Here is a 72,089-nt window from a genome sequence, read left to right on the forward strand (position 1 = left end):
ACTTTTCCGGTGACCAAAACAGGACTTCCCATATATAAATCTTTACCTCCGGACCATTCCGGAACTCCTCGTGACGTCCGGGATCTCATCCGGGACTCTGAACAACATTCGGTAACCACGTACATACTTTCCCTATAACCCTAGCGTCATCGAACCTTAAGTGTGTAGACCCTACGGGCTCGGGAACCATGCAGACATGACCGAGACGTTCTCCGGTCAATAACCAATAGCGGGATCTGGATACCCATGTTGGCTCCCACATGCTCCACGATGATCTCATCGGATGAACTACGATGTCGGGGATTCAATCAATCCCGTATGCAATTCCCTTTGTCCATCGGTATGTTACTTGCCCGAGATTCGATCGTCGGTATCCCAATACCTTGTTCAATCTCGTTACCGGCAAGTCTCTTTACTCGTTCCGTAACTCACATCATCCCGTGATCAACTCCTTGGTCACATTGTGCACATTATGATGATGTCCTACCGAGTGGGCCCAGAGATATCTCTCCGTTTACACGGAGTGACAAATCCCAGTCTCGATTCGTGACAACCCAACAGACACTTTCGGAGATACCTGTAGTGCTCCTTTATAGCCACCCAGTTACGTTGTGACGTTTGGTACACCCAAAGCATTCCTACGGTATCCGGGAGTTGCACAATCTCATGGTCTAAGGAAATGATACTTGACATTAGAAAAGCTCTGAGCAAACGAACTACACGATCTTGTGCTAGGCTTAGGATTGGGTCTTGTCCATCACATCATTCTCCTAATGATGTGATCCCGTTATCAACGACATCCAATGTCCATGGTCAGGAAACCGTAACCATCTATTGATCAACGAGCTAGTCAACTAGAGGCTTACTAGGGACATGGTGTTGTCTATGTATCCACACATGTATCTGAGTTTCCTATCAATACAATTCTAGCATGGATAATAAACGATTATCATGAACAAGGAATTATAATAATAACCTATTTATTATTGCCTCTAGGGCATATTTCCAACACAACCATGGCCTCCTAGCGCTCCAAAGCTCTCTTGGACGTACTGTCGCGGGAGCAGACGAAGGACATCGGCGGCTCCGCTCCGGGCGCGCTCCAAAGCTCTCTTGGACGTACTGTCGCAGGAGCAGACGAAGGAGATCGCCCCCCCCCCCGCCCCGGGCCGCCCTCTGCCGCCACTACCATGAAGCCGGCACGCGTGCGCGCAGCCGGCAGCGAGGAAGAGTAGTACACAGTAGGTCGCCGCCACTCTGGTCCCAGTAAAGCCACCGCTCCTCCAGTCAGTCGACGCCAAGCTTGGTGGGATAAACATCGGCGGCCGATTAGCCGCTTGACGGCGACGTGGAGGCGGAAATCTTCAGAACCTTGTGCTCTGGAGGAGGAGGTTATCGAGGCGGATGAGGAGGAGGCAAAGGCAATGGCCGGCTTTCTCGGGTTCATGGCCGGACATGGTGGTCGGGCACCAGCGATCGTTTAGATTAGGTTTACAGTAGGTTTTAGTACGGTTTGTGTGAAATATGTAATGAATTTTGTCCAGTTTGTAGGAAAAGTTTTCGAAATGTAATTAATTTCATCCGGTTAATTTGAAATTTGTTTTGTTTGCACAAATTTCCTCCGGTTAGTTCATATAGTTGTCGGAAGGTATGCGGGCAGCACTAGATGGCATCCATTAGTGTCCTCGGACAGATGCCGGTGTAAATATTTGGGCCAGTGCTGGAGATAAACAGTGCTCCATTATTTGGCAGGGAATAGTTATCCCTCGATCAAAATCAGATCCACTGTGTTTCGCACTCCTCCCACGTAAGAGTGTAAACTCTTGCTTACATAAAAATGGAGCAAGTGGACGGCACTGTAGCACATCATATCACTCAAACTAGCCCGCCTAACGCGCTGGAAAGCACCGCCCTCGTCATTTTGTTCTGGATTTCAATCAATCGACCGCACGAAAATGTTTCGCTTTGCAAGTTCAAAAGAAAAGGCGGCACACTTACGACTCATACGCGTCGCACCCCTGACATTCCGGCTCGCATGCCGCTCACCAGAAGGGACACACGTTATCTTGCAATTTCACTGACATGTGGGACTGCAATTGAATAAACCGTCGATAGCCGAAATCTAATCGCTCGGCGGGCGTCGGCTGAGAAGAGAGAGACGGGGGATGGAGAACAGATCGCCCGGCCGCCGCGCACGGACTCCAAGAAATATATGGTGATAATGTGAGGTGGGCCATGCAGGATTCCGGACCGCTTCCAAGCCCTCCCTCCTCAGACGCCAGCTACCCGCATTCATAGCAAGTAGTACCAGTAAAATACTGGCCTATAAGCCCACTTATGTGGAGGAGAGAGAGGCATTGACAAAGCCAGGGAGTGGGCTCTACAAGAGCCCGTCTCTACATGTGCTCCTAGGTATAAAAAAACTAATTCTAAAAAAGAGAGGCATAAAAAACAATTGTGTCTAAATAAAGAAAGGTGAAAAACATTTGAGAGGAAATAGATAGAGAGAAAGTGAGAAAAAGTTGTAACCTTTATAGCCAACCTTATAGTCAACACTGGTAGTATTACATGAGGAAGGAGGGAGTGGTGCACATGCCAAGTTCACTGGGATGTCGTGTTTCACACTCCTCCGTCGTAACAGTGGAGATAAAAGCTTTCATCAAAAATAAACAATGAATACTCGTTGCTCGTCCTCTATATCGGAAAAAAATACTTTACATACGCCGACATGTGGGACGTCGAACATCCTGTTCCACCTGCCATGCACAAAATTATCCTGGTCCACCCCAGTCGTAGCGCAGGCCCAACCTTTCCCACTGTAAGTTGGTCGGACGAAGGAACCATCGTGACTTCGTTGAATTCCGCTTCTTCAAGAAAACTTACTGTACCCGCAATACTGCTACCACACGCGAAGACTGGACGGCACTGTACCACGTCATATCACAGAAACCCACTAGGACAAACTAGCCCGCCTAGTATTTGTACTCCCTCCGTTTCAAAGTTAGTAGTACAAAGTTGAGTCATCTATTTTGGAACGGAGGGAGTACGTCTCTGTACTGCTATGATTTTATGTTGTACGTCTCTGTACTTTTGCTATGATTTCCCTACCCTATGAACCAAATGAGGCCTGAATGTATCCGTGTCGACTATTGTCTGATCGATTGCTAAGCCTACAATTTTAGGAGCTTGGGCTATTGGCCGATCGACGACGAATAAGTATAAGCGTACCACGAGCTCATCGGCCCCAACGTTTCTCTTCGGTGAGTGTTTTGCAAGTACTATAGCTCGCACAGTAGCTAGCCTACTAACACCAAGAATCATCAAACAAGCCCTGCTGATATGATAAACAGTTCGATCTTACATCTAAGCATGCGATATATTACATCAAAAGCTGGTGAGGATACATCTGTTTCCATAACTCGGAGAGGGTTCGCATGATTCACTATCAAACAAAAGTAGCAAGTACCGCCCACACAAGACAGTGCACTAGCCCTAAGATGGTTTGATAACACGCATCGTTCTGGTAATTAAACACAGGGCAATGCAAACTACCCCGAAGGATTAGCGCGACCAACTATTTCTTGTCATCGATCTCTCGGGCAATGACCACAACACGGACAACAGCATGGGAATCGATCTCTGGGGTGATGTCCACAGGACTGACCGCGACATCAGAATCGATCTCTGGGGCGATGTCCACAAGATGGACACCGGCATCGGAATCAATCTCCGGGGCGATGTCAATAGGACGGGCCGCGATATCGAAAATGATCTCTAGGGCGTTGTCCACAGGATGGGCCGCGACATCGGAATCATCAAGGACGTCCACCGGCACCTGCACAACCCTAACATATTAGCAAGCACATTGCAAATAATCAAAAACCACAACTATGTTTAGCCATTATTTTTTACCTTGTGCAGCTCACCGGGGGATCCCATCCCTCCGGGGCCATCTCCTCGTCCTCGATGGGGGCCATCACCTTGCCAAGGGAATACTGCTTCTCAACAGCGACTATCTCCTCAAACTCAGCCTTGAGCCTCACATAGGTGGCCATTAGAGTTTCTGGGGTAGGCATGGTGGGGCCCTTGTTGTTCTTCCAACTTACATTGAGGAGTTCGTCCGGCAACGCCGTCAACTCTTTGGCCAGTGCTTGTTTCTTGGAGTTCTTCGTCTCCATGGGTTGGCCCACATGGTCAACTCTTTGGTTGGTGCTTGCTACCTCTTGAGCACTGCGTTGGTTTTCCCTTGAAGAGGAAAGGGTGATGCAGCAAAGTAGCGTAAGTATTTCCCTCAGTTTTTGAGAACCAAGGTATCAATCCAGTAGGAGGCCACGCTCAAGTCCCACGCACCTACAAAAAAAATAAGAACCTCGCAACCAACACGATAAAGGGGTTGTCAATCCCTTCACGGTCACTTACGAGAGTGAGATCTGATATGATAAGATAATATTTTTGGTATTTTATGATAAAGAGAAAATAAAAATTGCAAAGTAAAATAAACGGCGCCAGAAATAGCTTGTTGACAGGAGATTAATATGATGGAAGATAGACCCGGGGGCCATAGGTTTCACTAGTGGCTTCTCTCAAGAGCATAAGTATTACGGTGGGTAAACGAATTACTGTCGAGCAATTGATAGAATTGAGCATAGTTATGAGAATATCTAGGTATGATCATGTATATAGGCATCACGTCCGTGACAAGTAGACCGAAACGATTTTGCATCTACTACTATTACTCCACACATCGACCGCTATCCAGCATGCATCTAGAGTATTAAGTTCATAAGAACAGAGTAACGCTTTAAGCAATATGACATGATGTAGAGGGATAAACTCATGCAATATGATATAAACCCCATCTTTTTATCCTCGATGGCAACAACACAATACGTGCCTTGCTGCCCCTGCTGTCACTGGGAAAGGGCACCGCAAGATTGAACCCAAAGCTAAGCACTTCTCCCATTGCAAGAAATATCAATCTAGTAGGCCAAACCCAACTGATAATTCGAAGAGACTTGCAAAGATAACCAATCATACATAAAAGAATTTAGAGGAGATTCAAATATTGTTCATAGATAATCTTGATCATAAACCCACAATTCATCGGATCTCGACAAACACACCGCAAAAGAAGAGTTACATCAAATAGATCTCCAAGAGAATCGAGGAGAACTTTGTATTGAGATCCAAAGAGAGAGAAGAAGCCATCTAGCTAATAACTATGGACCCGAAGGTCTGAGGTAAACTACTCACACATCATCGGAGAGGCTATGGTGTTGATGTAGAAGCCCTCCGTGATCGGTGCCCCCTCCGGCAGAGCGCCGGAAAAGGCCCCAAGATGGGATCTCACGGGTACAGAAGGTTGCGGCGGTGGAATTAGGTTTTCATGGTGCTCTCCGATGGTTTGGGGGTACGTAGGTATATATAGGAGGAAGAAGCGGGTCGGTGGAGCCATGAGGAGCCCACGAGGGTGGAGGGCGCGCCCAGGGGTAGGCGCGCCCCTACCTTGTGGTCGCCTCATCGGTTGCTTGACGTCCACTCCAAGTCCTCTGGATCACGTTTGTTCCGAAAATCACGTTCCCGAAGGTTTCATTCCGTTTGGACTCCGTTTGATATTTCTTTTCCACGAAACACTGAAATAGGCAAAAAACAACAATTTGGGCTGGGCCTCCGGTTAATAGGTTAGTCCCAAAAATAATATAAAAGTGTATAAATAAGCCCATTAAACATCCAAAACATAATATATAATAGCATGGAACAATAAAAAATTATAGATACGTTGGAGACGTATCAAGCATCCCCAAGCTTAATTCCTGCTCGTCCTCGAGTAGGTAAATGATAAAAACATAATTTTTTATGTGGAATGCTAATTAGCATTATTTTCAATGTAATTCTCTTATTTGTGGTATGAATATTCAGATCCAAAAGATTCAAGATAAAAGTTTAATATTGACATAAAAGTAATAATACTTCAAGCATACTAACTAAGCAATTATGTCTTCTCAAAATAACATGGCCAAAGAAAGTTCATCCCTACAAAATCATATAGTTTAGTCATGCTCCATTTTCGTCACACAAGAATGCTCTCATCATGCACAACCCCGATGACAAGCCAAGCAATTGTTTCATACTTTAGTAATCTCAAACTTTTTCAACTTTCACGCAATATATGAGCACTATGGGTGGAATAGAATATGATGATGGGGGTTATGTGGAGAAGACAAAAAAGGAAAAGTCTCACATTGACGCGGCTAACCAACGAGCTAGGGAGATGCCCATCGATTAATGTCAATGCAAGGAGTAGGGATTGCCATGCAACAGATGCACTAGAGCTATAAATGCATGAAAGCTCAACAAAAGAAACTAAGTGGGTGTGCATCCAACTTTCTTGCTCATGAATACCTAGGGCATTTGAGGAAGCCCATTGTTGGAATATACAAGCCAAGTTCTATAATGAAAAATTCCCACTAGTATATGAAAGTGACAGAACAAAAGACTCTCTATCATAAAGATCATGGTGCTACTTTGAAGCACAAGTGTGGAAAAAAAGGATAGTAGCATTGCCCCTTTTTATTTTCTTTCTTTCTTTTTTTTGGGCCTTCCTTTTTTTTATTTGGCCTTTTTTGGGGACAATGATCTATGAATGATGATCATCACACTTCTATTTATTTACAACTCAATGATTACAACTCGATACTAGAACAAAGCTATATGAATGCCTCCGACGGTGTACCGAGATGGGCGATGAATCAAGAGTGACATGTATGAATAATATGCACAGTGGCTTTGCCACAAATATGATGTCAACTACATGATCATGCAAGGCAATATGACAATAATGAAACGTGTCATAATAAACGGAACGGTGGAAAGTTGCATGGCAATATATCTCGGAATGGCTATGGAAATGCCATAATAGGTAGGTATGGTGGAGGTTTATGTGTGATAGAGCGTATCGTATCACGGGGTTTCGATGCACCGGCGAAGTTTACACCAACTCTCAAGGTGAGAAAGGGCAATGCACGGTACCGAAGAGGCTAGCAATGATGGAAGGGTGAGAGTGCGTATAATCCATGGACTCAACATTAGTCATAAAGAACTCACATACTTATTGCAAAAATCTACAAGTCATCAAAAACCAAGCACTACGCGCATGCTCCTAGGGGGATAGATTGGTAGGAAAAGACCATCGCTCATCCCCGACCGCCACTCATAAGGAGGACAATCAAAGAACACCTCATGTTTCAAAGTTGTTACACAACGTTTACCATACGTGCATGCTACGGGACTTGCAAACTTCAACACAAGTATTTCTCAAATTCACAATTACTCAACTAGCACAACATTAATATCACTACCTCCATATCTCAAAACAATCATCAAGCATCAAACTTCTCTTAGTATTCAACGCACTTATAAGAAAGTTTTACTAATCTTTGATGCCTATCATATTAGGACTAATTTCTCAATTTAAGCAAATTACCATGCTGTTTTGTAGGACTCTCAAAATGATGTAAGTGAAGCATGAGAGAACAATAGTTTCTATAAAACAAAACCACCACCATGCTCTAAAAGATATAAGTGAAGCACTAGAGCAAAAACTATATATATAGCTCAAAAGATATAAGTGAAGCACATAGAGTATTCTAATAAATTCCGAATCATGTGTGTCTCTCTCAAAAGGCTGTGTACAGCAAGGATGATTGTGGCAAACTAGAAGAAAAGACTCAAATCATACAAGACGCTCCAAGCAAAACACATATCATGTGGTGAATAAAAATATAGCTCCAAGTAAAGTTACCGATAGACGAAGATGAAAGAGGGGATGCCTTCCGGGGCATCCCCAAGCTTTGGCTTTTTGGTGTCCTTGGATTTACCTTGGGGTGCCTTGGGCATCCCCAAGCTTAGGCTCTTGCCACTCTTGTTCCATAATCCATCAAATCTTTACCCAAAACTTGAAAACTTCACAACACAAAACTTAACAGAAAATCTCATGAGCTCCGTTAGCGAAAGAAAACAAAACACCACTTCAAGGTACTGTATTGAACTCATTCTTTATTTATATTGGTGTTAAACCTCCTGTATTCCAACTTCTCTATGGTTTATAAACTATTTTATTAGCCATAGATTCATCAAAATAAGCAAACAACACACAAGAAACAGAATCTGTCAAAAACAGAACAGTCTGTAGTAATCTGTAACTAACGCAAACTTCTGGAACTCAGAAAAATCTACCAAAATAGGAAGACCTAGAAAATTTGTATATTGATCCACTGCAATTGGAATCAGTATTTTATCACGTTCTGGTGATTTTTAACAATTGTTTTCGTGGACAGAAAGTTTCTGGAATTTTCAGCAAAGATCAAATAACTAGCATCCAAGAAGTTCCTATAGGTTTAACTTGGCACAAACACTAATTAAAACACAAAAACAGATCCAACCAGAGGCTAGATCAAAGATTTATTCCTAAACAGGAGCAAAAAGCAAAAAACTAAAAATAAAAATTGGGTTGCCTCCCAACAAGCGCTATCGTTTAACGCCCTTAGCTAGGCATAAAAGCAAGGATAGATTTAGGTATTGCCATAATAATGGTAAGGCACATCATGAAAACTTCTCTCATATTCTCTACGTTCAGCAGCAAGTTTTCTTTGAGGCAAGCAAAAATAATCAAAAGGGCTAAATTTAATGGGACAAAAGTCCCCAAGATCAATCTCGGGAGGTATGGGTTCCTCCTTTGGCCCCATATATTGCACAACCAATTCATCATTACAAGCATTCTTTTGGCAAAAAGTCACAAGCCTTTGTTCAAGAGAAAAACCTAACCCATTATTCTGAATGGCAAAATCATCATTAAGTTCAGAAATTCTATCAATTAGAACATCGGCTGGAACCTTTTTTCTAAGATTTTCATTATAAGCAACATGATCCAAAGATTGTAAACGCATTATGTCTTCTTGATTGAAAAGAATAGCTTCTATGGGAGGATGACCAGCATCCACCCTATAATGCGCAAAAAATTCTTTAGCCTCTTTCATTATGAATCTAAACTCATGAGCTAAAAAGATAGTAGCGGCACGCTTAACAGAAGAGTGCTCAATATTAGAAAATTCTAGGAAAATTCTTTGTATGCAAGGATGCATATGAAGAAATTGCCTTTCAAGTTCAACTACGAGCAAAGATATAGCATCCGCAAGGCTACTAGTTCTATGAATAATAGAGCCACCCATGATGGGCAAAGCACCGACACAAGTAAAGAAATCTTGAATAACTCCTTCCCCAACAATATTACCATTACCGACTCGAAACTTTTTAGTATGCAAGATAGTAGGTTCCTCAAGAGGATCATCGAAGGCATAAAAAAATTCCCATATTATTATTATTGCCTGCATTAGCGATAAACTCCCCAGATTCAGACATGGCGAAAGAAAGGCGAGCGGAAAAGAGAGGGCGAATAAAACGGCAAGGGTGAAGTGGGGGAGAGGAAAACGAGAGGCAAATGGCAAATAATAATGCGAGGGATAAGAGTTTGTGATGGGTACTTGGTATATCTTGACTTGTGCGTAGACTCCGCAGCAACGGCGCCAGAAATCCTTCTTGCTACCTCTTGAGCACTGCGTTGGTTTTCCCTTGAAGAGGAAAGGGTGATGCAGTAAAGTAGCGTAAGTATTTCCCTCAGTTTTTGAGAACCAAGGTATCAATCCAGTGGGAGGCCACGCGCAAGTCCCACGCACCTACACAAAAAAATAAGAACCTCGCAACCAATGCGATAAAGGGGTTGTCAATCCCTTGACGGTCACTTACGGGAGTGAGATCTGATAGATATGATAAGATAATATTTTTGGTATTTTATGATAAAGAGAAAATAAAGATTGCAAAGTAAAATAAACGGCGCCAGAAATAGCTTGTTGACAGGAGATTAATATGATGGAAGATAGACCCGGGGGCCATAGGTTTCACTAGTGGCTTCCGTCAAGAGCATAAGTATTATGGTGGGTAAACGAATTACTGTCGAGCAATTGATAGAATTGAGCATAGTTATGAGAATATCTAGGTATGATCATGTATATAGGCATAATGTCCGTGACAAGTAGACCGAAACGATTCTACATCTACTACTATTGCTCCACACATCGACCGCTATCCAGCATGCATCTAGAGTATTAAGTTCATAAGAACAGAGTAACGCTTTAAGCAATATGACATGATGTAGAGGGATAAACTCATGCAATATGATATAAACCCCATCTTTTTATCCTCGATGGCAACAACACAATACGTGCCTTGCTGCCCCTGCTGTCACTGGGAAAGGACACCGCAAGATTGAACCCAAAGCTAAGCACTTCTCCCATTGCAAGAAAGATCAATCTAGTAGGCCAAACCAAACTGATAATTCAAAGAGACTTGCAAAGATAACCATTCATACATAAAAGAATTTAGAGGAGATTCAAATATTGTTCATAGATAATCTTGTTCATAAACCAACAATTCATCGGATCTCGACAAACACACCGCAAAAGAAGAGTTACATCAAATAGATATCCAAGAGAATCAAGGAGAACTTTGTATTGAGATCCAAAGAGAGAGAAGAAGCCATCTAGCTAATAACTTTGGACCCGAAGGTCTGAGGTAAACTACTCACACATCATCGGAGAGGCTATGGTGTTGATGTAGAAGCCCTCCGTGATCGACGCCCCATCCGGCGGAGCGCCGGAAAAGGCCCCAAGATGGGATCTCACGGGTACAGAAGGTTGCGGCAGTGGAATTAGGTTTTCGTGGTGCTCTCCGACGGTTTGGGGGTACGTAGGTATATATATAGGAGGAAGAAGTAGGTCGGTGGAGCCATGAGGGGCCCACGAGGGTGGAGGGCGCGCCCAGGGGGTAGGCGCGCCCCCTGCCTCGTGGCCGCCTTGTCGGTTGCGTGATGTCCACTCCGAGTCCTCTGGATCACGTTTGCTCCGAAAATCATGTTCCCGAAGGTTACATTCCGTTTGGACTCCATTTGATATTTCTTTTCTGCGAAACACTGAAATAGGCAAAAAACAGCAATTTGGGCTGGGCCTCCGGCTAATAGGTTAGTCCCAAAAATAATATAAAAGTGTATAAATAAGCCCATTAAACATCCAAAACAGAATATATATTAGCATGGAACAATCAAATTATAGATACGTTGGAGATGTATCAGTGCTCTCTTCCTGGAGATCGCTGTCTCCAGTGGGTTGTCCGCCGACAACTCTTTGGCTAGTGCTCCAGGATCCATCAATGAACTGACAAACAAAAAACAATCGAAAGGAAACCACAATCGCAATGAATATGGGAAAAGAATAGGCTGTGAGAATCGGTCGGTGCTTCGCAAAAAGAAGATTCTTGGAATGAAAATATAGCAGCATCACTGATTCGCCCACCTTTCCTTCGTCGGTACAGAAGAAAAATGGCAGAAGTGAGTAGCCTGGAGTGAGGTTTTCTTCAAGAAAGGGGAGAAGGGCTTCAACGAGCGTTCCAGTGAAATGATGGTTGCTTCGTCCAGTCCAACTTCGAGGCCACTTTACCACTGCTAGTAAAGGTGGGTTTTGTGATATGACGGGTCATGACGGCCACACCGGGGTGACCGGTGAGTCTCGACTGTAGCACCTCGCTGTGATTTGGTGGATGGCACGCGGGCCCGGATGCTTTGATGTCCCGCATGTAGATAGAGAGGCTAGTCATATAGGAGTGCTCAATATTGTGAACCGCGACCAAGGCGAAGAGGAAAACGAGAGAACTACGTAATTAATGCATGAGTTTAATTAGGGTAGTTTTGTAAAGTATGAGATACATTCCTCCAATCACAAAATGCCTTGGTTGATGACATTTGAGATTTGAGCCAGTACTGCACGCGGTGTAGTCTAGTCACTTGTTGAAATCTCTAGAAAGGCAAATACTCCTTTAATGTTTACAGGGCTATACTAGCAAGTACTAGTACTACAATAGTGGGCTCGAATAGCAATTTTGTCTCATGCAAGAGCCTGGCTATATGCATGCTCCAAGGCTCCGCACCACGCCCCACCCCTACACAAAGACTGTCACGCAAGCATTCGCAACTGCCACGTTTGGGTTGCGCTTGGCTCTTCGCCTCTTCGAGAAGACGAACAATGATGTTACTACTACTTCTGCAGTATCGAATCCACTGCTGCATGTCCGTCCACCGCGGGCATGGGCGAGGGAGAAGGAGTGTAGTAGTAAAATCAAGCTTCTCCTCGTTGTACGAGTTGATGCGACACATCATAGCACTGGCCCCACATGGTTGCCTCTAAACTTGGCTGAAAGACCCGCAGTGTACAATACTCCATTTGCCGCAACCTCTAACATTTCCCACCACAAATTAAAAAATATATTCCTGTCTTGACTAGATGAGTGTGCAAACTAGAATCACTAGGATGACAGGTAGGGCCAGAAGATTAATTTAATCAAAAAAAAGCATGGAGCCGACCCCAACGATTTTAAGCTTACAGGCACGGTACACGCTATCCTAGACTACTCTACACATGAAACTGCCACACGACCGTCTGGGCTGTGCTTGGCTCTTCTTCTCTTCGGGAAGTCGAACAATGATGGAGTACTACCACAGTGGAGGAGTACTACAGTATGTTTCTGGCCATCTGACACCGATTGAACTGCTGCATGTCCACCGCGTGCGGGAGGGAGTAGTCCTGCCAGCCACCACGCTCATGGGCGAGGGAGGGACGCAGCTTCATTGACTTACTACTCCTGCCTTTGCGTCTATGACAGGTGGGCCCAACAGGTGGGTGGCCCACTATGGCACCCCGGCTCAGAGCAACCAGTTTACCCTGCATTGGCAGCCCAGAGATCGAGTCTTCTGGCAATACACAACAACATGGTACAGAAACAACTGCTTTATTGATGTTAGCGGATTACATAGGTCTGATATTACATCGAGATACGAGGCCAAGCAGCACACATGGTGCTGCTGGACAGTATGTACATTATTTAATGAACATGACGGGGCCTCGGTCACACGAACTATGCGACAGCGGAAGAACGACGAGGTGGCACTCCATAGCACAGGGACACCGACGTGGACACGGCCTAGACACGAGATGCGCTCCGATGCGAACCAACTTGCCTGAAATCTGGCATAACACGCCAGGTCAGTACATTGAATGTACTTGCAAGCTCACAACAAACATAAGCACGATGAGACAATATCATGATATTTAAACAGGTTAATGCAATGCAAAAACTACTGCTGATGGAAAACCAACGATACATGCAATGAGTCCCACGGACTCGCTTACCAGACGGTTACCTCGTAACCCAACGGTGACCATACCTGGGTCACACCAGAGACCAATCACTCATGAACACCTCCAGAGTTCATGATTCACCACGAACCAATGCAACACAACAATCACTTAGTTTGCAAGATTTATTAGAAAAGTTGATCCATGGTGTGACTTACTCACGAGTTAGGCCCATAACCGAGGACGCGGCTATCGATAAATTAAATACACTCTGCAGTGGTAGCGCACTTTACCCACACTACGGAACACCTGGCCTCGCATTCCCATTCGGGTGGACCAAAGTATTCCGACGAAACCCTCCCTTTGTCATGCACCCTCCCCGGCCACTCCGACCAACTCCCTCTCAGGGCTAGGTCTTGGGTGGCCCCGTTTCTACCAAAGACATGAACGGCCGACGTCGTGGCAAAACGGTCCCAAACGGGGACAAGGTACCATAAAAACAAAAACGAGCACACAAGGTTATGTCTGCCTACCGGGCCAGGGTATGCACGCCCATAACCTTCCCTCGCGGGAGGCACAGGTGAGAGCCACAACAAAGGACCGAATCAAGACCTTCCCACAAGGTAAATGTGGTCACACTGAATTAAAACCCGATTCAGTGGCACCATGATGTGATCAACATCATATTCACGTTGAACTTAATCAAGTTTAGCTTTGATAAAAACTTTTTATGATCAACATGATATAATGCCACAATCATGCACTACTCGTCGTGCAATGCAAACAACTTAAATTCATGGATCCAACTTAACAACATAAACATCTTGCAATACTTAGAACCAAAACTTCTCTGGTTATAACTCATTTTATTTACCAAGCAATATTTTTATTAGTTCTTTATTTAAATGAAAATATCATTTAGTAAATTAACTACCATTAATTTCCATAGCAATATGCATAGTGCAAAATCTTACTCTACTTAGCCAAACAAGTTCATGCATTCAACCAGTAACTAAAACAAGCATATCAAGCATGGTAAAGTAACTAGAAATTAACTAAATTTATTTATCAAATTTTAAATGCAAATAAACACTCATATTCAAGTAGAAAATCATAGATATTGAGATAACACCATCCAAATGCTGGTGTGGCTTGCCTTAGTGTAGAGGAGGATCACACCCCTCTTGGTTTGCTTCAAGACAAGCTTCTCCTTCTGAAAAAGAATTTAAAACCACAAAAATAATTATCAAAACACATTCTAAAAATCACCAGAAATTCTAGACAGTAAGGAAAAATCCACCCTTTGGTGTGCTGTTAGAGCTTTCTGAGACAAAGACAATGCAAAAAGAATCAAATCATTTGGACTTATGGTTTAGAAATGGTGGCTGGTCAAAGTTTGGTCAAATTTGTGAATAATATTTGAATTAAACAGAAATTCGGGGGGGGGGTGATGACGTTGAAGGCGTAAAACAGAAATACGCCTCCACTCGTACCGCTTCGGGCGCGAGTGGTGAGACCGACAGGTAGGTCCCGCGCGTCAGGAGAGAGAGGGGGCGAGCGAGATCAGAGAGAGGCGAGCTTCGCCGGAGCTTACGCCGGCGACGAGAGGGTTTGGGGCTAGGCTAGAGGGATAGGATTGAAGCGGGGCTCGAGGCGCACCTGCCCGTACCCATGGCTTGGCGAGAGGTGGACGGAGCTGCCCGTGGTTAAGCTCGCAAGCTACGGTGGCGGACGGGTTTCGCCGGAGAGGTTGAAGACGATAGCTAGGGGCGGCTCCGAGGGCTTGGCGGCGTCCAGGCAGCACCAACGGACCACCAAGGCCCCGCCCAAGCAGCTGCTTGAGCTTGAGTGGCCCTGGAGAGTGGTGGCTGGCCTGCGGGGATCGCCGGAGTCCTCTGGTCGGGGCGACGGCCAGAGGCCTGCCCGACCGAGCTGCGGTCGTTTTACGTGTTCGTGGGGGTGGTGTGGAGTGGTGCTTGGCTAGGATTCAAGGCGGGGTCGCTTTATATAGCTGGAGCAAGGGGGAACGTGTCGCCACCGGAGCTCTCTGGACACGCGGAACGACGATGAGAAGCTCCAAGACGAGGGGGCAAAGGCTCAGCGTCAACACAGGAGCTTGCCCATGCTCGCGGACGAGCACAGGAGGCGGTTGGGGAAGTGGACAAGTGCACGCGTGCACTGTGGCGTTTTGGCCGCGACGCGCCCGTGCTTGCTGCGGCGGCTCCGGCGTCGGCGAGCGCCAGGGAGCGGTCAAGGGTGATGGGTCGGGGCTTGTGGCATGGTGCGGCAGTCGGCGGCGAGCGCTGGAGCGAGCACGCGCGAAACAGAGAGGAAAGCGCCAGCCAAAGCGCGTCGAGACGATGCCAGGCGTCGTGTCCTCGCGCGGTCACCAAGCTGGCATGGTCAAAACGACGCCCAGGAGAGGCCAAACCTTTTCTACGCGCTCGACCATGCAGTGTTTAGTCTAGGAGAGGTGATGGTTCATGCCCAGGCCGACCACACTTGACTCTACTAAGCTGACAAGTTTCTGTCCAGAAACTTGGTCGCCAAGTTTGCCACCTTCTAGAAGGCCATTAGGGCTGATCTCCTGGGGTTTAGGGTTTGTTAGGAGAGTGTTTAAGCTCAAGAAAGATCAAGGCTAAAAGCTCAAGGAAAAATGTACTTGCTGTACAAACTGGAAGTTTGGGCCAGAATAGAAATGATTTTGTACAGCAAAAATATTCCAAAAAGTGGTGCACTATTTTTGCATGGGAAGGTGTGCCAAGGTTCTAAGAATATTCAGGAATTATCTCAGATTTTTCTGAGCAAGAAAAATTGGGCTTGCTTTGGAGCACAAGTTTCTGAAGTGAGTTTCAGAGAGAAAAATGAATATTTTTCTTTTATGAAAAATATCCAGTTGATTATTTTGAGGATTTATTAGAGGAATAAAGTAGATAGGTCACTTGGGTGGAAGCCAAGGATATGCCCAAGTGACAAGTCCATTTGAAATGATTCCAAAATCCAAATCAAATCAGGGCAAAAACGACGATAAAAACCAAGTCCGGAAAAGGGAGAGAAGGCAAGTCCGGAAAAAGAGAGAAGGCAAAATCCAGGCTGTCACAAACCTCCCCCACTTAAGATGGATCTCGTCCTCGAGATTTGGTTGCTTGGGAAAACCATTCTGGGTATGTAGTCCTTAAAAATTCCTCTCTTTCCCAGGTCGCTTCCTCTTCGGTGTGGTGCTCCCACTGAACCTTGTAAAACCTTCTTTCTTTGATGCAGGTGACCCTTTCTGCCTGATCCAATATTCTGATTGGCTTTTCCTCATAAGTCAAATCCTTAGCCAATTCTATCTCTACCATATCAGTCCTTTTCTCCGGTGGCGAGATACATCTTCTTAGCTGTGATATGTGAAACACGTTGTGTACTTCTGACAGTTCCGGTGGCAATTCCAACTGATATGCAACCGTACTGACTCTGGCCATGACGGGGAATGGACCGATATATCTGGGTGCCAATTTTTTGTGGGTCTGGAACCTCTTGAATCCTTTCATAGGGGTGACTCGGAGATATACGTGTTCTCCGGGTTCGAAGCTGATCTGACGATGTTTGGCATCAAAGTAGCTCTTCTGTCGAGATTTGGCCAATTGCAGTCTGTCGCGGATTTCCTTGACTTGCTTCTCCGCTTCAAGCATTAAGTCGGTCCCAAAAATGCGGCTGTCTCCGGTTTGAGACCAGTTCAATGGAGTGCGGCATTTCCGGCCATACAAGGCTTCGTAGGGTGACATCTTTAAGCTGGCCTGGAAACTGTTGTTGTAGGAAAACTCAGCGTAGGGCAGACAGTCTTCCCACTTGGTTCCTTGGGCCAATGTACATGCCCTGAGCATATCTTCGAGTATTTGATTTGCTCACTCAGTCTGTCCATCTGTCTGAGGATGATAGGCCGTGCTGTATTTCAAAGCGGTCCCCAAGGCTTGATGTAGTCGGGACAAAAATGCGGAGGTGAAGAGAGATCCCCGGTCGGAGGTGATAGTCTTGGGTGCTCCATGCAGACTGACGATTCTTGACACATACAGCTGTGCGAGTTGATTTGCACGGTATGTGGTCCAGATAGGAAGGAAGTGTGCCACCTTCGTTAAGGTGTCCACTATGACCCATATTGCGTCGTTTCCTCGATGAGACCTTGGTAGTCCGGTGATGAAGTCCATGCAGATATCATCCCATTTCCATTGGGATACCGGCAGAGGTTGGAGGAGTCCGGTTGGTTTTTGGTGTTCCGCCTTTACCTTATTTCATACGTCGCAACAGGCCACAAAGTATGCGATGTCTTTCTTCATTCCATCCCACCAAAATACCTGATGAAGGTCCTCATACATTTTGGTACCACCGGGATGAATTGAGTATGGTGCTTCATGCGCTTCGGCCAATATTTTCTTCTTCAGACTTCCTTGGTTGGGTACGCAGAGTCTTCCTCGGAATCTTAGCGAGCCTTGCTGATCCATAGAGAAGTCCGGTGCACGCCCTTGGTGCATCTTCTGAACATATATTTTTAACCTTTCATCATTTGCTTGCGCGCTGCGAATTTCTTCTTCGAGAGTAGGGGCAACTTCCAATATATTGGCAAGACGGGCGTCGGTGATTACCAAATTGAGCTGCATGATTTCTTCATAAAGCTCAGGAGGCAATGAATCCATTAGCGCATTAAGGTTGGCTGGTTTGCGGCTGAGGGCGTCAGCCACCACATTAGCTTTGCCCGGGTGATAATTTATCCCGAGGTTGTAGTCCTTAACCAATTCGAGCCATCTTCGCTGTCGAAGGTTCAAATCAGGCTTAGTGAATATATACTTGAGACTCTTATGGTCAGTGAATATCTAGCACTTCTTTCCAATCAGATAGTGTCGCCAGATGTTCAAAGCATGCACTGAGGGAGTCCTGGACTAAGGGGTCCTCAGGCGTCCGGCCTGTTATCCATGGGCCAGACTGATGGGCTCTGAAGATATGAAGGCCGAAGACTATACCCGTATCCGGATTGGACTCTCCTTGGCGTGGAAGGCAAGCTAGGCGACCGACTATGAAGATTCCCTCTTATGTAACCGACCCCATGTAACCCTAGATCTCTCCGGTGCCTATATAAAACGGAGAGCATAGTCCGGATAGAGACAGACTAATTACCATATTCACATAGGCTAGACTTCTAGGGTTTAGCCATTATGATCTCGTGGTAGATCAACTCTTGTAACACTCATATTCATCAAGATTAATCAAGCAGGAAGTAGGGTATTACCTCCGTAGAGAGGGCCCGAACCTGGGTAAACATCGTGTCCCCCGTCTCCTGTTACCATCGATCCTAGACGCACAGTTCGGGGCCCCCTACCCGAGATCCAGCAGTTTTGACACCGACATTGGTGCTTTCATTGAGAGTTCCACTGTGCCGTCGACAAAAGGTTTAATGGCCCCTTCAATTGTCAATAATAATGCCGTCCAAGGAGGAGTCTTCCTCCCAGACAAATTTTTGTGTTCGGCGACTTTGTACTGCGGGCCAACTCGCTTGGCCATCTGGAGCAGGTCGGTAGCCGCACCCCTGGCCGTCAGGTCAGATTGGGAAGCTTGAACTACGTCGCGGATATCCGTGGAGACTTGATCTTCGATGGATTTAAGACTGCGGCGATCGCTCCCCCTCTCTTCGATGAACATGACTTAAATCTGTCATCGGATCACATCCAGGAGATGGATCCTGTTGCTGCAACGGCCTTAGAACCGAAGCAGATCGTGCCCTCCAAGGCCACAAAGTCCGCGGCGTGGAGCCGCACACAGACTCGACATCCTGCAATGCTTGCGTCAGTGGAACTCCGGACTCATCTCCGGCTACACGTTCCGGATCAGGTGCGCCTGCGGACACCAAGCTGGATCGGTTATCGATTTTCGAATTTAGCGCCGCAGACATCTTCCAGCATTCACCTTTGGGTGACATACTAAGCTCTTTGAAGAACTTGTCCTTGGAAGAAGACTCACAGCCGAACTATGTTCGGTTCGAGCTAGAGGCGGACGACGAGGAATTTTGCTTCCCACCCGCCACCCACTTCATAGCCACCATCGATGACTTAAAACCGGCGTGCTTGACTATGGCTCTGAAGACATCGACGATATGGACGACGATGCCAACAAGGAGCAAGGCCAAGACCCGTCGTTCACTAGACCCTGGACGGCCACCTCTTCGTACGACGTGTACATGGTTGATACACCTAAAGGATCTGGCGACGACAAAGAAGAGCCAGACGTGAATAAACCCTCTGAGACGCAGTCCAAGCGCCGGTGCCCCAAACGCCGCTCTAAGCCTCGTCCCTCAAAAGATAGCAACACTGGCACCGGAGAAAATAGTACTCCGGGTGACGCCGAAAACAACGAAGACCCTGTCGGAGCCACATCCGAACAGGAGGAACATGACAACAGGCAAGACAAACCTGATGAACAGGCCATAGAAGATGACTCGGAGGACGATAGTTACCGCCCACCCTCCAAAGAGGAGACAAGCCTCGGCAACGAAGACTTCATCGTGCCTGAGGATCCTCTAGAGCAGGAGCGCTTTAAACTCCAGCTCATAGCCACTTCAAGGAGCCTGAAAAAGAAACACCAGCAACTTCAAGCCGAACAAGATCTGCTCGTCGACAGATGGACTAACGTCCTGACAGCCGAAGAATACGGCCTCAAGCGCCCAGCCAAGAGCTACCCGAAACGCAGACTGCTACCTCAATTCGATGAGGAGGCACCGGAGCACACATCTCCCTCGCATAATGCGGAACGACCACCACGTGGTCGAGACAGGGCGGCCGACCGGCCACCCCGCCGTCGGGTTAAAGCGGCAACTCAGGCCGAAGAGCAGCCTGCCCCACCGCCCCGCAAAAATAGAGACGAAAGAGTTCGGGGTCACACGTATGACCTCCGGCAGACCCTGGACAATAGAGCAGGACATACAAGATCGATCTACGGATCGCGAGGACGTGCCTCGAGGCACGACGACAGCTACCTATTCGGACGTGACAAACCTAACCACGCCCGGGCCGAATGCCGCAGACGGACTCCGTCAGAGCTACGCCGCGATGTGGCCCGGTATAGAGGTGCCGCACACCCTCTCTGCTTCACAGATGAAGTACTCGATCACGAATTCCCCGAGGGGTTGAAGCCCGTCAATATCGAATCATACGACGGCACAATCGATCCCGTAGTATGGATCGAGGATTTCATTCTCCATATCCATATGGCTCGAGGAGATGACCTCCACACCATTAAATACCTCCCACTAAAGCTTAAAGGGTCAGCTCGGCACTGGCTTAACAGCCTGCCTGAAAATTCTATCGGCAGCTGGGAGGACTTGGAAGAAGCCTTCCTGGACAACTTCCAGGGAACATATGTCCGGCCACCAGACACCGATGACTTAAGCCACATAGTTCAACAACCCGGAGAATTAGCCAGAAAATTCTGGACTAGGTTCCTAACTAAAAAGAACCAGATCGTTGACTGTCCGGATGCCGAAGCCCTAGCGGCCTTTAAGCATAGCATCCGGGACGAATGGCTCGCCCGCCACCTCGGCCAAGAAAAGCCGAGGTCCATGGCAGCCCTCACGGCACTTATGACCCGCTTCTGCGCGGGAGAGGATAGTTGGCTGGCTCGCAGTACAAACACAACCAACGACACAGGCCCCTCCGAGGACAAAAATAGCACCGGCAAGCTCCGGCGCAACAGACACAAACGGCGCAGCAATGGCGATAACACCGATGACACAACAGTTCATGCCGGATTCAGTGGCTCCAAGTCCGGCCAGTGAAAGAAGCCCTATAAAAGGAGCAGCGGAAGACCATCCAGCTTGGACCGCATACTCGATCGTCCTTGCCAAATACATGGCACCCCAGACAAACCGGCAAACCATACTAACAGAGATTGTCGGGTCTTTAAACAAGCCAGCAAGGTAAACAGCAAAAAAGGGGAATCATAGAGCGAGGACGATGACGAGGAGCCCCGGCAGCCGAGCACGGGGTGGGGGGGCAAAAGAAATTCCCCCCTCAAGTCAAAACGGTGAACATGATATACGCCACACACAGGGAGCGTAAGCGAGCACTTAGGGACGTTTACGCGGTAGAGCCAGTCGCCCTAAAATTCAATACGTGGTCGTCGTTCCCGATCACCTTCGATCACCGAGATCATCCAACCAGCATCCACCATGGCGGTTCAGCCGCACTGGTCCTCAACCCAGTCATTGACGGATTTCACCTAACACGAGTCCTAATGGACGGTGGTAGCAGCCTCAACTTGCTCTATCAGGACACAGTGCGGAAGACTGGCATTAACCCCTCATGAATCAAACCAATAAAGACTACCTTTAAAGGAGTCATACTAGGCATAAAGGCTCGTTGTACAGGCTCAATAACGCTGGAGGTAGTATTCGGTTCCCCGGATAACTTTCGAAGCGAAGAACTAATCTTTGATATCGTCCCATTTTGCAGCGGCTATCACGCCCTGCTCGGACGAACCGCATTCGCTAGATTCAACGTGATACCACATTATGCTTATCTCAAGATCAAGATGCCCGGTCCACGTGGCGTCATTACAGTAAATGGAAACACAGAATGCTCCCTCCGTACAGAGGAGCACACCGCCGCCCTAGCAGCAGAAATACAGAACGGCCTTCTCAAGCAGCATCATAATCCGGCTGCCGAGCCCCTGGACATCATCAAGAGGGTCCAGACAACACTGCATCAGGACAACTCGGCTCGTCACGAGCCTAGCAATTCGGCCTCCGTCCCAGCCCCGATGAGGTAACGGCATTACTGCCGCGCGTACATAAACTATGCATTCAAAACCCCATGGGTATCGACGGAGGCATAAATCGTTCGCGGTCCACAGTACGGCTTGACCGACCCTGGGATTCGCCCGCTTTTACCCTTTTTTTATGGGTTTTCTTCTCTTTTCGAGGTTCATACAGACAACCTGCTTTCAGAACACACTAAGGAGGCAAGGATCTTTGGCGTACAGGGGAACTGTGACAGCCTGATTTTTGGCCATTTCTTTTTCTTTTGTTGTTCTGAGGTTTTTGCTTGAGTTTTCTTTTTCCATGGCTTTGTGGCCTGGAAAGTGAAGAAGATGAACTCTTCTTTGCTTCCAGAGTGGCTTGTCATACCCAAATACTTCCCTAGACCCTGTCATTTTCATCCTATCCCAAATCCCAATGTTCTTTTTATTGGGAATATTCCTTTTCTATTAAAGGAATAACTCAAATTGCCCTAGGTTGTGAAGCAACCTTTATTTCCATCACTCATAAAATTCCCAAATAATTCTCATAAATTGTTTGGGTCATATATTTCTCCAATATGGCAAAATATTTCATTTTTCTTGTTTATCATCATGCTCAAATAATTCATTTCCTATTCTGCCCTAAATGGCACATTGTGAAGCAAGTGCTATTTTCCTTTTCCCAATTGAAGTCAAACTCCTTGGACACCTTTTCCTCTCCATATCATTGCCACATGCCAAAATGCAACCTCATTTGCCTAGTAATTATTTAATTATGATTTTTCAAAGTTTCTATCCAGAAAGAAGCTTTGTGAAGGAGGTGCAAGCTAGGCATATCCAAATGAGTTGAGATTTTGCATGATCCCTCATATCATCATATCATATCTTTCCACCAAAGTAGAGCTCATGTCATGCCTCCATGTAAGCTCATCTTCAATTCTTTTATTCTGTCCAAAATTTCAGTTTATGAAGCAAGTATATTTTATCTTGCTCCATTATGGCTGGCAATTTTTCTAGGCCTTATATTATCCATATAACTTACCTCAACCCATTTCGAGCATGGTTCATTAAGCCATTATGCCTCTAGAATTTTTCCAAGTTTCTGTCCAGAATGAAGCTTTGTGAAGCAAGTGCCACTTTGGTATTTCCAAATGACATGAAATCTTTACAGCAGCTGCATACCATCATATAACCCCTCTCTGCCAAACTTCAGCTCACAGAGATCAAGTATGTGTGTGTATCATCCAAATCCCTAATTCTGGCCAGTTTTGCACTTTCTACAGCAACCCTCATCTAAAATCCTTCTATTAGTCTGATGTTTGGTGATCAACATTACCTTAGTGTGTGATCATCGCCAGACAAACTCTTTACCATGTTACCTAGCTGGTTTAACCACAGGAAGTTACAAACACCTTCTTACTGATTTACTTTTGGAGCTAAGTGCAAATCTCTTCTTTGCCCCTGGACCGATTTATTTCCTCATTTTGACTAAGGGCACAAAGGTAAATCTACTAGACATGGTCGGCCACGCCAAAGAGCTACGATTGCGCCAGTGCGCGTGGTGGCACCATGACTCAGTCAACAGTTGCATGATAGTCATGCAGTAGCCATGGTTTTCAACTTGAATATTTATTAAATGTTTGCTTGTTTAAAATATGGTTATCGTTGTTGCTTCTGGGTTAGTGCTTACTGTCTTGCTATGTTGTTATGCACCTGGTTATCATGCCCTGCTAGTTGCCAGTATTCCTTTCATATGTTTATGCTTGCTAGTAGTACATGTTGATGTCGGTAATGGTCTTCGGTGCATGACTATCGTCTGTTCCGAGTGCCGTTGTTATGCATATTTCATTGCATCCCGTTGGTTAAATGCTTGCATTGTTGTTATGTTCTTGCATGATATTTATAGTTGATGCTAGTGGTCATGCTATGTTTCTGAGAAGTATGTACTTGTTATGTTCATGTTAGTCAGTATGCCATGCTCAGTTGAATATGATTCATTGCGGATATGGTGGATAGTTATGTTGCATCCCGTGTTTATGTTGATATCATCCTCATGCATTGTAATTACATCATGTTATTTTATCATGGCTCAGCATATTTGCATTCAAGTTTAACCGGATTAAATTGAACTTGAACAACTGTTGACTGAGTCATGGTGCCACCATATCGAGCTGACCAGTGCAGCCACACTTACCTCTATGGGAAGGTCCTAACTGGGTCTATTGTCGTGCCTCTCGCCGGTGCCTCCAACTAGGGAAGGTTATGGGCGTGCTTACCCTGATCAGGTAGGTGGACATAACCTTGTGTGCCCGTAGATTGGATGATAAGCGCTTTTGTCCCTGTTTGGGACGGACCATGATGGTGGTCGTTGTGTCTTTGGTAGACACGGGGCCACCCAGGACTAGCCCAATGGGGAGTGAGTCGGAGTGGCCGGGCGAGTGTCATGACAGTAGATCGGTTTTGTCGGAACACCGTGTCCGCACGTATGGGAGTGCGAGACCATGGGTTCCGTGGTGTGGGTATAGTGTGCTAACCTCTGCAGAGTGTATATTAAATCTATCGATAGCCGCGCCCACGGATAAGGGCCCAGTTCGTGCCGGTCCCACTGTGAGTCAACAGTATTAATAATAACTTGATTAATGACAACCTCGGTTCGATGATGAGATAAGTTGGTTGTGATCGCCGGAAAGATCACCGTTTGAGACCAAGTGTTGGTCATGGTTGTCATCGTCGGAATGATCACCGTGGTATCGAGGATACCGAGTTGTTGGATATTCGTGATGTTGTGCGAGAATCATGGGTAAAGATCAAGCTCCTTGTGGTCATTTAATGATTACTACGGTATTGTTTATACCAAGCTTGATTTGATCCTCAGATGATCGTGTGATGTCCGAGGTTGGTAAGTAATGCATGTGATCGTTACGAAGTAACCCGAGCAGAAGAAATGGTGTATATAGTGCCATCATGTTGCATGCTGCATGCTAGTATCGTTAGATTTATATGCTCATGCCATGCTCATGTTGTTCTAGCTGTATCATGTTCATATTGTGGCTGCCATGTTATCCTGATGACCTCATGAATATTTCCTGCTTAACCTATAATTGCCATGCTGTTGTTTGTCTTGAATGCTTCTGGTTATTGTGAGCTTGCACGTACATTCAATGTACTGACCTGGGTGTCATGCCAGTTTGCAGGTCATGCCGGAATTGAATGTTTGTTTGCCGTGGATTCTTTGTTTGCGAGCTAGGATAAGCGTTCCAGCCAGAGTCCCTATGGATTGGAGTTCACCACCGTCGTCGTTGTTCCGCTGCTAGAAGTTTTTCCGCTGCTTCGAGTTGTTCTGCTGCTTGCATTGAGCAACTGAGGATGGCTTAGTGTCGCCATGCCGATGTTATTCATTGTAATATCGGAGACCTTGTATTCATATTCGTGTAATAATACCAAGCTGGTTTGTTCTATGCTACGCAGTGCCGTATTCCAGAAGACTTCTCCTCGATCTCTAGGCTGGAATACGGGGCGTTCCGGTTTTCTCTGAGTCGGGGTGCCACAGGCTTGGTATCAGAGCAGGTCTGGCTGTAGGATGTCCTAGCCCGCGCGAACGTTAGAAAGCGGTAGTATAGACCCCAGTTGGTTTGTTGCATTTGTTTGTCGCATAGCATGCATATAGATTGTTATTTTGTCACTAACGGTTAATCTTGCGAGTGTAGGTGTCATCGTTTTTGGTCCACCGCCTGCACCATCTTTCTTAGCATGCCGGCTCCTCGGTGTGATGCGACTACATCATCATCCATGCCCTCCATCTCGTCCCCTTGGCAACCCTTGCTGATCTTTGTTATCAGAAAAGGGCAATGCTAATAAACCCAGTTTTCCACTGTTATCTTGCCATGTCATTTCATTCTTTGGACGGGTACGATTCCCTTCGTACGCTTGATGATGAGGTGGTCGTGACTTTTGTGTCTCGCTACTTGATCGTCAAGTCCGTGTATCCATCCAGATCCAGCCACTGTTCAGCCAGTGCTTGGTGTAGCTTCGGTTACGCCAACTCCTTCCACACATGGATATAATTTTTGTGCACACCGCCACAACATATTAGACCGTAATACCGAAGTTTTCGCGCGATTTGTGTGCTTAGGTGTGCATGCATATTATGGTGTGAGTAGCAGTAATATGTGATGATTGCTTGATTAATTAAATTAGTAGTATGCTTGTGTGCTTTTGTTTTAGTCGTTTCTTTTGTTTCTTTCTTTGGGCCTTCGGTGTTACAATTTTTCCCCTATTAAAGTTGCTCGTCAGCCAACACCGGACCCGAAGAGTCAGCAAGAAATGCATATATTTGGAAACTCAGCTAAACAGAATGGAATTGTCAGGAGACTGCGGTGAAATTGGAAATAGCTCGTCTGAATACAAAAGAAATCCTGGATGGAATGTGAGTATAAAGTTTGCATTAACGTGCACTACTCATAGCTGAAATGATCAAATCAGCAAGAAGATAAATTGTGTGCAAGGTGGACAAAATATTAAAGGTATGGCTCAGATACAAGTTTAATTTTTCGTTCAGGATGATTTTGGAACCCGATGTACCTGGAAGCAAGCAAAAATATGGCATGTACTCAGAAAGGAGGATAGTCTTGCAAAACCCCGTTTCATACAAGAAATCAATAACAAAAATATTAAGATGGTTATATATGTGGAAATTGGTCCGCATATCACAATAAGAAGCTTCTGGTGTAAGTAACCCAATCTTCCCTCACTAGATACCCGAGAAGCTTCCAAGGAAGATTCATCTATCTTCCTCAGTACGATGCATGGATGATTTCCCGTACAAGGTACTCTGCCTTCTTCAGTAAGCAACCGCGAAAGCTTTCGGCATAAGGTACTGAGTCTTTCCCCTGCAAAGTCTTTAAGGGGGTAAGCTTCTAAAGCATGATACCCAGTCTTCTTCAGCAAGCTGTCCGATGAAAGTTTCGAGCACAAGCCAGCCAATCTTCCTCAGTAAGACATTGGTACAAGGTAGTACGCTGAGAATTGACAGCATATGGCAGTGAATCCCAAGAATCAGATCCACAACATTTTGGTCAGAAGCAAGAATCAGTCAGAATACACGTCTGTCCCGGGAATCAGATTCTCATATATATGCGGTGAGCATACCACCAAGATCTTACAAGTCACTCGGATGAGGATCTGACAATCACGTGAGGATGGCTAAGAGAAGAAAGCCAGTATACACCGCAGTGTAACAAAGGATTATGAGGATTGACGACATCAATGAGCTCAATGTTCGGATGATCATTTTCCTGTGGTCAGGACTTGAGGGGTGTTGAACCTGCCATTTAATGGGGTACCCTGTCAGGAAAATGAGGATAAGCTACGATTGCCGAAAAATTGACCCACAGTACCTATGGTGATATGAGGAAGCAATATGACCCAGCTCTTTCAGCCAAGGATCCAGACCAAGAAAACAATAATGAAGGAGCAAGACGAGTGATGCAGGTATGAAAATTGTTGCAAGACCCACGTGGTGCAGAACCACCGTCAGTCAGGTCTGCAGATATTATCACACAGGTCAAACTCTTATTGCTCGCCACGACAGGCGACAATCAAATATTTGGTACGGATCTGATACTCAAGACAGTGGAACCAGTTAAGATGATTCAGAAACTTCCGCGATAAGCTAGAATCTGTCAGGAAAGCGGTTATGACCCAACTCACTGTTTGGAACCCGAAGGACCTGCATTTAGTGGAGAAACCCAATGCAAGGAGTTAGAGCTTGGGTGTCCACTAGAAAAATCTGATCACCACTTCATGAAAGATTGTCAGTGCCGGATGACACACCCAGCGGAAATCACTCTTGGATTTGTGAGACCGACATATATTTCAGTCGTGAGAATCAATCACAGCCAGCTAAGTCAATAGATCTAAAAAGAAATTGGAGCCTGTATAAGCATGAACAAGCAAGGTAAGATCTGTCAGAATATGGATATATTAAAGCAAACCACCCCAGGGCGAGTCAGATAAAAATTTAGTGGGAACAAAAATAAGAAAAAGGATACCCGAGTTGGAAACGGTTTCCTTAAGTCAGTATCTTCATACTTGTACCCTGAGCAACCAAATCTCGAGGACGAGATTTCTTTAAGGGGGTAAGGTTTGTGACAGCCAGATTTTTGGCCCTTTCTTTTTCTTTTGTTGTTCTGAGGTTTTTGCTTGAGTTTTCTTTTTCCGTGGCTTTATGGTCTGGAAAGTGAAGAAGATGAACTCTTCTTTGCTTCCAGAGTGGCTTGTCATACCCAAATCCTTCCCTAGACCCTGTCATTTTCATCCTAGCCCAAATCCCAATATTCTTTTTATTCGGAATATTCCTTTTCTATTAAAGGAATAACTCAAATTGCCCTAGGTTGTGAAGCAACCTTTATTTCCATAACTCCTAAAATTCCCAAATAATTATCATAAATTGTTTGGGTCATATATTTCTAAAATATGGCAAAATATTTCATTTGTCATGTTTATCATCATGCTCAAATAATTCATTTCCTATTCTGCCCTAAATGGCACATTGTGAAGCAAGTGCTATTTTCCTTTTCCCAATTGACCTCAAACTACTTGGACACCTTTTCCTGTCCATATAATTTCCACATGACAAAATGCAACCTCATTTTCCTAGTAATTATTTAATTATGATTTTTCAAAGTTTCTATCCAGAAAGAAGCTTTGTGAAGGAGGTGCAAGCAAGGCATATCCAAATGAGTTGCCATTTTGCATGATCCCTCATATCATCATATCATAGCCTTCCACCAAATTAGAGCTCATGTAATGCCTCCATGTGAGCTCATCTTCAATTCTTTGATTCTGTCCAAAATTTCAGTTTGTGAAGCAAGTATATTTTATCTTGCTCCATTATGGCTGAAAATTTTTGTAGGCCTTCTATTATCCATATAACTTACCTCCACCCATTGTGAGCATGGTTCATCAAGCCATTATTCCTCTAGAATTTTTGCAAGTTTCTGTCCAGAATGAAGCTTTGTGAAGAAAGTGCCACTTTGGTATTTCCAAATGGCATGAAATCTTTACAGCAGCTTCATACCATCATATAATCCCTCTCTGCCAAACTTAAGCTCACATAGATCAAGTATGTGAGTGTATCATCGAAATCGCTGTTTCTGGCCAGTTTTGACTTTCTACAGCAACCCTCATCCAAACTACTCCTATTAGTCTGATATTTGGTGATCAGCATCACCTTAGTGTGTGATCATCGCCAGACAAACTATTTACCATGTTACCTAGCTGGTTTAACCACAGGAAGTTACAAACACCTTCTTACTGATTTACTTTTGGAGCTAAGTGCAAATCTCTTCGTTGCCCCTGTACCAATTTATTTCCTCATTTTGATTAAGGGCACAAAGGTAAATCTACTAGACATGCTCGGCCACGCCAAAGAGCTACGATTGCGCCAGTGCGCGTGGTGGTCACGCTTGCGTCATGGCTGAACGCGTGCTCTGGCTTGTTCCGGCCACTGTTCTCCTCTCCTCCCTCCTCTTCTCGACCTCCCTTCGTGTCCTGGAGCTCTCCCGTGCTCTACTGCATCTCCCTGCATCGGTGCCTCGTCGTGGTTCGCCACAAATGAGCCACTAACTCCACGCCCCTGTGATGCCCAGCCACTGACCTCCATTAGAGCACTGCTCGAGCTCGCTAGCGTGCTCCAGAGCCTTCCCCTCGGCTATATAAGCGTGCCCCGAGCCCTCCCGAAGCTCATCAACTCCTCACTTGCCTCCCTAGCCCACCGGAGTCCTCGGCCCTCTCTTCTTTTCGCCGGAGTTCGCCTCGGCCGCCGCGGTTCCTCCTCGGTTCCGGCTAGCTCGAGCCTCCCCCTCTCCTCTGGTGTTGTCCACTGCCTCCCCCACACTCCCACGAGTCGCCCCAACCCTTTTCCCCTCGCCGGAAAGCCTTCTGGCCGTGGCCTCCACGTTTGGCCGTCGCCTCTGCCTCTCGGTCACCTTGTCGTCCCGGCCATCCGGAGCTCCTCCCCCTCTCCCATCTCCACCACGGCACTCCCCACACCTCCGCCAGCCTCCCCATATCCTCCGTTCGTCGCCAGAGTGCCCGCACCACCGGAGAACCCCGTCTCCCGAAGCTCCTGGCGCCTCCCGTCGCCGCGACCTCCCCGCCTCTCCAGTCCTCCCCGGCGCCGCCTTACCCTCTGAACGGGTGCGCCATGGCCTCCCTCACCCGCTGGTGGCCTCGTCTCGGCTGGAGATGGCCGGAGCCGGCCGGCCCCCTCGCCTGAGCGCCCCTGCCTGGCCTCGTTCCTCCTATCTTCCTCGCGTGAGCGAACAGAGGGAGGAAGACGACGCCTTGCCAGCTGGCCAGGCGAGCCCCCTCTCCATCGGACCCCACCCGTAAGTGAGCCAGCACCTTATCCACTCGAATAAGTGGAAACGTTTTCCTGGAATACGTTTTCGCTATGTGAAAGGGTATTTCCTTCCTCTTTTATACAAATACAATTTCCCTTCAGGAAAGCGTATTCTCTTCTTCTGCGGCTGAAAATACGTTTCCCTTTTCAGAATTCGGCCCGCAGGCACGTTCAGTTTTTCCACCAGGGGCCTGTTTGCTGAAAAAGTTTCACCAATAGGTCCTTGATCTTCAACTCCTCACAACTTTTCAACCGTAACTCCGAATGAGGTGATTCCAAAGCCCACTCCTTCGTCTCGTCGAGCCCGTTCTGTTGGTTTCACTTTCACTATGGTTTGACACTGTGAAAATGACCATTTTGCCCTTGCGCTAAATCAGCCCCTCCGAGAGAGAACGTTTTCCGGCAATTCTTTCCGCGAGCTTCTTGCATTTCTTCCCGGTGCCTTCTTCACCCCCAGGCAAGCCACAATACCCAGTTGCATGATAGTCATGCAGTAGCCATGGTTTTCAACTTGAATATTTATTAAATGTTTGCTTGTTTAAAATATGGTTATCGTTGTTGCTTCTGGGTTAGTGCTTACTGTCTTGCTATGTTGTTATGCACCTGGTTATCATGCCCTGCTAGTTGCCAGTATTCCTTTCATATGTTTATGCTTGCTAGTAGTACATGTTGATGTCGGTAATGGTCTTCGGTGCATGACTATCGTCTGTTCCGAGTGCCGTTGTTATGCATATTTCATTGCATCCCGTTGGTTAAATGCTTGCATTGTTGTTATGTTCTTGCATGATATTTATTGTTGATGCTAGTGGTCATGCTATGTTTTTGAGAAGTATGTACTTGTGATGTTCATGTTAGTCAGTATGCCATGCTCAGTTGAATATGATTCATTGTGGATATGGTGGATAGTTATGTTGCATCCCGTGTTTATGTTGATATCATGCTCATGCATTGTAATTACATCATGTTATTTTATCATGGCTCAGCATATTTGCATTCAAGTTTAACCGGATTAAATTGAACTTGAACAACTGTTGACTGAGTCATGGTGCCACCATATCGAGCTGACCAGTGCAGCCACACTTACCTTTATGGGAAGTTCCTAACTGGGTCTATTGTCGTGCCTCTCGCCGGTGCCTCCAACTAGGGAAGGTTATGGGCGTGCTTACCCTGATCAGGTAGGTGGACATAACCTTGTGTGCCCGTAGATTGGATGATAAGCGCTTTTGTCCCTGTTTGGGACGGACCACGGCGGTGGTTGTTGTGTCTTTGGTAGACACGGGGCCACCCAGGACTAGCCCAATGGGGAGTGAGTCGGAGTGGCCGGGAGAGTGTCATGACAGTAGATCGGTTTTGTCGAAACACCGTGTCCGCACGTATGGGAGTGCGAGACCATGGGTTCCGTGGTGTGGGTATAGTGTGCTAACCTCTGCAGAGTGTATATTAAATCTATCGATAGCCGCGCCCGCGGATAAGGGCCCAGTTCGTGTCGGTCCCACTGTGAGTCAACAGTATTAATAATAACTTGATTAATGACAACCCCGGTTCGATGATGAGATAAGTTGGTTGTGATCACCGGAAAGATCACCGTTTGAGACCAAGTGTTGGTCATGGTTGTGATCGTCGGAATGATCACCGTGGTATCGAGGATACCGAGTTGTTGGATATTCGTGATGTTGTGCGAGAATCATGGGTAAAGATCAAGCTCCTTGTGGTCATTTAATGATTACTACGGTATTGTTTATACCAAGCTTGACTTGATCCTGAGATGATCGTGTGATGTCCGAGGTTGGTAAGTAATGCATGTGATGGTTACGAAGTAACCCGAGCAGAATAACTAGTGTATATAGTGTCATCATGTTGCATGCTAGTATCGTCAGATTTATATGCTCATGCCATGCTCATGTTGTTCTAGCTGTATCATGTTCATATTGTGGCTGCCATGTTATCCTGATGACCTCATGAATATTTCCTTCTTAACCTGTATTTGCCATGCTGTTGTTTGTCTTGAATGCTTCTGGTTATTGTGAGCTTGCAGGTACATTCAATGTACTGACCTGGCGTGTCATGCCAGTTTGCAGGTCATGCCGGAATTGAATGCTTGTTTGCCGTGGATTCTTTGTTTGCGAGCTAGGATAAGCGTTCCAGCCAGAGTCCCTGCGGATTGGAGTTCACCACCGTCGCCGTTGTTCCGCTGCTTCGAGTTGTTCTGCTGCTTGCATAGAGCAACTGAGGATGGCGTAGTGTCGCCGTGCCGATGTTATTCATTGTAATATCGGAGACCTTGTATTCATATTCGTGTAATAATACCAAGCTGGTTTGTTCTATGCTAAGCAGTGTCGTATTCCAGAAGACTTCTCCTCGATCTCTGGGCTGGAATACGGGGCGTTCCGGTTTTCTCTGAGCCGGGGTGCCACAGGAACCCCCGGGTGATCTCTAATAAACAATTACCATACTTGTTTTACATACCCATACGCAGCTCGCCCTTGGTTACGGCATGTTAAATAGCCTTACTCGCTCATCGCATTACTTGTACAAAGCACGCCTCGACATACTAGTTACATCACAATGGTGAATAAATGGTGGCGTCAGCTCATTACTTCATTTTCCCCGTTTCCTCACCTTAGTATCTATTACTCATTGCACACGTACACCATGGTACGTACTGCTACGCTAGGGGCTTCATCACACCCCACATTACGGCAATAAAAGTCCGAACACTTTTACAGTATAGTTCGGCACCCCAAACTTATAGCATTATATGCATCGGCTCCGAATCATGTCTTTTGTCAATAGTTGGGTTGTCCGGCTCCTGTGTTTACTACCTTACGTTCCGCTATATCGGCTAGGGTAGTAAAGGGAGAACTACTGCGATTGTGTCCCGGTTCTTCCGGACAAGCACCTGAGTAGAGAAAGCCGAAAACTGACTGTCATGATGCGGCGAGAGCCGGTCAGCTGTTCGCGCGGTTCCAAATCGTTGGAGATTTTTTCCGCTTCTTGCGAAGAATCGGTTCTTCCGATTAGGCGTGTATAACGCCCCTAATTCGGCCTTCCGAACACCAGGGGCTTCGCCAACTTTATTAATCGTCAAACTCCTATGGCTAAGTGAGGGCGGTAAAGGCCGCATAGTCTGATTGCCTTGTTCGTTGTGCTAAACTCCTCCTTTAAGGACGAGCATGTTGAGTAAAGAGTGTTTAGATTTATCCCGAACACCCCCATACTATCTACGCGGGGGCATAAGCCGACGACTGGTCAACCCTTAGATTTAATAAACGGCCGCACAGGAGGTAAGATTTAAATCATAAATATTATACTACATAACATCATTGTTCCATATTACAGAACAAGGTAATTTACATGTTCTCATGGGAATATAACATCCTTCGAACATTGCTCCGCCACAAGGCGTGACCCCTCCAGAACACCGTCAAAATAGTGCTCGGGTCGACGATGCTCCTTGCCCTCCAGCGGTCCCTCGGTCATCAGCTTCTTGGCATCCAGCTTCGCCCAATGCATCTTGATGCGGGCAATGTCCATACGCGCACCTTCAATGCAGACTGACCGCTTCACGGCTTCGAGCCGCAGACAGGCACTCACAAGCCGCTGCACAAGTCCAAAGTAGCTGCTAGGTATAGGATCGGCAGGCCACAGCCGGACTATCAGGTCCTTCATGGCTAGCTCTGCCAACCTGTGCAACTCGACCAACTGCTTTAGCTGGTCGCGGAAGGGCACCAGATGTTCGGACCCCAAATGTTGGGACCAGAATAGCTTCTCCGTAGACATCCCTTCTTCGGCTCTATAATACTCGGCAGCATCGGATACACTGCGCGGCACATCCGTAAACGCCCCTGGGAAATCCAAATTCAGGATGAGTACAAGGAACATTTCTTCTATATACTTGCTATGCATGGTGAAAGACTTACCCGCTGTAATCTTCTTGGCAGCCCGAATTTCCTGGAGGGCGCTCTGGGCTTCGGCTCATGCATCCTGCGCGCTCTGGCGAACCTTCGCCAATTCAGACTCTTGCGCCTTACAATCGCGCTCCAGGGACTCAAATCTCTCTATCGCGCCCTGGGGCTGTTGCTGCGCCTCGCCAACCCGGGCCTCGTGCTTCTCGCGCGAGGCGCGTTCCTTGGCCACTTTGTCCTCGGCCTCGGCTAGCGCCTTCTTAAGGGTTGCCACCTCGGTGGTGGCCCCTAATAAAGTTTATGACACTTTAGTCCAGTCGGACTATTCATTTTTTTTCGAAATATACCCACAGGTTACTGCATACCTTGGCTATCCTCCAGCTGCTTCTTCACGAGGCCGAGCTACTCCTCGACCCGCTCCAGTTTCTGCTTCAGTCCGGAGACCTCCGCAGCATGAGCAGTGGCAGCCTGCAGCGATACCTGCTTATTCACATAGAAAATTCATGTTAGACTCCTGCGTTATTTATTCTTGATCCTCTGTTCGGCTTTTCTTCTTGAACACCAAACAGAGCATCGGGGGCTACTTTCTATACTGTGATATTTTTCCTACAACCACATTACTTACCTCAAAGCCCGTTAGAAGGCTAGTGCAGGCTTCGGTCAGTCCGCTTTTGATGAACTGAACCTTTTCTATTACCGTGTCCATAAGGACATGATGTTCATCTACGATAGAGGCGCCTCGTAGCGCCTCCAGCAGATTATCCGGTGCCTCTGGCTGGACATAGGTCACCGGTGGAACAGGCACGCTCCCTCCTTGTGGAGAGTGCCGTTCGCTGGACCCCAGAGCCGTGTGGATCTCCGGAATGGTATCCGGCTAAGGCCCGAAGGGAACTCGGGCCCCGTCACCAGTCCGCGCAGGAACTTTTTCCCCCATGTGTACGGCGACTGAAGAATCGTCTTGGGGCGACACCCCGATGATCTCCGGAAGCTCCCCCCAGTTGGGGAAGGTCTTTTGCGACACCACCTCGTCATCACCCTTGGGAGAGACGGAATGAGCAGGTGGCAGAGACATGCTAGCCATCTCCTTTGAGTCTAGCGATTCCTCTGTCGAGGATCGCGGGGAGCCATCGCGTGCCGGACTGTAATAACATGGTTTAAGGTATATCAATATCACAGACCAGAAAGGCCAGACGTTTTTGGATTCTGGTAATTACGAGGTGGCCTGAGGCTTGGTCCGACGAGGTCGCTCCGGACTGCTATCAACATCCCACACGGAGTTATCCGTGAGGGAGCCTCTAACCCTCTTGGGCGTTTTCGCCCCCGGACTTGTGGGGGCCGCTCTCTTTCTCCTCCCCACTTCGGGTGTGGAGTCGTTTTCTTCTTCCTCTTCATCGTCGTCGTCAGCGGACGAGGAGGAAGTCTTGCTCCTGGACGTCATGTCCGGAGTGCTTTTACGGCGAGGGCCCTTCTTGGCCCCTTGGGCCGCCTTCTTAGCCGTCTTCTCCGGCACCTCATAAGGCGCAGGGAACAGTATTTTCTCCAGTAATGGAAATTCTTGGTCCTCGGGCAGCGGAGCCGGACAGTTGATCTCCTCTGCCACCTTGATCCAGGCCTGAAAACAGGGGAAGGAAGCTTAAATTTCCTCTCAAAATATGCTAGTAGGGGGTACTCCTTGAAAACATTAAAGGAACTGACCGGGTTGGGCTGGTGTTTTAAGCTAAGGCCGCGATCTTCGGTCGTAGGCGGTGGCGTCTCGCCGGCCTTGAAGAGCACTTTCCAGATTTCTTCGTGCGTCGTGCCGAAGAGCTTTAGTAGCGTCTGGTGCTTGGCCGGATCGAACTCCCACAGATAACAAGTCCGGCGCTAGCACGGAAGGACCCGACGAGTAAGCATGACCTGTACCATGTTGACGAGCTTGATTTTCCTATCTATCATGTTCTGGATGCACGTCTGGAGCCCAGTCAGCTCATCCGAAGGACCCCAGGTTAGGCCCCTCTCTTTCCAGGAGGTGAGCCGCATCGGGATTCTGGATCGGGATTCGGGGGCCGCCGCCCAATCGGCATCGCGCGGCTCGGTGATGTAGAACCACTCCGATTGCCACCCCTTCACCGTCTCCGCAAATGAGCCTTCGGGCCAGGTGACGTTGGGCATCTTGCCCACCATAGCGCCTCCGCACTCTGCTTGTTGACCGCTCACTACTTTCAGCCTCACATTGAAGGTCTTCAGCCACAGGCCGAAGTGAGGCGGGATGCGGAGAAAAGCCTCACAAACGACAATAAATGCCGAAATGTTGAGGATAAAGTTGGGGGCTAGGTCATGAAAATCCAGCCCGTAGTAAAACATCAACCCACGGACGAATGGATGAATAGGGAACCCCAGCCCGCGGACGAAATGTGTAAGAAACACAACCCTCTCGTGGGGCTCAGGAGTAGGGACGATCTGTCCCTTGGCCGGGAGTCGATGAGCGATCTCCTTGGCCAGATATCCGGCCTCCCGGAGCTCCTTGATATCCTTCTTCTTGACGGAAGAGGCCATCCACTTACCTCCAGCTCCGGATCCGGACATCTTTGGGGTGCTTTCTCGAACAAGGGAAAAGCTAAAGCTTGGGCACTGGAGCTCAGGGACAGAAGGGCTGAGGAGGAACCGAGGTGTGGGTAAAGAAAGGGGATCCTTACCCCCTTATAAAGGCCATGAATGTCAAGCGCCTGCCCACTCGCCTATTCCCAAGGGCCGTGCAAACGACACGGTTGGGTTACCCATGCCCGTGTTGATGAGAATCCCACAATAAGGGGACACGATCTCTGCTTCGACAAGACGTGCCAATGGCAACCGCGTCTCGGAACATGGAGCCACAAATGGGAAACGGTTCGAAATTATGACCGGGCAGACATGATGTCGTGTTGTAAAAAGCTGTCAGTGGATAGAACTCGTGTAAAATATATATATTCTCTCTGCGGTTGTGTATGGTGTGTGTGTAACAGGTCCGGATACAATCATCGCATCCGAAGACTATCTTGGAGTTCGGAAGAAGGGGAACCCGCCTTGCAATGCCGAAGACAATCTGCGCGCCGGACTCCTCGTCATTGAAGCCAGGTTCAGGGGCTACTAAGGGAGTCCTGGACTAAGGGTCCTGGGGCGTCCGGTCTGTTATCCATGGGCCGGACTGATGGGCTGTGAAGATATGAAGGCCGAAGACTATACCCGTATCCGGATTGGACTCTCCTTGGCATGGAAGGCAAGCTAGGCGACCGACTATGAAGATTCCCTCTTATGTAACTGACCCCATGTAACCCTAGATCTTTCCGGTGCCTATATAACCCGGAGAGCATAGTCCGGATAGAGACAGACTCATTACCATATTCACATAGGCTAGACTTCTAGGGTTTAGCCATTACGTTCTCATGGTAGATCAACTCTTGTAACACTCATATTCATCAAGATTAATCAAGCAGGAAGTAGGGTATTACCTCCGTAGAGAGGGCCCAAACCTGGGTAAACATCGTGTCCCCCGTCTCCTGTTACCATCGATCCTAGACGCACAGTTCGGGACCCCCTACCCGAGATCCGCCCGTTTTGACACCGACATGCACCACCGCGGCCAATTCCAAATCATGAGTAGGGTAGTTTCCTTCGTGTTGCCGCAGTTGTCGAGATGCATAAGCCACCACCTTGCCATCTTGCATGAGTACACACCCCAGTCCTCTTCTGGATGCGTTGCAGTAGACATCAAAACTGCGGTAGATGTCTGGAAGAGTTAATACTGGTGCCGAGGTCAGCCTAGTTTTTAACTCATTGAAACTTCATTCGCAGTCCTTAGTCCATACGAACTTCTTATCCTTCTTCAGAAGCTCAGTCATTGGCTTGGCGATCTTCGAGAAGCCTTCGATAAAATGGCGATACTATCCGGCTAGGCCAAGGAAACTCCGGATTTCTGAAACTGTTGTGGGTGCGGACAAATCAAGTACATCCTTTACCTTGCTTGGGTCCAATGAGATTCCCTCTACCGAGAGGACATGCCCGAGGAATCCCACTTGTTGGAGCCAGAACTCACATTTGCTAAATTTGGCATAAAGCTGATGGTCACGAAGCCTTTGCAGAACTGCTCGAAGATGCTCCTTGTGTTCGTCCTTGCTCTTGGAGTAAATGAGGATGTCATCAATGAACACCACCACAAATTTATCCAAGAAGTCCATAAACACCTTGTTCATCATATGCATAAAGAAGGCAGGGGCATTGGTGAGGCCGAAGGACATAACGGTGTATTCATAAAGACTGTACCGAGTGGTGAACGCGGTCTTAGGAATATCTTCCTTCTTTATCTTGAGTTGATGATATCCAGTCCTCAAATCAATTTTTGAGAACACTTTGGCCCCACTGAGTTGATCAAACAGATCATCAATTCTTGGCAGGCGATACTTGTTTTTAATGATGACATCATTCAGCTGTCGGTAGTCTACACATATTCGTAGACTGCCATCCTTTTTGTCCACGAAGATCGCTGGTGATCCCCATGGTGAAGAGCTTGGTCGGATGTATCCTTTCTGCAGCATCTCATCCAGTTGTTTCTTCAACTCCACCAATTCTGAGGAAGGCATCCGATAATATTTCTTATGTATCGGAGTGGTTCCAGGCACCAAGTCAATTGCGAACTCCAATTCTCGGTCTTGTGGCATGCCTGGTAATTCTTCAGGAAAGACATCTGGATACTCACTGACCACAGGAATTAATTCCACTTCTTCTGCCACTGCTGCGAAAACCATATCTTTTGTGGGTATGCGCTTGCGGGCATAAAAACTTGTGGTGCGACCTTCCATATTTTTCAGGGTAACTTCTCTGGTCGCATAGCTGATGCAGACTTGATATTGAGTTAACCAATTCATGCCCAGAATGACATCCAATTTGTTGGAGTCGATGATTATCAACGAGGTTGGAAACTTGACGCCCTTGATGTCAATTTCCAAATTTTGGCAGACGAGATTGCTTTTGAGTAGGGATCCTGGGGATTGTACCAGCATGTGCTTTCCCAAAATCGAGCAAGGAAAATTGTTTTGGGAAGCAAAACCCCGCGAAATAAAGGAGTGGTAAGCCCTAGAGTCAAATAAAATTACGGCGGGTATGTCATTAACAAGAAACATACCAATGACGACTTCCGGGTCCTCTTGGGCTTCGTCCGCGGAGATGTGATGAATTTGCCCTTGGATCATATCTGGGACGGAATACGGCTCCATGTAGTTGACTTGTGGATGAAGTGGAGCTACGTGCTTGTTTTTCTTGGGACACTGTCTAGCGTAGCGTCCGGTTTGACGACAGCTGAAGCATGAATTGTTGCGCTGACAATCTTCACGCACCGGGCTGGTCACGACGTTCTTGACTTGAGTGGTAGTCTTGTTGACATTCTGCTGCCAGTTGGGTTTGTACTCCACCTGAGTCTGTTGCCAAGTACGAGCCTTTTGCACGGGTTGCATATCCTTCTTCGGCTCGAATTTGCGCTTGTGGTCATTAACAGCTGGCTTGTTGTCGTGCAGGAGCTTGTGTTCCCTTTCTGCGATGAGGGCCTTGTTCACCAGAGTCAGGAAGTCTGGGAAATCAAACATGCTGAGAGTGCACCTGAGATCCTGATTCAGGCCTCCAAGAAACCGGTCGATCTTTCGCTCTTCTGTGGCAACATCGTGGAGAGAATAGCGGGCCAAATGGTTGAATTTGTTCAGATACTCGTTGACCGTCGCGCTGCCTTGAGTGAGAGTGAGAAATTCGCGTTGCTTGATCTTCATGATCCCGGTGGGAATATGATACTTGTGGAAATGATCCTTGAATTTTGTCCAAGTAATTTCCTCGTCCGCGGGCCATATTGCCTTAGCATTATCCCACCATATAGCGGCAGCTCCTTCGAGATAATGCGTTGCAAAGGGAACCTTGTCTCCTTCTTCAGTGCGAGCAATCTCTAGTTTCCTCTCAATGGTCCTTAGCCAGTTGTCGGCGTCCAATGGATCAATTACTTGGCTGAAGCTGGGAGGATTGGTTCGCTGAAAATCTGACAGCTTGGAGTGATGTCCATTCTGCCCAACCATAACTTGTACGCTTTTTAGTATTTCTAGCAGATCGTTGCTCCTTCTTTCTTCAAACATTCGCAGGATTTTCTCGGTGGAAGGCGGTTGTGGCGGTGGAGGCGGAGGTGGCTGGTACGGCTCAGGGGAATGTCCTGCCTGTCTTGCGGAGCGACGGACAGGGTCATCCTCACAAGCTTGGCTGCTGCTGCCTCCATGCGTCATCCTATTTTTCGTTTTCCCAATACATAGCAACCATGATGAGAAAAATCCAAAATGGGGGAAAAAGCTAATGACAAATCCCGGAAGAAAGCAGCGAATGAAAACCAAGGCAAATAAAAGAGTCCAACATAATTAGACATAGTACCAACATGAAAGTAAACATCACAACGGGTCTACTACCCTCGTACATGAAACTACGCATCATGACAAGTGCGATTACAGCCATACGTCATGCTCATGACTACAGCGATACTCTAACAGTCTACTGCTCGGTCGGTGCTGCTGCAGGCTCGTCTCCTGAGCCGGACCCTGATCCTGAACTGATAACGGAGACCTCCGGATCACGAGAGACGCGACAACGCTGCCTTGAGGGCTCCCCCTCAGGGGCAGGCAGGGGATGGGATCTAAGCATAGGAGCAGCAGGAGTAGCTGTAACACCCACGATGCGGCTATATCTCCCACGTGTCGAGGCACGACTTAGAGGCATAACCGCATTGTGGTTTTGTCGCAAGAAGGGTCATCTTCACACAATCCCATGTAATGAACAAGAATGGGATAAAGAGTTGGCTTACAATCGCCACTTCACACAATACATAAATAAAACGTACATCATTCAAGATACACACATAGGTCCGACTACGGAACCAAAATAAAAGAAGACAACCCAACTGCTAGATCCCCGATCGTCCCAACTGGGCTCCACTACTGATCAACAAGAAAAGAAACAACACAACGAACAAGATCTTCATCGAGCTCCCACTTGAGCTCAGTTGCGTCAACTGCACTGGTATCCTCAGCACCTGCAACTATTTTGGAAGTATCTGTGAGTCACGAGGACTCAGCAATCTCACACCCGCAAGATCAAGACTATTTAAGCTTATAGGAAGGAAAGGGTAGTGAGGTGGAGCTGCAGCAAGCACTAGCATATATGGTGGCTAACATACGCAAATAAGAGCGAGAAGAGAAGCAACGGAACGGTCGTCAACTAGTAATGATCAAGAAGTGATCCTGAACTCCTACTTACGTAAAACATAACCCAAAAGCCGTGTTCACTTCCCGGACTCCGCCGAAAAGAGACCATCACGGCTACACACACGGTTGATGTATTTTAATTAAGTCAAGTGTCAAGTTCTCTACAACCAGACATTAACAAATTCCCATCTGCCACATAACCGCGGGCACGGCTCTCGAAAGTTTATACCCTGCAGGGGTGTCCCAACTTAGCCCATTATAAGCTCTCACGGTCAACGAAGGATAAACCTTCTCCCGGGAAGACCCGATCAGTCTCGGAATCCCGGTTTACAAGACATTTCGACAATGGTAAAACAAGACTAGCAAAGCCGCCCGATGTGCCGACAAATCCCGATAGGAGCTACACATATCTCGTTCTCAGGGCACGCCGGATAAGTCAAGCTACGAGTAAAACCAGACCTCGAGTTTCCCCGAGGTGGCCCCGCGGGCTGCTCGGTTCGGACCAACACTCGAAGGAGCACTAGCCCGGGGGGTCTAAAATAAAGATGACCCTTGAGTCTGCAGAACCCAAGGGAAAAAGGCTTAGGTAGGCAAATGGTAAAACCAAGGTTGGGCCTTGCTGGAGGAGTTTTATTCAAAGCGAACTGTCAAGGGGGTCCCATAAATCACCCAACCGCGTAAGGAACGCAAAATCAAGGAACATAACACTGGTATGACGGAAACTAGGGCGGCAAGAGTGGAACAAAACACCAGGCATAAGGTCGAGCCTTCCACCCTTTACCAAGTATATAGATGCATTAATAAGATAAGAGATATTGTGATATCCCAACATATCCATGTTCCAAAATGGAACAAACTTCATCTCACCTGCATCTAGCAACGCTATAAGAGGGGCTGAGCAAAAGCGGTAACATAGCCAAGTAACGGTTTGCTAGGAAAGGTGGGTTAGAGGCTTGACATGGCAATATGGGAGGCATGATATAGCAAGTGGTAGATAGCGCGGCATAGCAATAGAGCGAACAACTAGCAAGCAAAGATAGAAGTGATTTCGAGGGTATGGTCATCTTGCCTGAGATCCCGCAAGGAAGAAGAACGAGTCCATGAAGAAGACAAACGGATATAGTCGAACGAAGCCTCACAACTCCGGAACGAAACCGAAGCTAACGAGAGAAGCAACCCGGAAAGAAACAAAAATCATAGTAAACAACCACCACCTACACATGGCATGATGCACAATCAAGTATGATGCATGTCCGGTTTAATGAGCATGGCATGGCAAAGTGCAACAAACAACACTACAAATTAAGTGGAGCTCAATATGCAACGAGTTGCATATTGAAGAAACACCACATCAATTATTTAGTTCTCTCTTGTTTATGTACCCAACAATATTAACTGTTATTAAACATGGCAAGAGGTGAAGCACAAGTAAACTAACTATTTAAGAAAATTAAATGAGGCCGGAAACAACCAACAACAATTCCGGAAAATCCTCATGTGCATATTTTGGATTTGGTACTGTTCTGCCATAAACACAATTTTAACATTGCTAAACAGAAAAATAAAGTGCACCATGTTAAACTAGGCATTTTTCTACCCCATTTACATATAAAGTTTATTAAATTTGGAGCTACGGTTATCTAGTTATGAAATAAATCATTTTAACATGGCATTTATGCAAAATTAAACAAACAGCAGGTTTAAGCATTTTAAACATGGATGAGAGTGGTATATTATGAAACTAGATAAAATTCTGAGCATTTTGCATATACTAGTTGTTTTAATCCGATGCATGGTTTGTGAGATATTAAATGCATGAACATGGAGGGTCAATCTGTAAATATGCAGTTTTTGGATAATTAGACAAATTTGCAGCAGCGGAAAAAAACACTGCAGGCCTAATCTGGCTGGCCCACTGGTGCACAGGAGCAGGCACTGGACGCTGCTCACCATGGGCTGAGGCCCGGTCGATGGAGGAGGCCCAAAGGGGGCGCATGCAGGCCGGCTGGAGGGAAGGCCGAGGTGGGCGCTGGACCTTGCTGGCGCTGGAAGTGGCCCAAACGCGCAAGGCGGGGAGGCCACGGGCGCGTCGCCCTCTGTTCGACAGAAAACAGAGGAGCAGCGGCGCTGGAGCTCGCGACGATGGCTCGCACGGGACTCCGGCGAGGCGGAGAGGCAGGGGACGGACACGGGAAAGTGAGGGAGGCCCGGATCCTCCAGATCCGGTGGCGCTTGCCTTGTGGAGGCTGGCGGCGAGCTACAAGGCCATGGAAGCTGCTGTTGTCTGAAGAAAAAGACAGAGAAATTCAGAGGGGAAACAAGGGAAGAAGAGAGACCGCAGCGAGATGGCAGGGGTGCGACGGCCTGAGGAGAACCTACGGTTCGGCAGCGAGGAGGCCAGGAAAAGAGCGGGTCCGGCGGCATCGGATCAAGGCGGAGATGAAGTGGGGCGGCCACGCGGACGGACGGCAGCGGAGGCAGGAGCTCCATGGGCGGCGGCGCTGGGTTGCTGCGGAGGAAGGCGGCTGTTGGCGGCCGATCTGGAGTAGGGAAGCAGAGGCGGACGACGGGGATGGCCGTCAGTGACGAACCCCAAGGGCGGCGGTGCTGCATTTTCTCCATGGCCTCAACATGGTTCCCTGTGAGAGAGAGGCAGAGGCATGAGAGAGAGAGAGGGGGGGCATCACGGGGAGGAGGAGGCGCAAGAGAAGGCAAGGTCAGGGGCTCATCTGAGGCGGCGACGGCGAGGTTGTTGCTGCTGCTGCTAGGACGGCAGGGGCACGGGCGCTCGTGTTCGTGGAGGCAGGGGAGCTTGGAGCCTCAGGCCTGGATCGAGGGATCGGTGCTGGATCGATGGATGGAATGGGTGGAGCTGCTGGCTAGATGGGTGGATCGAAGAGAGGACGGGGTTGGCCCGACGGGGAATTCCAGGGAGAGGAGGCAGGTGGATCGGGATGGATCCCGAGGAAGATGGCGAGTGGCGGCGGGGGAGGACAAACCTCCTAGATTTTAGGGTTTGGTCTCAAATTAGACTAGGGGTGGACTATTTATATAGGTAGGGGATGGCTAGGGTTTAACGCGATCCGTCCGATCGTAATCGGGCGGTCGAGAATAAGTAGGCTAGGGCGTCCAATTAAGAAAACGGAGATGTTTTGTAGATGTTGGGGGATGATCTGGATCCAACGGTAACGAAAGTCCGGTTCGGGTTCGGGACAACTTCGGACGCGCACACCAGGGGGGTCTGTGCACTGTACAGAGAGACTCCGGTTTAGGCAAGAGTACAAACGAATAACAAGGTTGGTCCCGGAACGGTCAACGAAAGCAAGGGGGGACACGACAACTACGAGCGGATGCAAGTTTTATGAAAACATGCAAATGCAATGCGCATGATGCTATGAGATGAGATGCCACAAACAAATAAATAACACAGCTGACTCGCAAAACAAGGAAGGCATCTGGAGCGTTGGTCTCGGGGCGTTACAGTAGCGACAAGGGAAGACCATGCAGCAGGAGCGCTGCGAGGGTTCACCGTCAGAGGGTGAACGCTACCCTGTGAGGTCGTCGGGGGAATGGAGGGAGAAGAAACCGGAGCAGAAGTATAGATGACAGCGGGAAGAGGGTTCCTCATACGAGCAGCTGCGAGAGCGGTGCAAGAGCGTGAAAGCTCCTGAGCTAACTCGTAGTTCAGGACATAACTAGCGGTGATGTAGCGAGAAAGGTGGCTAGTGGGACGATTGCATGCCGGATTAATCAAGGGAAAGCGGATACACCCATTCTCGTGCAGAGATGGGTAGTAGAAAAGACCAGGGTGGGTGTGCATGCGAACCTCGTTATAGCGCAAGTCTACAAGAGCCTCGAGAGCAGCAAACTAAACCGCCTGAGATGGCGTAGAAGCAAGACCACCCTTAGTCGAACGAGTGTAAGCGCCAGAAGGGGAACTGTGGTGTAGAGTGACCTCAGCATAATACTCATACAATGATCCGGCCAGATGCTCGCGATACACCCGATACTCTAGATCAGCACCCTCTGGGTAGAGTCGTCACCACACGTTCTGAAACAGGTGCGGCGATGTGTACGGAGCTGGCTCAGGATGGTAAAGATCGGTACTGGTGCCATCTACACTCACAAACCACACAGTTAGTAATAACAAATAAAACATGCATGCAATGCAACAACCAATTCCTATGGCTACCGACACTCAAACGAAACTATCTACCGTTTCACTAACGCACTAACGGTCTAGCGTGTCCTACAATCAGTGCGGCTCTGATACCAAGCGTTGTGGCACCCCGGCTCAGAGCAACCGGTTTACCCTGCATTGCCAGCCCAGAGATCGAGTCTTCTGGCAATACACAACAACATGGTACAGAAACAACCGCTTTATTGATGCTAGCGGATTACATAGGTCTGATATTACATCGAGATATGAGGCCAAGCGGAACACACGGTGCTACTGGACAGTATGTACATTATTTAATGAACATGACGGGGCCTCAATCACACGAACTACGCGGCAGCGGAAGAACGACGAGGTGGCACTCCATAGCACAGGGACACCGACGTGGACACGGCCTAGACACGAGATGCGCTCCGATGCGAACCGACTTGCCTGAAAGCTGGCATAACACGCCAGGGGAGTACATTGAATGTACTTGCAAGCTCACAACAAACATAAGCACGATGACAGACAATATCATGATATTTAAACAGGTTAATGCAATGCAAAAACTACTGCTGATGGAAAACCAACGATACATGCAATGAGTCCCACAGACTCGCTTACCAGACGGTTACCTCGTAACCCAATGGTCACCATACCTGGGTTACACCTGAGACCAATCACTCATGAACACCTCCAGAGTTCATGATTCACCACGAACCAATGCAACACAACAATCACTTAGTTTGCAAGATTTATTAGAAAAGTTGATCCATGGTGTGACTTACTCACGAGTTAGGCCCATAACCGAGGACATGGCTATCGATAGATTAAATACACTCCGCAGAGGTAGCGCACTTTACCCACACTACGGAACACCTGGCCTCGCATTCCCATTCGGGTGGACCAAAGTATTCCGACGAAACCCTCCCATTGTCATGCACTCTCCCCGGCCACTCCGACCAACTCCCTCTCAAGGCTAGGTCTTGGGTGGCCCTGTGTGTACCAAAGACACCAACGGCCACCGTTGTGGCAAAACGGTCCCAAATGGGGACAAGGTACCATAAAAACAAAAATGAGCACACAAGGTTATGTCTGCCTACCGGGCCAGGGTATGCACGCCCATAACCTTCCCTCGCGGGAGGCACCGGTGAGAGCCAGAACAAAGGACCGAATCAAGACCTTCCCACAAGGTAAATGTGGTCGCACTGAATTAAAACCCGATTCAGTGGCACCATGATGTGATCAACATCATATTCACGTTGAACTTAATCAAGTTTAGCTTTGATAAAAACTTTTTATGATCAACATGATATAATGCCACAATCATGCACTACTCGTCATGCAATGCAAACAACTTAAAGTCATGGATCCAACTTAACAACATAAACATCTTGCAATACTTAGAACCAAAACTTTTCTGGTTATAACTCATTTTATTTACCAAGCAATATTTTTATTAGTTCTTTATTTAAATGAAAATATCATTTAGTAAATTAACCACCATTAATTTCCATAGCAATATGCATAGTGCAAAATCTTACTCTACTTAGCCAAACAAGTTCATGCATTCAACCAGTAACTAAAACAAGCATATCAAGCATGGTAAAGTAACTAGAAATTAACTAAATTTATTTATCAAATTTTCAATGCAAATAAACACTCATATTCAAGTAAAAAATCATAGATATTGAAATAACACCATCCAAATGCTGGTGTGGCTTGCCTTAGTGTAGAGGAGGATCACACCCCTCTTGGTTTGCTTCAAGACAAGCTTCTCCTTCTGAAAAAGAATTTAAAACCACAAAAATAATTGTCAAAACACATTCTTAAAATCACCAGAAATTCTAGACAGCAAGGAAAAATCCACCCTTTGGTGTGCTGCTAGAGCTTTCTGAGACAAAGACAATGCAAAAAGAATCAAATCATTTGGACCTATGGTTTAGAAATGGTGGCTGGTCAAAGTTTGGTCAAATTTCTGAATAATATTTGAATTAAACAGAAATCCTGGGGGTGACGTCGAAGGCGTAAAACAGAAATACGCCTCCACTCGTACCGCTTCGGGCGCGAGTGGTGAGACCGACTTGTGGGTCCCGCGCGTTAGGAGAAAGAGGGGGCGAGCAAGATCAGAGAGAGGCGGAGCTTCGCCAGAGCTTACGCCGGCGACGAGGGGGTTTTGGGCTAGGCTAGACGGATAGGATTGAAGCGGGGCTCGAGGCGCACCTGCCCGTACCCGTGGCTTGGCGAGAGGTGGACGGAGCTGCTCGTGGTTGAGCTCGCAAGCTACGATGGCGGATGGGTTTCGTCGGAGAGGTTGAAGACGACGGCTAGGGGCGGCTCCGAGGGCTTGGCGGCGTCCAGGCAGCACCAACGGACCACCACGGTCCCACCCAAGCAGCTGCTTGAGCTCGAGAGGCCCTGGAGAGCGGTGGCTGGCCTGCGGAGATCGCCGGAGTCCTCTGGTCGGGGCGATGGCCAGAGGCCTACCCGACCGAGCTGCGGTCGTTCTACGTGTTCGTGGGGGTGGTGTGGAGTAGTGCTTGGCCAGGATTCGAGGCGGGGTCGCTTTATATAGCCGGAGCAAGGGGGAACGTGTCGCTGCCGGAGCTCTCTGGACACGCGGCGAACGGCGACGAGAAGCTCCAAGACGAGGGGGCAAAGGCTTAGCGTCAACGCAGGAGCTTGCCCATGCTCGCGGACGAGCACAGGAGGCGGTTGGGGAAGTGGACAAGTGCACGCGCGCACTGTGGCGTTTTGGCCGCGACGTGCCCGTGCTTGCTGCGGCGGCTCCAGCATCGGCGAGCGCCAGGGAGCGGTCAAGGGTGATGGGTCGGGGCTTGTGGCATGGTGCGGCAGTCGGCGGCGAGCGCTGGAACGAGCACGCACAAAACAAAGAGGAAAGCGCCAGCCAGAGCGCGTCGAGACGATGCCAGGTGCCGTGTCCTCGCGCGGTCACCAAGCTGGCATGGTCAAAACGACTGCCAGGAGAGGCCAAACCTTGTCTACGCGCTCGACCGTGCAGTGTTTAGTCTAGGAGAGGTGATGGTTCATGCCCAGGCCGACCAGACTTGACTCTACTAAGTTTACAAGTTTCTGTCCAGAAACTTGGTCGCCAAGTTTGGCCACCTTCTAGAAGGCCATTAGGGCTCATCTCCTGGGGTTTAGGGTTTCTTAGGAGAGTGTTTAAGCTCAAGAAAGATCAAGGCTAAAAGCTCAAGGAAAAATGTACTTGTTGTACAAACTGGAAGTTTGGGCAGAATAGAAATGATTTTCTGCAGCAAAAATATTCCAAAAAGTGGTGCAATATTTTTGCATGGGAAGGTGTGCCAAGGTTCTAAGAATATTCGGGAATTATCTCAGATTTTTCTGAGCAAGAAAAATTGGGGTTGCTTTGGAGCACAAGTTTCTGAAGTGAGTTTCAGAGAGAAAAATGAATATTTTTCTTTTAGGAAAAATATTCAGTTGATTATTTTGAGGATTTATCAGAGGAGTAAAGTAGATAGGTCACTTGGGTGGAAGCCAAGGATATGCCCAAGTGACAAGTCCATTCGAAATGACTCCAAAATCCAAATCAAATCAGGGCAAAAACCACGATAAAAACCAAGTCCGGAAAAGAGAGAGAAGGCAAGTCCGGAAAAAGAGAGAAGGCAAAATCCAGGCTGTCACACCCACCTGTCATGCAGCCAAAGGCAGGTGCAGTTAAGGCGAGAGGGCGTTGTAGTAATCAAACTTCTCGATCTTGTACGAGTTGACGCGACACATCAAAGCACTGCACTCGATATATTTCAATAATTTGCGTTTACTGATGCATTAGTTACTCCCTCCGTTCCTAAATATAAGTCTTTTTAGACATTTCAGATGGACTACAACATACGGATGTATGTAGAATTTTAGAGTGCAGATTCACTCATTTTGCTTCGTATGTAGTCACTTGTTGCAATCTCTAAAAAGACTTATATTTGGAAACGGAGGGAGTACAACGCATGCATGCATGTCGTGACTTTCCTTTTGATACTTGCATGTGTTTATTTGATGCACCTTGCCAAATTTTGACTATAAATTTAACTAACCAAATGTTCATGCATGTCACAAAAAATTACGGGGCTGTTTGGATTGTGACTATGTTTGGGGCTGTTTGGTTTCCAGCCACATATTGCCACACTTTGCCACACCTCATCTTAGGCAAGTTTGACCAAGTTAGGTGGGTGTTTGGTTCTAGCCACACCTAAGGCAAAAAAATTATGAGCAGTGAACCCCACATGTCATAGACACAAAAAGTGTGGCAAGATTCCCTTAGGCAAGCCAAAGTGTGGCTAACAATTTGAGCAACTCAAGTTAGGCAAGTATGGCAAGTGTGGCAAAAGTAATGTGGCAACATAAGGCAAACATAGTCACAATCCAAATAGCCCCTTTGTCTTATGTTGCCACATTATTTTTGCCACACTTGCCTAACTTGAGTTGCTCAAATTGTTAGACCCACTTTGGCTTGCCTAAGGGAATCTTGCCACACTTTTTGTGTCTATGACATGTGGGGTTCACTGCTAATAAAAAAATTCTTGTCTTAGGTATGGCTAGAACCAAACACCCACCTAACTTGGTCAAATTTGCCTAAGGTGAGGTGTGGCAATATGTGGCTGGAAACCAAACAGCCCCTACATCAATGAAAACTATGTTGAAATACGAATCAAACGATATAATTTTTGTTAACATGCACTAACATTTTGTCAGTTAAATCTTTGGTCAAAATTTAGCACCAATTACAAAGGGGCGCAATAAATATTGTCCTCTCACATTTTGTTTTGAGGATACTCCCACATACTGCATCCGTTCCCAAATATAAGTCTTTTTAGAGATTCTAACAAGTGACTACATATAGAGCAAAATGAACAAATCCATACTTTAAAATATGTCTACATACATCCGTATGTTGTAGTCCATTTGAAATGTCTAAAAAGACTTATATTTAGGAACGGAGGGAGTAGAAAATATAAATTATAATGCATGTTGGGGCAGCCCACGTTTCTGATAATTTTAGCCGTGGGCTTATTCACAATTTTTACGAGGGGGTGTTTGTTCATTTAATGGAGGGTCTTTTACCAGACTTGAACGATACAAAGTGTGACCTGGCACACCGTAACACCACTTGGAATAAGCGGGTAGCTATCTCAGAAAACAATCAATAACTAAAAAAACGGCGACCTGACACATACACAATTTTAAATGATTGTTTTGATGGAGTGAAAAAGGAAAACTACCCCACTACGTATATATAGGCCGGAGCCTCCGCGCTTGCTTGCTAGGGTTGCTCTATTCACACACTCTCATCCTCTCCAGATCTAAACAAGATAGCGGTGGTAACATTGTCTTTCTCCCTTCAAAAAACACTGTCTTTCTATCCTCACCGCTGGTTACAAATCCGGAAGTATCCCCCTCCGCCGGTGAAGGGGAGGAGGGGCAACATTTAGGCCGTCGTCGACAGCGAGGGAGGAGACCCACTACCGGCCGCACCGTTATCTCTGGCCGAGCGCCGGCGCGGGAGGTCCTCCGATCCCTTCGTCGTTGCCCTAGTGTGGGCGGATCCGGCCTCCCGCCGCCCACCTATCCACATCCCGACGACCTTCAGGTATATCTTCCATCGAAACTGCCTTAGCTCTACTTCCACAGCTCGCTACGTCGCTGCATTTGCATCATTTTCTGCCTCTCAGCCCCTCTCGATCGGATGGTCTAATGTCACCTATTTTTTTCTTCTATTGTTAGAGGTAAAGCTATGTCATGGAGTCGAATCTTGTACTTGGTTCAAACAATAAATAAAGTGGGGGTGGGGGAATTTAGTATTTACATCGGACTTGGTACAAACATGAAGTAAAGGGGGTGAAAGTACTACAGACTGGTCATCCAACCGGTCTCTTGGTCGAAAAGGGAAATATCGGGGTAACACTGTACACAGTGGTATGACCAGGACTAGATTTGCTATCCACACATAGGAGTAGGTGGCTAGAGTGAACAAAAATGGGACCAACCCAGATATGTTTTTTTCTCGGGGCAACAAACTCTGAATCACCACTTTATGCCCCTGTTTAGGTACATGGTGCTGGACTGCTGGTGCACCCACTGTCCCATGCCCTTATACCAAATATTTAGCTGTTCTTAATCTAATGCCCCTGGCAAAATGAAGCCATGCAACTGTTATAAGCCATGACAAGTTTAGCCAAATGTTTTTGCCCGTAATTGTTTGAGACTCTGACTGTTTCCATTGTAGCTTTTTGTGCAAACAGGGATATCCATTTCACCAAGTTGCTGTTGTGACCTTTTGGTGCACTGCACAAAACACTTCTTAAAAGAAGTGACTTTTGTGCTATTTAACTGGAATGTCAGAATGGAACGGTTGATTCATTTTGGTGGAACTGCACAAAGGGAGATATGTGTTCTAATCCTCATCATCCATATTGGCGCCATAACCTTCCTTTAGGTAAGAATGATATTTAATGCATGTGTTCATCTCTATTTTTTACGAGTCCCATGAGAAAATAATGCTATTGTTTACTAGTACACTTGTACTCCCTCACTGACAAAACCAATTCAGAAATAGAAGGCCAATCATGTACTTGGTTTCACCAACTGGTGAGGAGAAAGAGAAACAAAGCATGAAGAGGAAGAAGAAGAAGAATAAACAGTGCCAAGGTGATCTTGCTGAAGCCAGAGGCCTCAGTCGAGGCCACTCAAGGGCTCCAGCAACGTCTACCTTACTTGTGAGACGATCCTCCAGGGAGCCCTTCCACTTCTGCCGTCTCTCCTGCAAGGTCACTTAATTAATTAGGAGTACTTAAGTACCACTAATTTATTGCTGCCTAATTTTCCTGTCGGAGTTAAACAAATCTTTAGTAACACCTTATGCTGAATCATGTACGTGTGTGTGTTTGTCTATGGAGGTGAATCATGTGGTGGAGCAGGGAGGGAATATTATTAGTGTCATGACACAATAGTGCTATTGTTTTGCATGTCAATTTATTGCCATTGGTTTAATGAGGCAATGTTTTGCGTATTGTCCATCATGAATTTGATGCTACTGTTAGAGTAATGCTAATGTCTTTCTATCCTTTCTCACCAAGCTAATGAAGGTTTCACCTTGTTCCTACTTGTGCAAACAGGGATCATGTTGTGCCAATCATACATTTTAGTGGAACTACACAAGACAATACAATGAACTGTATCCCAGCCAGTGCTTTAACTCTGCTGGAAGTTCTAGATAATCTTTCGATATAATCTCAGCACTGGTAAACAAGAGTGATTTCAACCATATATTTGAAGTGCACAAAAATATACACTATTGAGTGATTCCAGTGAGTGCTTTATCATCTCTTATGGGACTACATGAAGTAGGTTTATTCCTCAGGTTTGTACCGGCCTAAGGCCTTCATCCATATTAGTTTGCTGTCATCTCTATTTGTATCGTGCTACTGTCATGAGAAACTCCGTTATCTTTGCACGTTAAAGTTTTGCAACCTATGATACATGGCAATGCTTTGAGTGTTGAGCTAATTGGCACTGATTAAATAAACAAATACCTCTCTTTAAGCAAGACTACTATGTTGCTAACTTTACCCATTAAGATAATGAGGGTGCTTCTATTTGTTAGTGTATGTTTCATCAACTAGTCCCACTATTACAGTAATCTCACTCTCTCAATATATGTGCCAACAGGGATGCTCGATTTTGGTGGAACTGCACAAAAACTTTGGGTGCTTCATTGCCTCGACAGCTTCCTTCCTTTCCTGTCAGTCGCTAATCTGGGCTTGCATTCTTCCTTTGCTGTCAGTCACGTGGCTTATCTCGGCTTCCAGTCAAAGGAAATAGTAATTGATATGCTACCTCACACAGGTTGGTACTGGTCTTTATCCTGATTATTGTGCTTGTCATATGTATTGGTAATTTGGTATTGTGCTACTGTTTGCTGATTTCATAAAGGAGTAACTTGGAGCCTGAACTCGCAGGCAAATCATTACATTGGGTGATTTCAGTAGAACTGCACAAAAAGATCAGATGGACAGGTACTTATGCTGCTACTATGTACTCCAAAGTTCACTCAGACAAGCATCAATGTTGACAAGAAGAAGTGCCTATATTCATTCGAGTATCAACCGGCGTCAACCAGTTGTCAAACTCCAAGTATTAGGAGAGTGAACGCCAAAAATATTGCTTGGCGCATAGCCCAGAAAAACGCAGTCCAGTCTTTGGTCCCAACTTGTGCCTTTTGGTTATCGACACATATGGTAGCGAACTGTATGGCATGGAGTCTAAAGATTCCAGACAAGTTGGATGACACGTATATTCATCTGGCACTTAATCAGTCTGCACGCCAGGAATGCTCCATTTCAGTTGAACTGCACAAAAAATTGGGTGGTTCATTTTCTCAACCGCCTCCTTTGTTGTCTGCAATGTAGAATTTTGGCGAGCTACAGGACCAAGATGAGCCAGTAAACTAGTTGGATGAAAGTAGTGGCCAAGTTGCTCAAACCTCCCTCGGCACGAGGCCACTATTTGAGGATAAACCTACAAGCAAAGTTCAGATTGTCTATGCTGCCTCTTATGTACTCGAAAGTTTACTCGTACAAGCATTAATTTTAGCAAGAAGTACCTCCGACTGAACACCATTTACCAGTATGTACCCTAGGTAATTAAAGTTCGTCCATGGATGATATTGGCTGTGATCTCAATCATTTGGATGCATAAACATACTGAACATGTGTATATCTTAATCTTTTTGTGAATTATCTATGAATATTGTCGTGTGATCTATCGATCATTTGGATGCATAGACATGCTGAACTTGTGTATATATGAATCTTTTGAGTTATTGATTGTGAATGTTGGCTATGAATATGAACGTCTCCTGTGAACCCGAGTTTGATACGAATGTTTACCTTTTCTGTTGTACTTGTGTGTGAACTTGTTAGTATGCCTATTGTAGGATTTGTGACGTGTGGGTGTCAATGACACACCTTCTTCCCGAGAAGAATTGCACCTGCTTTATTAGGGTAGCAATGGCGCATCAGCTCTATTAAATCTTTTTGCTCTGTCTTCTCCCCTACCCCGCTCAACCCCTACCGTAATGTTTTCGGCCTCAAAACAAACATAGTACTGCGTTGTTTTTGGGGCTTGATGAAAAATTGAGTGCTGGTTTCTGTAGGTTGGCCCGCCCAGCAAATGGGCTGCTGGTCCACCACTGACTGGGAGGCTAAAAATACAAGTTGTATGGTGCAGAGGCGAGTAAAAAAACGCCATCGAGAGCCATCCACTGAAGAAAAAAAATCGCTCCTGGTGTGCTTCTTCAGTCGCTCCACCGGCCCCCTCTTTAATCTAGTTCGCTTGGGGATCTAGCTGGTATCATTTTTTTCCAGAGGGCGAACAAGTATCAGCTAGGCCTAGGTTTTGTTTTTTAACATGCGTAGCCCACAACATACGGAGACAGTGGTTTCAACTTATTTTTTGAGGTCCATACCGGCCTATGGGATTTTTCTTAAAGATCGGCAGCCTAATGTACTTTTCTTAATAAAACACAGATCTCTGTTCTATTTATCTATATATATAAGAATAATAATGTTGTCTCCAATTTATGTTTTCCCTTCTAACCACATTATGTATATTTATATCATTACTATTATTGTATATTTTATAGAGACTTATATATCCATTATAAAAACATCCCACGTGTTATTAACTTATAGAAGTAAATGTTTAACATAAGTTGGGAAGGAAAATCCTGGTTGTTTTTGACTCACAGGCAAGGAAAATCCTGGTGATTGCGTACAAAATCTTGCGAAGATTTTAAGGACCAATGTAATAATAACGCGCTCATTTTTTTTGAACAATAACTCACTAATTTGCTAATTTTATATATAAAAATGTGTCGCTCCGGTTTACTTTTTGATATTAATTGCTCCTTCTAACCTAACATTATATATAGAACGAGCCCAGCTAATTCGTGTATTTCAAGAAAGTGCAATGGGCTGGGATTTCTTAGAAAATATAAATGGGCCGCATTGACGCGAAATTATTTGTTCACCCAGCCCAGCAAATGGACAAAACATGGGTTAAATATATGCCACATTTTTGCAGGCTGACATGTGGGCCAATAGGTCGAAGCCTACGCAGGGCATTGTCAACTTGGTCAACAAATGATTATGACATCCACAGCCATTGGATTTATATCCAACGGCCGGCATGCACCTTCAATCTCTCGTCTTCTTCCTCGAGCGTCGCCGGGACCGCCTGGTCCAGCCTCCGGCAGCTAGCGGCTCTGCTTAGCACGCATCGCTGCGAAGCGCTACCCCATCGCCGGCAAGGCTATCCCTCCACCCCTCCACACCTCCTGTTATTCTCCACCGACTGCAGCCCCACGCCGCACCAGAACTAGTTATAACCCTTCTCCTCGTCTCAATCTGCGACTCCACTGCCGCGTCTTCCCATCTCTGGGTCATTCCCGTCCGGTGCCTCGCCTCGTCCACCGTCTCGCTGCGCTCGGTGTGGCGTGGTCAACAAACGAGAGTCATCGGAAGAGGACTGTGCGTGGAGAGCCTAACGGCTGGAACCCACGAGGTCCATGGTCGCACGCAAGGAAAGTTCCTCCTTATTAAGCTGAAAAAAATGTTTCCTCCCCCTGACAGCTGGGACCCACCGGTTGTATCTTCGCACAGAAGGAAGTGCCTCCTTGTTATGCGAAAAAATATTCCTCCCGTTGACAGCTGGGACCTGTCAGATTTGGCGGCTGACTTGTGGACCTACTAAGCGGACGTGTACGCAGGGCTTTGTCAACTTAATCAACAAATGATTCTAGCAGCCGGACTGTTGGATGTTAATCCAACAGTCGTGCTCCTTCTTCAACCTCTGTTCTTGCTCGTGTCTCCCGTGGGCGGCACCGCGGCAGTGCTGCCGCGCACCCGAACCAGTCAAGTTTCCCACTCCTCTCCATCTGCGACTCCACTGTCGCGTCTTCCCCATCTTCAGGTCGTTCCAGTCTGGGGCCTCGCCGTCTTCCACCGGCCTTGGTGCGCTCGGCACAGTGTGGTCAACGTGGTCAACAACCGAGAGTCATCGGAAGATGATTGTACGTGAGAGGCTGACAGTAGGGATGCACCATGCCCATGGACGCATGCATGCAACTGCATCATTTTTACCCTGAAAAATAATGTTTTCTCCCCCTGACTGCTGGGACCCACCAGCTACATCTTCGCACGCAAGGAAGTGCGTCCATATTACGGGTTAAAAAAATGATTCGCCCCCTGACTGCTGGGACCCACAAGCTACATCTTCGCACGCAAGGAAGTGCCAGACAGTCGAGACCCACCTGGTCGAAGCATACGTAGCGTTGTCATTCTGGTCGCGAACGTGTACATACATACTGGTCGATCGGTCTGTCTACAGGCTACAGCGATGAACCGTGGCCGTGCAAGGAAGGGCACGTGTCATAGTAGAGGCGCGCACGTGTCGTTGTAGAGGCGCGCACGTAGCATATACACGTGCGTACAACGGCCAGGGTGCAAGAAAGTAAATACGGCCACGTACGTACATACCGGCGGGGTCTCGAACGCCTACTCGCGCATACGTACGGCCAGGGCTCGTGTACATGGCTGTGGCTGGGTCGGAACGGAGAAACTATGTCATCGTCGTGTTATGGGGAGGCAACGGAATGCGTCGTGTTCATCGGGAGGCAACAAAACGCGTGTTGTTCATCGGGAGCCAACCGGCTTGGACGGAATAGCCGATGGAATTGACGCCTGGCGTACCGCAGATCGGAGGAAACGGCCTTGTGTTCGACCGGCCACGGTCGAAACGGGATCCTGTTCATCGGGAGGGGTCTGGAGTACCGCAAAATGGAGGAAACGGACCTCCTACGGTCGAAACGGGGTCAGAGGGGTGTGGCGTACCGCCAAACGGAGGAAACAGACTTGTGTTGGAGCGCTACGGTCGAAACGGGGGTCCTGTTCATCGAGAGAGGTGTGGCGTACCGCAAAACGGGACTCCACGAGATACTATTCATCTCCACCGTCGACCTCCTCCAGCCTCCACGGGCTACTGTTCATCCACCGTGGACCTCCTCCAGCCTTCACCTGTGACTGTTCATCCACGGGCTCTTGTTCATCCAGCCGACACCGCGCGCTCCTCCACCGGCTACTGTTCAACCAACCCTCTCCACGGGGGTCCTGTTCGACCACCCCTCCATGGGCTACTGTTCATCCAGCCCTCCACCGGCTACTATTCAACCAGCCCTCCACGGGGTCCTATTCATCCAGCCCTCCACGGGGTCCTGTTCATCCAGCCCTCCACGGGGTCCTGTTCATCCACCGGCTTGATCGATCGGGGTACTGTTCATCCAGCGGCAACGGCCTCTACTACCACGGGTTCCTGTTCATCCAACCCCCACCGGGAACTGTTCATCCAAACCCCCCAACAACGCTCACTGTTCATCCAGAGGTAGCATCGATTGGCTTCAGTTAGCAGCAGTACCGAAGGAATTGCTCGATCGGGTTTAGTTAACAGCAAGGGATCGATCGATTGTTCGGGTTTAGTAACTAGCCTGCAGTGCAATCGCTCGGGTTCAGTTAGAGCCCAACGCCTCGCTCGGGTTCAGTTAGAGCCCAACGCCTCACACACACGCACGTACGTACGAGAGAAACGTGCATCGCTCGGCCCCGACCACCCACTGTAACCGGGAACTCTCCGATATTTTTCTCGCCCTCGCTTCTACCATGGTTTTTTCCGTCATGGACGGCCCAAAGAATGTCATGCAGCTGCGTCTCCGGCCCGCCCAGGACGAAAAGCTGATTTTCTGTCATGATTTTTTGTCATAGAAGTAGGACCCCACCACATCTATGATGATACCGGGTTTTGTCACAATTATCGTCATAGAAGTGTCATAAGCATGACAGGAAAAAAATTCGTTCGGCCCTAAATGTCACGGATGTGTCTTTTTTTTAAGTGGATGGATCGCCCCCGGCAAGAGCCTTGCCGCGGCGACTTGCTCAACACCAACAAGGCTGCCATCCTTGAACCTGGGGGCTCTGACACCATCAACACCAACGAGGCCAAGGCTCGGGCGCACCTGCGTGGTGGCATGCAGATCTTTGTGAAGACCAAAGGCCTGCAAGACTAGATAAGAACCAGAAGACGAAGACCCCCGACAAGATCCTTGCCGGAGACGCCCGCAAGACCCCCGACAAGACCCTTGCCGGGGACGCATACGCGTCTTGCCGGGACATCTACAGGGCCACAACCAGGCCCACACCTACCAAGGCTCCGCTACCCACGGCCGTTCCAACACGGCAATCAGCCCGCTAACTAGGCGAGCACCTGCGTGGCAGCATGCAGCTTCCAGGCCAACTAAGCAAGCACCTGCGTGGTGGCGTGCAAATCTTTGTGAAGACTCTGTCACCACACCACACAGCAGCCAGCCAGCCAGCGTGGCGCTGCGTGCCTCGTCAGCTTGGACGCGCGTCGATGCAAGGCGAGGCGGCGACGGACAGGACAGGCCTTGCTGCTGCCCCCGATAAAGCAAGAGGACACATATGCGGCACATTAAATGTGTTTGTCCAATGATGACAGAAGATAAACTCGTACACTGTAGATACTTTCCACCTCCTGCATGCCACTGTGGCGACCCCTTTGACGTATAAAAGGAAGCCTGCCTAGTCGAAAAAAGTCTGAATGATGACAGAAGATAAACTCGTACACTGTAGATACTTTCCACCTCCTGCATGCCACTGTGGCGACCCCTTTGACGTATAAAAGGAAGCCCGAGGTGTACTGAGGAAGGATTCAGACTTTTTTCGACTAGGCAGGCACCGCAGCTAGTTCAAGAGCTCAAGAACACTAAATATACACCAAATCAGGAGTAGGGTATTATGCATCTCTGCGGCCCGAACCTGGGTAAAAACCCCGCGTTGATCTTCTGGACCCGCTCTTTGCGCAGCCATGCGCCCGTTCAACCGTAGTACGGATTCCCTGTGATCCCATTGGTGTCGTTTCCTCGATATCTTTGGCATGCCAGGTAGGGGCGCAGGTTGTGAAAATTTGGTTTAGAAGTTACCGCATTGAGGCAATGCCCGTGAGCATCCATGACACTCTTGCCATCGGAGCCAGGCGAGCGGCGTCGTTCGGGTCCAAGACGACGAGCCACACGCCGCTGGGTCCAGGGGCGGGGCCGTGCTGCCCACAGGCGCCGCGGCAACCTCTATGACGCCCCAGCCGACGCCCTTGCCGCGACCCTCCCAGGCCGCGCACGATGAGCAACGCCGCGACGTTGGTGCCCCCGGGCGCCGCCGCGGGAAGAGCCCCTTGCGTCACTCTCAGGACGCACCGGGCCGGCGTGCGCACCTGGACACTGGCAGAAGCGGCGCACGACCGTGATAGAGCTCCTTCTAACATGGTTAGAAGTCGGAGCGCATCACGGTCCACGCAGCTTTCGCCGCCACCCACGCCAGCAGAAGCGTTGGCGCGCGTGCAACTACTCCTCGACTTCCCTCCCGCCGCGGAGAAGCTCGACGAGTGGAGAGCCACCATCCGGAGCCTCATCAGCTTCGCCAACAAAGATGAACCGCGACTAGCGGGACCCTCGTGCTGGCGCTCTGTAGAGCCGGTGCACGCCGGAGGTGGGAGGACCGGGGGTGCTGCGACCACGGTGCACCCCCATGCCAACAACAGCAGCCGCCGGCTCGTCGGGCCGGCGCCTGTGACAACTTTTCCACAGCATCGTCCGACCCGCGAGCCCACTGCGATCAACGTCAAGTTCTTCGGGAGCGAGCCTAGGAAGACGCTCGGACCACTATCGAGCGGCGGTGGGAACTGCGCTATCAGTCAGATAGGCGTGCGGGACCCACTATGGACGGCCCAGCGCCGGGGGGTTCCGGTGACCTACCTTACGAGGTAGGTTGTCCAGCCTTTACTCGTGAGTTGCGGCAGTTCCAGTGGCCCTCCCACCGCACATTCAAGCCTGTTGTTGGGGAAAAGTACAACGGCAAAACTCACCCGTCAGAGTTCCTCAACATCTACACCATTGCGATGCAAGCCGCCGGGGCTCGCGACGACAAGGTGCTCGCCAACTACTTTCTATTGGCACTTAAGCCCAACGTCATGTCATGCTTGATGCACCTGCCAGTGGATTCCATTTCTTCTTGGTCGGATCTGTGCCACGAGTTTGTTGGCGCCTTTACCGGGGGCCACCAAGCTCCTGGCCAGGCAAGTGATTTGGATGTCATCCCACAGAAGGACAGTGAACCCCTATGCAAGTATATACAAAGGTTCAGCCGTGTGCAGTACAACATCCCAGATGTTCATCCCGCCGCCGTCATCAGTGCATTTCATCAGAATGTGCGCAACCGCAAGATGCGTGAAGAGCTGGTGATGAACAAGGTTAAGGATGTGGGCGAGCTTTACGTTCTGGCCGATAGGTGTGCTCGGGCTGAAGAGGGAAGGAAGTACCCCGGCGAAGATGCCGGCGCGGAAACCGAATCCACAAATGAAGACGTCGTTGCCCCGGCAAAGAAGGGCCGACGCCGCAATAGGAAGCGTAAGGGCAAGACTGTGCTTGCCGGCGAGGGATCCGGTGACCCCGGCGCCGCCAAGAAGGCTAAGGCTGACAACCCCGGCAAAGAAGTTTTCGGGTGCGCCGCCTGCCGGGCCTTGGCGTCTACTGACAAGCCAGGAGGCTCCGACAAGCAGTACTGCAAGATCCATCGCACCAAGGGCCATGACCTCCAGAACTGCCGACAGGTTGAGCTGCTTGCAGAAAAGCAGAAAGCTGAATATGAAAGGCGGGACAAGGAGAAGGGTCAGGATGGTGCTGAGGGGTCCGGCAAGAAGCGTGGCGGCCAAGGAGGTCGCCGCGGCAAAGATAATCAACAAAAGAAGCCCGCTCGGGGCCGTGATAAGAAGCATGAAGATGATGATCATGATGAGGATGACAAGTCCGGCGAGCACGAGTTCAAGAAAGCTACGGAGGCCATGTGCGTCGATGGTGGCGCCTCGTTGCACACCTCTCACCACCGACTGAAGCAGTGGGTGCGTGAGGTCACTGCGGCGGAGCCATCGTTCGATGCCCAGAAGCCACTGAAGTGTTCCAGCACGCCTATCATTTTTGACACCGAGGATCACCCTGATCACACAACTGCGGTCGGGTGTTTGCCGTTGTTGGTTTCACCAACAATACGCAACCTCAAGGTGACAAAAGTGCTAGGGCCGGTCTGAACTTGATCTCACCCACTGTGATCGAGAGGCTGCAAATCCCTGATGGAGATCTCGAGGAGACGGGCACGTTTCAAGGGGTCAACCCGGGGAGGAGTCAGCGAAAAGGTAAAATTACGTTGCCCATTACATTTGGGGGCGAGCTGAACTATAGGACGGAGAAGATCATTTTTGATGTCGCCAAGCTCCCCTTTCCCTACAATGGGATCCTTGGCCGCCCGGCGCTGGCCAAGTTCATGGCGGTGTCACATTACGCCTACAACATGTTGAAGATGCCCTAGCCACCGAGCATCATCACCGTCCCCTCTGACAAGAAAGACGCGCTCATCTGCGCCGACCAACTCTACCAGGAGGTAGTTGCAGCGACTGCCGCCAAGGCACTTGCTCCTGCCGCTGAAGCCCCGGGAGGGAAGAAGACCGGCAAGGCCCCTTCCGGTGAGACCTCTTCCGGCAAGACCTCCTGCACCCACTCCGGCAAGCGCGCCTCTTCAGAGTGTTGCGCCCCCATCGAGGACGTGCCAGAGAGCTCCACCGGCAAGAGCAAGAAATCCAAGGCAGCACCACCAGAGACCAAGAAGGTGCCCGTCAAGGAGGACGGCACGGGTGGGGCTTTTACTATAAGCTCCACCCTTGATGGCAAATAGGAAAGCGCGTTCATCACCTTCCTCCGGGCGAATGTTGATGTGTTTGCGTGGGAAGCATCTGACATCCCCGGCGTTCCCAGGGAGGTGATTGAGCACCATCTTGCTGTTTGTCCCCATGCGCGGCCGGTCATGCAGAAGGTCAGGAAGCAAGCTTTGGAGCGACAAGAGTTCATCATCGAAGAGAACAGGAAGTTGGAGGCGGTAGGCTTGGTCACAGGAGTGCTCCACCCCACGTGGTTGGCCAATCCAGTGGTAGTGCTTAAGGCAAATGGGAAGTGGAGGTTGTGTATTGACTACACAGATATCAATAAGGCCTGTCCAAAGGATCCTTTCCCCTTGCCACACATTGACCAGACAGTGGACTCCACTGCCGGGTGTGACCTGCTGTCATTCCTCGACGCCTACTCAGGATACCAATAGATCTTCATGATGGAGGAAGACGAGGAAAAGACCGCGTCACCCCATGTGGTACGTACTGTTTCGTACGGATGCCTTTCGGGTTGAAAAGCGCTGGTTTGACATTTGCCCGAGCAGTCCAAATTGGTTCTGAGCCATAGCTGCATCAAAATATGGAAGCTTATATGGATTATATAGTGGTCAAAACCAAGGACAAGGCTACGCTCGTGCAGGATTTGGAGGAAAGGTTTGCAAAACTACGCAAGATCAACCTCAAGCTCAATCCAAAGAAGTGCGTGTTCGGCGTCCCGTCTGGCAAGCTTCTTGGTTTCTTTGTGTCTCAACATGGAATTGAAGCAGATCTCGACAAGATCAAAGCGATTGAGCAGATTGAGGCGCCAAGACGGGTCAATGACGTCCGTAGGCTCGCCGGCTGCGTTGCTGCTCTAAGTAGGTTCATCTCCAAATCTGCTGAGTGCGCCCTCCCTCCGGATCCAATGAAATGGACTCCGGAGGCAGAGGCAGCGCTGCAAGATCTGAAGAGGTACCTCTCCTCCACGCCAACGCTAGTCGCGCCTAAGCCACAAGAGTCGTTGCTGCTATATCTAGTGGCGACAAATCAAGTGCTCGGTGCTGCACTGGTGGCGCAGAGGGAACTTGAGGAAGAAACAGCGGCAGCGACCGAGCAGGCATTCCCCGGCACGGCCTGATCCGGCAAGGTGGAACCCACGGCAAGGCCCGATCCCAGCAAGACAGAGTCTGCGCAAGTAGGCGAAGTCGAACAGAAGAAGAAGGTGGTGCAGCACCCGGTTTATTTTGTCAGTTCTCTCTTTCAGGGGGCTAGATCAAGATATTCTGGTATGCAGAAGCTACTTTTCGGCCTCCTCATGGCCTCGAGAAAGCTGCGCCACTCTTTCCAAGCACATGAGATCACCGTCGTCACCCGCCTCCCTTTGCAACGAATCTTGCACAACCCAGATGCGACTGGGAGGATTGTGGAGTGGGCGCTGGAGCTGTCAAGCTTTGGCTTCAAGTTTGAAAGTACTTCAACGATCAAGAGCCGAGCCTTGGCAGAGTTCATAGCAGAGTGGACCGCAATGCTCGACGAAGAGATTCAAGAGACTACCCTTCCTGGCAAGGAGACGTCCCGTGAGTGGATTATGTACTTTGATGGAGCTTTCTCACTGCAAGGTGCTGGTGTCGGCGTGCTGCTCGTCGCGCCCGCCGGAGAGCGCCTCAAGTACGTAGTCCATATGCACTTTCCTCGGGAAAAATCAATGAACAACATGACATAGTGCAAGGGATTGCTTGCCGGTCTCAGCATCGCGGCAGACCTCGAAATCAGGAAGCTCATCATCAGAGGTGATTCGCAGCTCGTCGTTAAGCAAGTTAACAAGGATTATCAAAGCCAATTGATGGAGGCCTATGTGGATGAAGTGAGGAAGTTGGAAGAGCGTTTTGACGGACTGCAAGCAGAGCATGTTCCCCGAACAGAGAACAGCATTGCCGACAACCTATCGAAACGCTCTGCCCTCAAGTTGCCTGTGGAACCAGGTACCTTTGTGCTTCAATTAACCCAGCCATCCGTTGAGCCATCAGCGGGACAGAACAAATGAAGGAAGGCAGGCCCCAACAAGTACTTTCTCGCCGAGCTCCCAGGAGCCGCCAGCAAGGACGTTGACAAGTGCCCCAAGCTTGCCGGAGAGCAGCAACCTCTGGCAGGGCCTCAAGCTCTGACCGTAGAGGCAGCTGCCCTTACGGCCGAAGATGAGCCTTTAGTCCTTGCCCTCGAGCCCCAGGCTCCAACATGGGCGCAGCACACCGTCCGTTTCCTCCAAACAGGAGAGCTCCCTGAGGAACAGGAAGAGGCAGAGAAAGTAGCCCGTGGGTCCAGCATGTACCAGTTTGTGGATGATGCCTATACAAAAGGAGACCGAACGGCGTGAAATTGAAGTGCATTCCTCGAGAGGACGGACTGAGACTGTTGGCAGAGATGCATGGAGGCATGTGTGGCTCCCACATAGGGTCAAGAGCCCTTGCCGGCAAATCGTTCCGGCAAGGTTTCTTCTAGCCCACCGCTCTCCAGGATGCAACTTCCCTAGTAACCAAGTGTGAAGCGTGCCAGTTCCATTCAAAAAAGCTTCATCAACCAGCCCAAGCTCTTCAAACAATTCCTCTTTCCTGTCCCTTTCCGGTCTAGGGGCTCGACATACCGGGCCCCTTTCCCCGTGCTGTCGGGGGCTTTGAGTACCTGTACGTCGCGATCGACAAGTTCACAAAGTGGCCAGAAGTGGAACCGGTGAGAAAGGTGACAGCACAATCAGCCGTCAAGTTCTTCAAGGGACCAGTCTACCGTCTTGGTGTGCCGAATAGAGTCATCACCGACAACGGCACGCAGTTCACAAGCCGCACCTTTATGCAGTATATCCAAGACCTCGGCGGCAAGGTTTGTTTTGCTTCTGTTGCTCATCCCAGAAGTAATGGCCAGGCTGAGAGGGCAAGCGCAGAGGTGTTGCGAGGCCTCAAGACCAGGACTTTTGACAGGCTACACAAGTGCAGAAGGCGTTGGATTGATGAGTTGCCAACGGTTCTTTGGTCGGTCAGAACCACGCCAAATCGAGCCACTGGCCAGACACCCTTTGCCTTGGTAAACGGGGCAGAAGCAGTTCTCCCCACGGAACTCATATACGGGTCACCTCGAGTGCTCTCTTATGATGAGCTTGAGCAAGAGCAGTTGTGCCAAGATGATGCGACGCTCCTTGAGGAAGATCGTCTTCGGGCCGTTGTGCGAGCCGCTCGCTACCAGCAAGCCTTGCGCCGCTACCATAGCCGCAAGGTTCATGCCCGAAGCCTTGAGGAAGGCGACCTTGTTCTTTGACGAGTCCACTCTGCCAAGAATTCCAACAAGTTGACACCAAAGTGGGAAGGCCCTTATCGGTTAAGACGAGTCACCAGGCCCAGCGCAGTCCGCCTGGAGACCGAAGATGGTATCCCAGTGAGCAACTCCTCGAACATCGAACATCTTAACAAGTTTTACCCATAAGGCATGGTTGTCGGGCCCCCTGGCAGACCACTTTTTGTACAAGCCTTGCCGGCAAGGCATGTAACCCTTTGTACAAAGCCAGGCGCAGACCCTGAGCAACAGGTAAATAAATGAAGCGCTGGCGCCCTAGAAATTAGCATGCATGCTAGGTTGAGTATGTCTCTGGTAGGGTTGATAGTGCTTGGCGGCAACTAACCCCTAGCATAGAGGTCGAGTGCGTGTCTTTCTGTCTCTTCCAGTCCTTTTTTGGTTCGTAGGCTGCACAGGCGCTTCTGCAGAACCATTTGGAGGAAAGAAGATGGATCGATGATACGTCTCCGTCGTATCTACTTTTCCAAACACTTTTGCCCTTGTTTTGGACTCTAACTTGCAAGATTTGAATGGAACTAACCCGGACTGACGCTGTTTTCCGCAGAATTGCCATGGTGTTATTTTTGTGCAGAAACAAAAGTTCTCGGAATGACCTGAAACTTCATGGAGATTATCTTTGGAAATAATAAAAAATACTGGTGAAAGAATCAAGGCCAGGGGGCCCACACCCTGTCCACGAGGGTGGGAGGCGCGCCTGCCCCCCTGGGTGTGCCCCCTGCCTCGTGGGCCCCCTGGTGCTCCACCGACCTCAACTACAACTCTATATATTCACGTTCGGGGAGAAAAAAATCAGAGAGAAAGATTCATCGCGCTTTACGATACGGAGCCGCCGCCAAGCCCTAAACTCTCTCGGCAGGGCTGATCTGGAGTCCGTTCGGGCTCCGGAGAGGGGAATCCATCGCCATCGTCATCATCAACCATCCTCCATCACCAATTTCATGATGCTCACCGCCGTGCGTGAGTAATTCCATCGTAGGCTTGCTGGACGGTGATGGGTTGAATGAGATTTATCATGTAATCGAGTTAGTTTTGTTAGGGTTTGATCCCTGGTATCCACTATGTTCTGAGATTGATGTTGCTATGACTTTGCTATGCTTAATGCTTGTCACTAGGGCCCGAGTGCCATGATTTCAGATCTGAACCTATTATGTTTTCACGAATATATGTGAGTTCTTGATCCTATCTTGCAAGTCAATAGTCACCTACTATGTGTTATGATCCGGCAACCCCGAAGTGACAATAATCGGGACCACTCCCGGTGATGACCGTAGTTTGAGGAGTTCGTGTATTCATGATACTTCTCCAACGTATCTATAATTTTTGATTGCTCCATGCTATATTATCTTCTGTTTTGGACATTATTGGGCTTTATTATTCACTTTTATATTATTTTTGGGACTAACCTATTAACCGGAGGCCCAGCCCAGAATTGCTGTTTTTTGCCTATTTCAGAGTTTCGAAGAAAAGGAATATCAAACGGAGTCGAAACGAAATGAAACCTTCTGGAGAAGTTATTTTTGGAAAGAAAGCAACCCGGGAGACTTGGAGTCCACGTCAAGGAAGCAACGAGGAAGGCACGAGGCAGGGGGCGCGCCCACCCCCTGGGCGCGCCCTCCACCCTCGTGGCTCCCCTGAGGTACTTCTTTCGCCTATATATATATATATATATATATATATATATCCATATAGCCTAAAACAATCGGGGAACAGAATAGATCGGGAGTTCCGCCGCCGCAAGCCTCAGTAGCCACCAAAAACCTCTCAGGAGCCCATTCCGGCACCCTGCCGGAGGGGGAATCCCTCACCGGTGGCCATCTTCATCATCCCGGCGCTCTCCATGACGAGGAGGGAGTAGTTGACATCGCTTTGCATGATTATGTAGTTGACATCATATTTGTGGCAAAGCTACCATTCATAATTCTTTCATACATGTCACTCATGAGTCATTGCACATCCCGGTACACCGCCGGAGGCATTCATATAGAGTCATATTTTGTTCTAAGAATTGAGTTGTAATTCTTGAGTTGTAAGTAAATAAAAGTGTGATGATCATCATTATTAGAGCATTGTCCCAGTGAGGAAAGGATGATGGAGACTATGATTCCCCCACAAGTCGGGATGAGACTCCGGACTAAAAAAAAGAGGCCATAAAAAAATAGAAAAGGCCCAAATAAAAAAAATGAGAGAAAAAGGAGAGAAGGGACAATGTTACTATCCTTTTACCACACTTGTGCTTCAAAGTAGCACCATAATCTTCATGATAGAGAGTCTCCTATGATACCACTTTTGTATACTAGTGGGAATTTTTCATTATAGAACTTGGCTTGTATATTCCAATGATGGGCTTCCTCAAAATGCCCTAGGTCTTCGTGAGCAAGCGAGTTGGATGCACACCCACTTAGTTTCTTTTTGAGCTTTCATATACTTATAGCTCTAGTGCATCCGTTGCATGGCAATCCCTACTCACTCACATTGATATCTATTGATGGGCATCTCCATAGCCCGTTGATACGCCTAGTTGATGTGAGACTATCTTCTCCTTTTTGTCTTCTCCACAACCACTATTCTATTCCACATATAGTGCTATGTCCATGGCTCACGCTCATGTATTGCGTGAAGATTGAAAAAGTTTGAGAATATCAAAAGTATGAAACAATTGCTTGGCTTGTCATCGGGGTTGTGCATGATTTAAATATTTTGTGTGGTGAAGATAAAGCATAGCCAGACTATATGATTTTGTAGGGAAAACTTTCTTTGGCCATGTTATTTTGAGAAGACATAATTGCTTAGTTATATGCTTGAAGTATTATTATTTTTATGTCAATATGAACTTTTATCTTGAATCTTTCGGATCTGAATAGTCATATCACAATTAAGAAGAATTACATTGAAATTATGCCAAGTAGCACTCCACATCAAAAATTCTGTTTTTATCATTTACCTACTCGAGGACGAGCAGGAATTAAGCTTGGGGATGCTTGATACGTCTCCAACGTATCTATAATTTTTGATTGCTCCATGCTATATTATCTTCTGTTTTGGACATTATTGGGCTTTATTATTCACTTTTATATTATTTTTGGGATTAACCTATTAACCGGAGGCCCAGCCCAGAATTGCTGTTTTTTGCCTATTTTAGAGTTTCAAAGAAAAGGAATATCAAACGGAGTCGAAACGGAATGAAACCTTCTGGAGAAGTTATTTTTGGAAAGAAGGCAACCCGGGAGACTTGGAGTCCACGTCAATGAAGCAACGAAGAAGGCACGAGGCAGGGGGGCGCGCCCACCCCGTTGGGCACGCCCTCCACCCTCGTGGGCCCCTCATGGCTCCCCTGACATACTTCTTCCGCCTATATATATATCCATATACCCTAAAACGATCGGGGAACAGAATAGATCGGGAGTTCCGCCGCCGCAAGCCTCTGTAGCACCAAAAACCTCTCGGGAGCCCGTTCCGGCACCCTGCCGGAGGGGGAATCCCTCACCGGTGGCCATCTTCATCATCCCGGCACTCTCCATGACAAGGAGGGAGTAGTTCACCCTCGGGGCTGAGGGTATGTACCAATAGCTATGTGTTTGATCTCTCTCTCTCTCGTTCTTGATTTGGCACGATCTTGATGTATCGCGAGCTTTGCTATTATAGTTGGATCTTATGATGTTTCTCCCCCTCTACTCTCTTGTAATGGATTGAGTTTTCCCTTTGAAGTTATCTTATCGGATTGAGTCTTTCAAGATTTGAGAACACTTGATGTATGTCTTGCCGTGCGTATCTGTGGTGACAATGGGATATCACGTGATTCACTTCATGTATGTTTTGGTGATCAACTTGCGGGTTCTGCCCATGAACCTATGCATAGGGGTTGGCACACGTTTTCGTCATGATTCTCTGGTAGAAACTTTGGGGCACTCTTTGAAGTTCTTTGTGTTGGTTGAATAGATGAATCTGAGATTGTGTGATGCATATCGTATAATCATACCACGGATACTTGAGGTGACATTGGAGTATCTAGGTGACATTAGGGTTTTGGTTGATTTGTATCTTAAGGTGTTATTCTAGTACGAACTCTAGGGCTGTTTGTGACACTTATAGGAATAGCCCAATGGATTGATTGGAAAGAATAACTTTGAGGTGGTTTCGTACCCTACCATAATCTCTTCATTTGTTCTCCGCTATTAGTGACTTTGGAGTGACTCTTTGTTGCATGTTGAGGGATAGTTATATGATCCAATTATGTTATTATTGTTGAGAGAACTTGCACTAGTGAAAGTATGAACCCTAGGCCTTGTTTCAACACATTGCAATACCGTTTACGCTCACTTTTATCTCTAGTTACCTTGCTGTTTTATATTTTTATATTAGAAAAACCTATATCTACCATCCATATTGCACTTGTATCACCATCTCTTCACCGAACTAGTGCACCTATACAATTTACCATTGTATTGGGTGTGTTAAGGACACAAGAGACTCTTTGTTATTTGGTTGCAGGGTTGTTTGAGAGAGACCATCTTCATCCTACGCCTCCCACGGATTGATAAACCTTAGGTCATCCACTTGAGGGAAATTTGCTACTGTCCTACAAACCTCTGCACTTGGAGGCCCAACAACGTCTACAAGAAGAAGGTTGTGTAGTAGAAATCAAGCTCTTTTCTGGCGCCGTTGCCGGGGAGGTGAGTGCTTGAAGGTATATATTTAGATCTTACAATCGAATCTTTTTGTTTCTTGTTTTATCACTAGTTTAGTCTACAAAAGAAAACTACAAAAAAATGGAATTGAGTTTGTCTCATACGCTTCATCTTTTTAATATCTTTCGTGAGACTGATGGAAAGGAAAATTGTGCTCAAGTACTAGAAGAAGAATTACATAGAATGCTTGGCATAGAATATGTGAATGATGAGCATGATTGCAATGTTGTTAGTATGAATTCTTTGAATACCCATGATGCTAATGATATGCAAAGCCACAAGCTTGGGGATGCTATGTTTGATAAAGATTATATGTTTAGTCCCCCAAGTTTTGATGAGCAAATTTATTATGATGATAGCATGCCTTTTACCTATGATGATTATATTGATGAAAGTGGGTTTGGAAGAGTGTCAACTTTAGGAAGTAATGATCCCACTATTTTGGAGGATGTTGAATCATATAATATTTATGAAAGTGGATTTGGAGAGGTCATGACTTTATTTAGTGATGTATCCACTATTTCGGAAGAGGTTTCAATTGATTATGATGAGAACAAAGTTGCTACTTATGATGATTATTGTGATGACACGTATGCTATAAAGAATAATGATAACCATGAAACTTGTCATCTTGATCTTAATTTTCAATCACATGATAGTTATTTTGTTGAGTTTTCTCCCACTATTATTCATGAGAAGAAATTTGCTTATGTGGAGAGTAATAAAAATTCTATGCTTGTAGATCATGAAAATAATGCTTTATGTGCTGGTTATATTGTTGAATTCATTCATGATGCTACTGAAAGTTATTATGAGGGAGGAATGTATGCTTATAGGAATCGCAATAATATCAAGTTTCCTCTCTATGTGCTTAAAATCTTGAAGTTATGCTTGTTTTACCTTCCTATGCTAGTTGATTATTGTTCCCATAAGTTGTTTGCTCACAAAATCCCTATGCATAGGAAGTGGGTAAGACTTAAATGTGTTAGTCATATTCTTCATGATGCTCTCTTTATGTTTCAATTCTTATCTTTTATGTGAGCATCATTGAAATCATCATGCCTAGCTAGGGGCGTTAAACGATAGCGCTTGTTGGGAGGCAACCCAATTTTATTTTAGTTTATTGCTTTTTGGTTCTGTTTAGTAATAAATTCCATCTAGCTTCTGTTTAGATGTGGTTTTGTGTTTTAATTAGTGTTTGTGCCACGTAAGACCTATAGGATCTTCTTGGATGATAATTATTTGATCTTGCTGAAAATTGCAGAAACTTTCTGTTCACGAAAATAATTGTTAAAAATCACCAGAACGTGATAAAATATTGATTGCAATTGCATCAGATCAATAAACAAATTTTCTAGGTCTTCCTATTTTGGCTGAATTTTTGGAGTTCCAGAAGTTTGCGTTAGTTACAGATTACTACAGACTGTTCTGTTTTTGACAGATTCTGTTTTCTATGTGTTGTTTGCTTATTTTGATGAATCTATGGCTAGTAAAATAGTTTACAAAC

At 47.6% G+C, this 72,089-nt stretch overlaps 1 long non-coding RNA gene across 1 annotated transcript; it reads left to right on the plus strand.

The window, feature by feature from the left end:
• Positions 1–29,499: 29,499 nt before the first annotated feature.
• On the plus strand, positions 29,500–32,754 carry LOC141025411 (uncharacterized). Its single transcript, XR_012186881.1, has 2 exons — positions 29,500–30,674; positions 30,783–32,754. It is a non-coding gene; the product is annotated as an uncharacterized lncRNA (long non-coding RNA).
• The last annotated feature ends 39,335 nt before the right edge of the window (positions 32,755–72,089 follow it).

This window comes from Aegilops tauschii, chromosome 6 (genome assembly GCF_002575655.3).
Source record: "Aegilops tauschii subsp. strangulata cultivar AL8/78 chromosome 6, Aet v6.0, whole genome shotgun sequence".
Classification (NCBI taxonomy): domain Eukaryota; kingdom Viridiplantae; phylum Streptophyta; class Magnoliopsida; order Poales; family Poaceae; genus Aegilops; species Aegilops tauschii.